Source organism: Pan troglodytes, chromosome 17, assembly GCF_028858775.2.
Source record: "Pan troglodytes isolate AG18354 chromosome 17, NHGRI_mPanTro3-v2.0_pri, whole genome shotgun sequence".
Taxonomy (NCBI): Eukaryota; Metazoa; Chordata; class Mammalia; order Primates; family Hominidae; genus Pan; species Pan troglodytes.
In genome coordinates this window covers 12,936,794-13,008,108 of record NC_072415.2, presented here as the reverse complement: position 1 = coordinate 13,008,108, position 71,315 = coordinate 12,936,794, and the positions used below count along the sequence as shown (strand labels likewise).

General features: G+C 49.4%; 1 protein-coding gene and 1 long non-coding RNA gene across 2 annotated transcripts in view; both read right to left on the bottom strand.

Moving 5' to 3' along the window:
* Positions 1-29,316: 29,316 nt before the first annotated feature.
* On the bottom strand, positions 29,317-60,546 carry LOC134808705 (sodium/potassium/calcium exchanger 4-like). Its single transcript, XM_063796150.1, has 3 exons — positions 60,294-60,546; positions 33,961-34,127; positions 29,317-30,140 (listed from the first exon to the last, which is right to left on the bottom strand). Exons 1-2 carry the CDS (start codon positions 60,544-60,546, stop codon positions 34,036-34,038), a joined length of 345 nt encoding a protein of 114 aa, XP_063652220.1. The 3' UTR covers positions 29,317-30,140; positions 33,961-34,035.
* Positions 60,547-67,428: 6,882 nt separating this feature from the next.
* The window catches only part of LOC134808711 (uncharacterized), a 4,223-nt gene continuing 336 nt past the window's right edge, over positions 67,429-71,315 (bottom strand). The window contains exons 2-3 of the long non-coding RNA XR_010152143.1: positions 69,482-69,535; positions 67,429-67,814 (exon numbers count right to left, since the gene is read on the bottom strand). This is a non-coding gene — a long non-coding RNA (uncharacterized LOC134808711). The remainder of the gene's footprint in view (positions 67,815-69,481; positions 69,536-71,315) is intronic.

Below are 71,315 nucleotides of genomic sequence, written 5' to 3'. Positions count from 1 at the left end.
AACATTTTTTGAGAAAAGACCTTAGTCTTCTTTTAAAAGAAAATGGAAGGGAAAATGGTGCAGCAGAAGGGAAAACAATGCCCTCTTTCTCAGACTGAATAGGAGGGAGGTATTTCAATTATGATCTGTGATGTACAATGATAATATGATTTGCAATGCTTCTTATGGTTCAGAGAGAATACTGACAAAGGTCTTGCATTTCTGATACCAATATTTCAATTTTAGATGCAATGGAAGATGGCTAGAGTTCCCATTCCTGCTAGAAAAGAGTGTTGCTTCTGCCTCAATAAGTAAAGCTAGATAAACAGAAAAATTGTAACTTTGCTTTAACCCATCAGAGACCTGAGATTACAGGGCAAACAAGTAGGCTGGACTCCAATGGGGAAAAGGCTCCTCCAAGGGAGACAGGCAGCTTACGGACTGGCACAACTGCAGCAGAGCATAGAAAAAGAAATGTTATCTGCCATACAAGCAAGAAAAAGAAACTGGGTAAAAGATTGAGTGAGAGCTATCATCAGAATATAGAACTGCTGGGAGTTGCAGACATAGAAGGAGTTTATATTCACTGGTAGGGCCATTTCACAGATGTTGGAAGAAGTAATTAGGGGCAGGGTGAGACACAGAGAGAGCCCCAGCAAAAGTGTAGGCTTACAAGACATAATCGGCAGTCACTGCAGGAAAGCACAAACCCCACCATTCTTGCCTAAATCAGCCTCTTGCAGGAGGAAAAGCTTTAAGCTGTTGGGGATGGGGCTAAAGACTTGACAGGCATTCTGTCACCCCCCAGAGCACAGGTTAAGATCCACAACAACAAAGAAAAGAGTCAAGGAAAAAAATCTCTACCTTTGGGTAGAGACAGGAAACCATTCTGAGCTGAAGACCCTATAACAATACCATTCTAATTTTGCTACCTGTGAGAAAGAAGCAGAAAACTCTCTCACACCACACCCACAGAGAAACACGGCAGTGTTTGGCTGCCACAGGGAGGAAAGGTATGAATGCTGAGAAAACCCTAAATCCAAGATCCAAGCACATGGGGCCAGTCTAAGATTGAAGCTGGACCAAGACAACAGAGAAGTCCACCTACCCACACAGCGAGCCTCGTAAGCACTAAATAACAAGCAACGGCAAACTATTGCTAGAGGAGTGAGGGGTGAGGAACAGAAAGAGAGATCCTCTTCGTGCTGCAGGAATTCAGGGACAGCTAAAAGCTGAGGTAGAGTACTCTAAAAAATAGAGATTCATAAATCAATAGTAATTCAAGAAGCCAGCTTTTAAGTGGCTCACAAAGCAGTAAGATGGTTTTGGGAAAACTTATGTATTTAAGGATAGTATTCTAGACCGTCTATCTTCAGATCCTTCTACTTCCTACTTTCTATTCCTGGAGACAACATGGTTGGATACCACTATCAGAGCCATATTAGGCTGACTGAACCACCATTGTGACTTGCATTATATTATCTTCTCTCAATTCTTTATCTCCATGGAGTTTTACCTTAAAAGATGTTCATTCATATACTTTTATTCACTAGGTATAACTATGAGGAAGCTGATAAAAAGGGATGTTTCTCATTAGTCTTTTGTTTATCTAAGATTTGTTGTAGATTCTGATACATTAGCAGAATAATATAATCATACTTTGATTCATTTATCAAATCTATCTAGGTTCATATGCTACCTCTTTGTGTTCTTTAACTTCTTCGAGTCTTTGAGGATTAAATGAAAGAATTGATATCAAATTAAAAGCACAGTGGTTGGCATGTGGTAGGCACCAATAAGCCACTAATAACAGCTCTTGAAATACGTCATATCCTTTCATTGCTCCTTTACAACATTGAGTTTATAACAGGGAAAAAAAATAAATATTATTGCACAGACTCCAAGAGACTATGGACTGGGACTCGAGTGCATAACATTTTTTACTTGCAATGTACATTGCTGAAATCTAGACACCCCAAACTTCCTGCATCTGCTTAGGCTTTTCAATCATGGAAGACCATTGCACTCTGGCAGGAAAAATATCCAGATGCCTAACTTGGAAAATAAACTAAATTAGGCCATCTTGGGAAATGGCATATAGCTCTTTGGAGGGCAACTTTATATTTACCCTGTCTTCTGATATGTTGAATAAAAGAAGTTTAAATGAGACATCTGCTTTAGTATTTGGCATATTGATATAGGTGAGCTCTTACACTATGAAAGTATATTGGAAAGGATATGACAAAGAATATGCTGCTAAAATCCCTGAAACTCGTTAACACTTAAAAGTGGTTGATTTCAATAATAAATTTCAGGCATCTCAGGAAATGATTTCCTCAAAAGTATGATTTATAGCCATCTGATTGTGAAGGCATGAACATCCTCATTCTTTGACATTAAAGGAGAAACTTGGCAATTAGAGGGAGATGCATGGGCTTGATTCTAGTCAGTAAATGGTTCAGGCAGAGACAATGACATTAATCTGGGACTCTTTATATTGGAAAACACAAGCCAAGAAAGAAGGTGCAAATATCTTTGCCATAATAATGCTGGTGTTATGATTTCACAAGAAGTAGGTGTGAATATGTTTTACTAATGAAAAAAATGCATTCATTCCTCAGATAGACTACAATGATTGGACTATCAAAGGAAAATTAGCTTTTTAAATACTAATTTGTGTGTTTTCATCTGCACATATACACAAGTCCTGGCTGTAGTTTTACTGATACAGAGAAAACAAACTGAAATTGAAGCACTGACAATTTTCACCTACCCTCTACCTTTTTCATGGCAGCAGAGTTCACCGTGTCTTGCAAAGTTGTTAATAGCTCAAGCAAACAAAGACCCCATTGATATCCAATATATGTGCAAGATCCCATTGATATCCAATGCATTAAAAAGGGACTTTGATCTGAGCTTTATTATCCTGTAGAATGGAGTGCTAATGTCTTGAAGTACAATGGAGCTAGTATACCAAATATCATGAGCTTAAGAACCAATAAAGAGAGGGAAAAAATGAGACAAGGAAACAAAAATTTTGGTGTGTGATGGATTCTATTGGTCTATCCATTGAACCTTTTAAATTTATACTGTTCAGAACGCATATTGAAACTGTCAGTAAAAAAGATCTCTCTACTCTTCCAACAGAGTCCATTGTATATTTGGTACAAAAATAAAACATCTAAGGTTGTATTCCATTCTTTTGAATGGAAGCTCAGATTAAAGTCCCTTTTAATGTCTTGCAAATATATTAGATATCAATGGAATCTTTCTGCCACCCAGCAGATAATTCCTCAAAGCAGATGAAACCTGTTTTAAATAGTACTTCTACTTCAGAAACTAGTTACTAAAAATCTCTTTGGGAAAAAGTCAGGCACATAATTGTGATGTGTGATGGATTTCCTTGTCTCCCAATTTTTTCCCTCCTTATTGGTTCTTAAACCGATGACATTTGGTATACCAGCTCCATGGTACTTCAGGACCATGTACATCAATCCTCTCTACAGGATAATAAAGCTCAGATTAAAGTCTTTTTAAATGTCTTGCACATATATCAGATATCAGTGGGATCTTTCTGCCAGTTAGCGGATAATTCCTCAATGTGGATGAAACCTGTTTTAAATAGCACTTCTACTTGAGCCTGAGAGGTGGGGGTTGCAGTGAGCTGAGATCACACCACTACACTCCAGTCTGGGTGACGGAGTGAGACTCAGTCTCAAAAAAATAAAAAATACATAGCACTCCTACTTCAGAAAGTAGTTATTAAAATCTCTTTGGGACAAAACTAGGCACACTGCTCTGAATACTTCATGAAATAATAATTTTTCCAACGCCTTTCTGAGTCAGGTGTTCCTGGTGTTACTAGAATGTTGGTCAGTTCTGCACAAATTTACCTAATTTACATCCTAAGACACTCTACCTTTTCTTTGCAATAGCCATCAATTATGCCCCAATTTTTAAAAATAAATCTATTGATAATATCATGGAACTGGATGAGGAATTCTAATATGAAGTCTGCATACCAATTTGTCCAATTACTCAGTAGAGGAAAGCCTTCCAATTGAACTTCATTGTGTGCCTGCTTTTGTGCTTCTTTTATTTAAGCATTTTGAATATATGAGACTACTTTAGCCCTTCTATTCCATTCTCATTTCCTTTTCATCCAGTTAAACTTATTGAGAGCCTAAAATAGAAAATTCAACACAGGCAGTCCTAAATTTCCAAAAGAAGATTTGCAACTAATGGTAGAACAAAGAAGCAACAAATTTTTTTTAGACAGTTTTACATTATTGCCTGGGCTGGGGTGCAATGGCACAATCTTGGCTCACTGCAACCTCCACCTCCCGGGTTCAAACGATTCTCCTGCCTCAGCCTCCCAAGTAGCTGGGATGACAGGCACCCGCCACCACTCCTGGCTTATTTTTTGTATTTTTTAGCAGAGATGGGGTTTCACTATGTTGGCCAGGCTGGTCTCAAACTCCTGACCTTGTGATCTGCCCACCTTGGCCTCCCAAAGTGCTGGGATTACAGGCGTGAGCCACTGTACCCAGCTGGAAGAAACAATCTTTATAATGTTTCTTAGGAACACCATCTGGGCTGGGCGTGGTGGCTCACCTGTAATCCCAGCCCTTTAGTAGGCTGAGGTGGGTGGATCACTTGAGGTCAGGAGTTCGAAACCAGCCTGGCCAATATGGCGAAACCCCATCTCTACTAAAAAGAAAATAAAAAAATTAGCCAGGTGCGGTGGTGCATGCCTGTAATCCCAGCTACTTGGCAGGCTGAGGCAGGAGAATCGATTGAACCCGGGAAGTGGAGGTTGCGGTGAGCCAAGATCATGCTACTTCACTCCATCCACCCTGGGCAACAGAGCAAAACTCCATTAAAAAAAAAAAAAAAACAAAACAAAAAAACAAAAAAAACACCACCATCTGTAAGACAAGGTTGACCAGAAACAGAATAATGCAAGGTTGGCCAACATAGCCAAACTCTTTTAAGCCATGAGCTCTGCCTCTGTCTCATTCATTGGTGCCTAGCTGCTAGAGTTCAGTGATAAAAGTGAAATCAAAGACTGTACATTATTTATTTTCTTTGACTATGAGTTTGTGTTTCCTGCCAGATCCAAAGTGACTAATAAAATGAGAGATACAGTCAGTCTAGACTCGAACCAGGAAGAGTCTCTAAAATCCAAATGAGTAACTCTCATGGTCTCTCTGAAGACTCTGCACTGTTGCTTCTTTAAACACAGACATTAAAATAGAAACTTGCATCTCTAATAAAACATTTGTCTTTCGCAGACTTTCTTGAGAGTGAGTCTGGAGTGACCATTTTGTGGTAACAGATCATCATTTAGGGTTATTATTTAAGCACCAGTTCCCTCATATTTGCGCTGTCAGTCACTTCCTCAAACCTTCCCACTCAGTATGTTTTAACTTAAGACTCAGAAGGACACATTGATGATAAGAACTTTCTCAGTGGTTCTGAAGCTTAGCTCCAACACTGCTTGTCTTAGAATAGAGACTTTATCTTACTAGGACACCAAAGAAGACTGTTACTACATGGCATGAATATCTGCTTCTTCTTTATTTAAAAAAAAGTGCAAAAGGCATCAATGGATAACATTCTCTATGTTTTCATTTGAGCCTAGTAGTCTTCTGTTCTTACTTTGTACTGTCAGGCTTTTTTTTTTCCCCTTATATCTACCTTAAACCCTATAAAGAACTACTACAGAACAGAAACTTTAAATGCAAGATCTGTAACTTAATCACCAGAAATATAAACCAGAAATATGACTTTCTACTAATTTCCTACTTGTGAAGTAAGATGTTCTAAGGGATAGGCAGACATGCCAGCTCTCCTTCTAAAGACAGAATGTGTGTTATACACGTGGCCTTGGCAATTAGATGTCTGTACACAACATGGCAGCACTTCAGATTCACATGCAGAGAAATGGAATGTTCAACTCTGTTGGGCAGAGCATAGCTTGTCTCCTATTGGCTTACAGCCAGGTTAAGAAAGAGCAAGAACACACTGAGAATAGAATATGTTCTCCTTCCCAGATAGTATAGATCATTGATGATTCTAATGGCAAGAAGAATGGAAAAGTCCCTGGGAGCTTTATTCAAATTCAGCTGAACAGTAAGTGCAGGGCTTCTGGAAGGGTCCATCACAAGTCTGGGGAAGGAGGAGGGTTCATTTTAGTTCTCCCCAAGTTTCCTGCAGATACTCTGCAAAGAAAACGTACATTCGGAAAATGACCCAGTAACCCATTTTCCTTGTTTCAATGGTGATGAGTGGCCAAGAAAAGGATGTGATACAGAGTTACTCAAATCTAAATGTCTAGGAGAGAGAAATGGCCGTTATCAATGACAGTTATACAAATGGGGCTTTGAATTATTTCTGTTGGTACAAGAAGAAAACAGGGAAGGCCCTAATCTCTTAATGGAGATTCATTCAAATGTGGATAGAAAACAGGACAGAAGGCTCACAGTACTGTTGAATAAAAATGCTAAACATGTCTCCCTGCATATTACAGTCACCCAACCAGGAGACTCATTCCTGTACTTCCTTGCAGCGAGAACACAGAACTTTTCAGGCACCTGCAACCTGTACTCAAACCTGCAACTGGGAGTCCAGTCACATTATTTGTTGTTGAACAGGTTTTGGGTTAGAATGGTTTACCATAATGTGCTTGTTTCTAAATTGAAATGAATGCAGAAATCCAATAATTGTGATTACAAAATCATTACGTTTAAAGTAACTCAAAATGAGCTGGTATACTTTGTACTAACTCCAATGTATTCGAGAGGAGAAGTAGTGTTGTTTTAAATAGATATGTAAATAATAAAGATAACCTCATTGGAATATCTGAGGTTCTTTCACTGAGATCCTACACTTCCATAATAAAACAAGGACACCTAAAACTCTTCTGGGTGGCAATCTGCTGGCCTTCAGAAAAAAAAAAGAAGAAGATTCATTTTTGAAAAAACATATTTTAAAATCATCACACACTCATTATTTATTATAAGTATTTTCGTTCTAGGTGTGTCTGCATATGCCCTAATTCATAGCAACTTAACATATTAAGTATATTTTTCATATAACATTTATGTCCATTCTCCTCTGGACATCCACCTTCATAGTATGGGTATTCAGTCGTAAAAGTTACAATTCAAATAGCCACCAGAAGAATTCCTGCAAAGATTTTTGTCTTGCAACTGTTCTACATTCAGAAAATATTTACCAACTGCCTACTCTGTGCCAGACATTGTTCTTGGTGTTGAGGATTGAGCAGGAAGAACAGAAAGAAATGACAAAATTTAATTGTATTCTGCCTCTCTCCTCCAATGGATGTCTGCTCACCAGAAATTAACTGGGGAAACATTTTGATGACAGTGTATATCCAGGGATCAATGACACCACCTAGGAGTTTTATGATTTTGCCCAAATTCACAAATTCCTTCATGCCTCATAGGTCTGTATGTACAGTAGCAACAGTGTGATCTTTCTCTTTTTTCCAATGTTCCTTCAAGAAAGGAAGATAATAGTTATTTTAGTCAAACTGTTCAAAATAGAGAAAAAAACCTACCAACTCCCTCATGAGGCAAAAAACAGAAACAAAATCTGTAGAGTTAAGAGTAGTGAGGCTGGGCACTGTGACTCATGCCTTTAATCCTACCACTTTGGGAGGCCGAGGCGGGTAGATCACTTGAGGTCAGGAGTTCGAGACCAAACTTCCCAACATGGTGCAACCCCATCTCTACTGAAAATACAAAAATTAGCTGGGCGTAGTGGTATGGATCTGTAATCTCAGCTACTCAGGAGGCTGAGGCAGGAGAATCGCTTGAATGTGGAAGGCAGAGGTTGCAGTGAGCCGAAATCCAGCCTCTGCACTCCAGACTGGGTGACAGTGCAAGATTCCATCCCAAAAAAAAAAAAAAAAGAGAAAGTATTTTTCATATAAAGTATTCCCGGATTTTTGAATAAATAATAAGTATACATGGTATAAAATAAAAATTATACAAAAAGATATGCAGTGAAAATTAACTTTTCTCTTGACCTCTATCCCCACAATCCCCAACAGCCTACTATAACCACTGTTACACTGAAATTTTCTTTGAACATTATACATATATACATATATGATGTGTATATATATATATATGTATATGTAAAAATGATGTATGTATATATGCTGCCACGGCGGCGGCAGGAGCATCGCGGCAGCCGCGCGGCAGTGGCGATGTTTAAAGGTGACACAGCCTATATGTCAGGAGTGGACCGCGAGTCGGCTCAGCCAATGCGCATGCGCGAGGCGCGAGCGGTTTCTCCCATCACAGTGGTTCCCACGGTTGTCTAAGAAACCAGGCCCCGAGGCTTGGCAGAGCAGGAGCCCTCCGTGGCATTGCTTGGGTGTCCAGGCTCTGAGGCTAAGGCCTCACCTCTCCCCGGGTCGAAGGAAACGTCTACCGATGCCAGGAGTAGCAATGGGCCGACCATGATGATGAAACCCCAGGCGGAGACGAGGGAAGCAGCACGGGATCCCAGCCTCAGGACTTCACGGACGGTGTTGGTTCGGGTGAGTCTCCCCAAAAGTCGTGTCGCCCTCCGTTTTCTCGAGGACGGGTCGGCATGCGTGCCCCTGGGCTGCTCTCTCACCCGAGGGCCGTTCTCCTTCAGAGCAGGACCCCGCAGCCTCAGGGGTTGCCTGGGGGTGTGTGTTTCAATGGCTCTGCTGTATGACTCTATGTGAGTGTGTGGGTGTTTGTGTGTGTGAATGTGTCTGAGTGTGTGTCTCCCATTTTCTCTACTCTCTCTGTCTCTCAGTATGTGTGTTTCTTTCCCACTCTCTGTGGGTTTGTGCCAGCCAAAGTTGCGTCAGGGCTACCAGGTCAGTGCAGGATTGGGGGTGTTGCGAATTTTGCAGAAACCTCTTTGCTCCTCTGGTAGGCATTTGAAAACGTGGCTTGGGTGAGGCACAGGCGGCCCCCCCAAACCCCGAGTCCCAGGTGTTCTTTGATTTTCCTTGGCATCGATGGAAAGGTCACCCGTTTTCCCCTTTCACCGGCACATACCTGGACACCACCCTTTGTTTCGCCGTCGCCCCGTATGCCTCCGTTGACACACATTAACACCAACTGCTGTGGGAATGGCCAGTGCCACGCGTGGTCACATGGTCTCCCCCTCAGATTCGCCTCTGTTCCTCATTGCAGTTGTCCTCTAAAGCGCAGTCGGCTTTCCAGAACCCCAGGGCTTTTACAAGCCGAGCACGCCACCGCTCTTTCAAAGGAGGAGGGAGGCAGAGGGCTGATGGATGAGTGAATTTGCAGCTGACACTCGGCCTTGAGACCTATGGGATCATTCTGTGCTGCAGCGAGGCCCTGCCGGCCGGACCAGATGTGATGAGCCCATCCTATCTCACTCGGAGAGGGTCAAAATCGGATTTCAACAAGAGTCCGGAGGTCACAGCAGGCGACCTGAAGCTCACCCTCCGTCGGTGGAAGTCGGCTCAAGCAGGTCCTGAGGACAGGACCGCTGGGGGTTTGGGCCTGGGACAGGACGAGACACCCGCGGCCCCCTCTCCCACGCCGCCCCAAACAGGACCCAGGATCCAGCCGCCGGCGCGGCGGCAGCAGGAGCATCGCGGCAGCCGAGAGGCGGTGGCCATGTTTAAAGGGGATGCAGCCAATCTGTCAGGAGTGGAGCGCGAGTCGGCTCAGCCAATGCGCATGCGCGAGGCGCGAGCGGTTTCTCCCATCACAGTGGTTCCCACGGTTGTCTTAGAAACCAGGCCCCGAGGCTTGGCAGAGCAGGAGCCCTCCGTGGCATTGCTTGGGTGTCCAGGCTCTGAGGCTAAGGCCTCACCTCTCCCCGGGATCGAAGGGAACGTCTCCGGATGCCAGCAGTCGCAAAGGGCCGACCATGATGATGAAACCCCAGGCGGAGACGAGGGAAGCAGCGCGGGATCCCAGCCTCAGGCCTTCACGGACGGTGTTGGTTGGGGTGAGTCTCCCCGAAAGTCGTGTCGCCCTCCGTTTTCTCGAGGACGGGTCGGCATGCGTGCCCCTGGGCTGCTCTCTCACCCGAGGGCCGTTCTCCTTCAGAGCAGGACCCCGCAGCCTCAGGGGTTGCCTGGGGGTGTGTGTTTCAATGGCTCTGCTGTATGACTCTGTGAGTGTGTATGTGTGTGTGTGTGAATGTGTCTGTGTGTGTGTCTCCCATTTTCTCTACTCTCTCTGTCTCTCAGTCTGTGTGTTCCTTTCCCACTCTCTGTGGGTTTGTGCCAGCCGAAGTTGCGTCAGGGCTACCAGGTCGGTGCAGGATTGGGGGTGTTGCGAATTTTGCAGAAACCTCTTTGCTCCTCTGGTAGGCATTCGAAAACATAGCTTGGGTGAGGCACAGGCGGCCCTCCCAACCCCCGGGTCCCAGGTGTTCTTTGATTTTCCTTGGCATCGATGGAAAGGTCACCCGTATACCCCCTCCACCGGCACATACCTGGACACCACCTTTTGTTTCGCCGTCGCCCCGTATGCCTCCGTTGACACACATTAACACCAACTGCTGTGGGATTGGCCAGTGCCACGCATGGTCGCATGGTCTCCCCCTCGGATTTGCCTCTGTTCCTCACTGCAGTTGTCCTCTGAAGCGCGGTCGGCTTTCCGGAACCACAGGGCTTTTACAAGCCAGGCAGGCCACTGCTCTTTCAAAGGAAGAGGGAAGGAGAGGGCTGATGGATGAGTGAATTCGCAGCTGACACTCGGCCTTCAGACCTATGGGATCATTCTGTGCTGCAGCGAGGCCCTGCCGGCCTGACCAGATGTGATGAGCCCATCCTATCTCACTCGGAGAGGGTCAAAATCGGATCTAAACGAGAGTCCGGAGAACACAGCAGGCGTCCTGAAGCTCCCCCTCCCTCGGTGGAAGTCGGCTCAAGCAGGTCCTGAGGACAGGACCCCTGGGGGTTTGGGCCTGGGACAGAACGAGACACCCGCGGCCCCCTCTCCCACGCCACCCCAAACAGGACCCAGGATCCAGCCGCCGTCGCGGCGGCAGCAGGAGCATCGCGGCAGCCACGAGGCGGTGGCCATATTTAAAGGGGACGCAGCCCATCTGTCAGGAGTAGATCGCGAGTCGGCTCAGCCAATGCGCATGCGCGAGGCGCGAGCGGTTTCTCCCATCACAGTGGTTCCCACGGTTGTCTTAGAAACCAGGCCCTGAGGCTTGGCAGAGCAGGAGCACTCCGTGGCATTGCTTGGGTGTCCAGGCTCTGAGGCTAAGGCCTCACCTCTCCCCGGGTCGAAGGGAACGTCTCCGGATGCCAGGAGTCGCAATGGGCCGACCATGATGATGAATCCCCAGGTGGAGATGAGGGAAGCAGCACGGGATCCTAGCCTCAGGCCTTCACAGACGGTGTTGGTTGGTGTGAGTCTCCCCAAAAGTCGTGTCGCCCTCCGTTTTCTCGAGGACGTTTCGGCATGCATGCCCCTGGGCTGCTCTCTCACCCGAGGGCCGTTCTCCTTCAGAGCAGGACCCCGCAGCCTCAGGGGTTGCCTGCGGGTGTGTGTTTCAATGCCTCTGCTGTATGATTATGTGTGTGTGTGTGTGTGTGTGTGTGTGTGTGCGTGTGTGTGTGTATGTGTCTGTGTGTTTGTATCCCATTTTCTCTTCTTTCTCTGTCTCTCAGTCTGTGTGTTTCTTTCCCACTCTCTGTGGGTTTGTGGCAGACGAAGCTGCGTCAGGGCTACCAGGTCGGAGCAGGATTGGGGGTGTTGCTAATTTTGCAGAAACCTCTTTGCTCCTCTGGTAGGCATTTGAAAACGTGGCTTGCGTGAGGCACAGGTGGCCTGCCCAACCCTTGGGTGCCAGTTGTTCTTTGATTTTCCTTGGCATCGATGGAAAGGTCACCCGTTTCCCCCTTCCACCGGCACACACCTGGACTCCACCCTTTGTTTCGCCGTCGCCCCGTATGCCTCCGGTGACACATATTAACACCAAGTGCTGTGGGATTGGCCAGTGCCACGCGTTTTCCCATGGTCTCCCCCTCGGACTCGCCTCTGTTCCTCATTGCAGGTGTCCTGTAAAGCGCGGTCGGCTTTCCGGAACCCCAGGGCTTTTACAAGCCGAGCACGCCACTGCTCTTTCAAAGGAGGAGGGAGGCAGAGGGCTGATGGATGAGTGAATTTGCAGCTGACACTCGGCCTTGAGACCTATGGGATCATTCTGTGCCGCAGCGAGGCCCTGCCGGCCTGACCAGATGTGATGAGCCCATCCTATCTCACTCAGAGAGGGTCAAAATCGGATCTCAACGGGAGTCCGGAGAACACAGCAGGCGTCCTGAAGCTCCCCCTCCCTCGGTGGAAGTCGGCCCAAGCAGGTCCTGAGGACAGCACCCCTGGGGGTTTGGGCCTGGGACAGAATGAGTCACCCGCGGCCCCCTCTCCCAAGCCGCCCCAAATAGGACCCAGGATCCAGCCGCCGCCGCGGCTGCTGCGGGAGCATCGCGGCAGTCGCGCGGCAGTGGCGATATTTAAAGGGAACGCAGCCTATCTGTCAGGAGTGGAGCGCGAGTCGGCTCAGCCAATGCGCATGCGCGAGGCGCGAGCGGTTTCTCCCGTCACAGTGGTTCCCACGGTTGTCTTAGAAACCAGGCCCCGAGGCTTGGCAGAGCAGGAGCCCTCCGTGGCATTGCTTGGGTGTCCAGGCTCTGAGGCTAAGGCCTCACCTCTCCCCGGGGTCGAAGGGAACGTCTCCGGATGCCAGCAGTCGCAAAGGGCCGACCATGATGATGAAACCCCAGGCGGAGACGAGGGAAGCAGCGCGGGATCCCAGCCTCAGGCCTTCACGGACGTTGTTGGTTGGGGTGAGTCTCCCCAAAAGTCGTGTCGCCCTCCGTTTTCTCGAGGACGGGTCAGCATGCGTGCCCCTGGGCTGCTCTCTCACCCGAGGGCCGTTCTCCTTCAGAGCAGGACCCCGCAGCCTCAGGGGTTGCCTGGGGGTGTGTGTTTCAATGGCTCTGCTGTATGACTCTATGTGAGTGTGTGTGTGTTTGTGTGTGTGAATGTGTCTGAGTGTGTGTCTCACATTTTCTCTACTCTCTCTGTCTCTCAGTATGTGTGTTTCTTTCCCACTCTCTGTGGGTTTGTGCCAGCCAAAGTTGCGTCAGGGCTACCAGGTCGGTGAAGGATTGGGGGTGTTGCGAATTTTGCAGAAACCTCTTTGCTCCTCTGGTAGGCATTTGAAAACGTGGCTTTGGTGAGGCACAGGCGGCCCTCCCAACCCCCGGGTCCCAGGTGTTCTTTGATTTTCCTTGGCATCGTTGGAAAGGTCACCCGTTTTCCCCTTCCACCGGCACATACCTGGACACCACCTTTTGTTTCGCCGTCGCCCCGTATGCCTCCGTTGACACACATTAACACCAACTGCTGTGGGATTGGCCAGTGCCACGCATGGTCGCATGGTCTCCCCCTCGGATTTGCCTCTGTTCCTCACTGCAGTTGTCCTCTGAAGCGCGGTCGGCTTTCCGGAACCACAGGGCTTTTACAAGCCAGGCAGGCCACTGCTCTTTCAAAGGAAGAGGGAAGGAGAGGGCTGATGGATGAGTGAATTCGCAGCTGACACTCGGCCTTCAGACCTATGGGATCATTCTGTGCTGCAGCGAGGCCCTACCGGCCTGACCAGATGTGATGAGCCCATCCTATCTCACTCGGAGAGGGTCAAAATCGGATCTAAACGAGAGTCCGGAGAACACAGCAGGCGTCCTGAAGCTCCCCCACCCTCCGTGGAAGTCGGCTCAAGCAGGTCCTGAGGACAGGACCCCTGGGGGTTTGGGCCTGGGACAGAACGAGACACCCGCGGCCGCCTCTCCCACGCCACCCCAAACAGGACCCAGGATCAAGCCGCCGTCGCGGCGGCAGCAGGAGCATCGCGGCAGCCACGAGGCGGTGGCCATATTTAAAGGGGACGCAGCCCATCTGTCAGGAGATCGCGAGTCGGCTCAGCCAATGCGCATGCGCGAGGCGCGAGCGGTTTCTCCCATCACAGTGGTTCCCACGGTTGTCTTAGAAACCAGGCCCTGAGGCTTGGCAGAGCAGGAGCCCTCCGTGGCATTGCTTGGGTGTCCAGGCTCTGAGGCTAAGGCCTCACCTCTCCCCGGGTCGAAGGGAACGCCTCCGGATGCCAGGAGTCGCAATGGGCCGACCGTGATGATGAATCCCCAGGTGGAGATGAGGGAAGCAGCACGGGATCCTAGCCTCAGGCCTTCACAGACGGTGTTGGTTGGTGTGAGTCTCCCCAAAAGTCGTGTCGCCCTCCGTTTTCTCGAGGACGTTTCGGCATGCATGCCCCTGGGCTGCTCTCTCACCCGAGGGCCGTTCTCCTTCAGAGCAGGACCCCGCAGCCTCAGGGGTTGCCTGCGGGTGTGTGTTTCAGTGCCTCTGCTGTATGATTATGTGTGTGTGTGTGTGTGTGTGTGTGTGCGTGTGTGTGTGTATGTGTCTGTGTGTTTGTATCCCATTTTCTCTTCTTTCTCTGTCTCTCAGTCTGTGTGTTTCTTTCCCACTCTCTGTGGGTTTGTGGCAGCCGAAGCTGCGTCAGGGCTACCAGGTCGGAGCAGGATTGGGGGTGTTGCTAATTTTGCAGAAACCTCTTTGCTCCTCTGGTAGGCATTTGAAAACGTGGCTTGCGTGAGGCACAGGTGGCCTGCCCAACCCTTGGGTCCCAGGTGTTCTTTGATTTTCCTTGGCATCGATGGAAAGGTCACCCGTTTCCCCCTTCCACCGGCACACACCTGGACTCCACCCTTTGTTTCGCCGTCGCCCCGTATGCCTCCGGTGACACATATTAACACCAAGTGCTGTGGGATTGGCCAGTGCCACGCGTTTTCCCACGGTCTCCCCCTCGGACTCACCTCTGTTCCTCATTGCAGGTGTCCTGTAAAGCACGGTCGGCTTTCCGGAACCCCAGGGCTTTTACAAGCCGAGCACGCCACTGCTCTTTCAAAGGAGGAGGGAGGCAGAGGGCTGATGGATGAGTGAATTTGCAGCTGACACTCGGCCTTGAGACCTATGGGATCATTCTGTGCTGCAGCGAGGCCCTGCCGGCCTGACCAGATGTGATGAGCCCATCCTATCTCACTCGGAGAGGGTCAAAATCGGATCTCAACGGGAGTCCGGAGAACACAGCAGGCGTCCTGAAGCTCCCCCTCCCTCGGTGGAAGTCGGCCCAAGCAGGTCCTGAGGACAGCACCCCTGGGGGTTTGGGCCTGGGACAGAACGAGTCACCCGCGGCCCCCTCTCCCAAGCCGCCCCAAATAGGACCCAGGATCCAGCCGCCGCCGCGGCTGCTGCGGGAGCATCGCGGCAGTCGCGCGGCAGTGGCGATATTTAAAGGGAACGCAGCCTATATGTCAGGAGTGGAGCGTGAGTCGGCTCAGCCAATGCGCATGCGCGAGGCGCGAGCGGTTTCTCCCGTCACAGTGGTTCCCACGGTTGTCTTAGAAACCAGGCCCCGAGGCTTGGCAGAGCAGGAGCCCTCCGTGGCATTGCTTGGGTGTCCAGGCTCTGAGGCTAAGGCCTCACCTCTCCCCGGGGTCGAAGGGAACGTCTCCGGATGCCAGCAGTCGCAAAGGGCCGACCATGATGATGAAACCCCAGGCGGAGACGAGGGAAGCAGCACGGGATCCCAGCCTCAGGCCTTCACGGACGTTGTTGGTTGGGGTGAGTCTCCCCAAAAGTCGTGTCGCCCTCCGTTTTCTCGAGGACGGGTCGGCATGCGTGCCCCTGGGCTGCTCTCTCACCCGAGGGCCGTTCTCCTTCAGAGCAGGACCCCGCAGCCTCAGGGGTTGCCTGGGGGTGTGTGTTTCAATGGCTCTGCTGTATGACTCTATGTGAGTGTGTATGTGTGTGTGTGTGTGTGAATGTGTCTGTGTGTGTGTCTCCCATTTTCTCTACTCTCTCTGTCTCTCAGTCTGTGTGTTCCTTTCCCACTCTCTGTGGGTTTGTGCCAGCCGAAGTTGCGTCAGGGCTGCCAGGTCGGTGCAGGATTGGGGGTGTTGCGAATTTTGCAGAAACCTCTTTGCTCCTCTGGTAGGCATTTGAAAACGTGGCTTGGGTGAGGCACAGGCGGCCCAACCAACCCCCCGGTCCCAGGTGTTCTTTGATTTTCCTTGGCATCGATGGAAAGGTCACCAGTTTTCCCCTTCCACCAGCACATACCTGGACACCACCCTTTGTTTCGCCGTCGCCCGTATGCCTCGGTTGACACACATTAACACCAACTGCTGTGGGATTGGCCAGTGCCACGCGTGGTCACATGGTCTCCCCCTCGGATTCGCCTCTGTTCCTCATTGCAGTTGTCCTCTAAAGCGCGGTCGGCTTTCCGGAACCACAGGGCTTTTACAAGCCGGGCAGGCCCCTGCCCCTTCAAAGGAAGAGGGAAGGAGAGGGCTGATGGATGAGTGAATTTGCAGCTGACACTCGGCCTTGAGACCTATGGGATCATTCTGTGCTGCAGCGAGGCCCTGCCGGCCTGACCAGATGTGATGAGCCCATCCTATCTCACTCGGAGAGGGTCAAAATCGGATCTCAACGGGAGTCCGGAGAACACAGCAGGCGTCCTGAAGCTCCCCCTCCCTCGGTGGAAGTCGCCTCAAGCAGGTCCTGATTACAGCACCCCTGGGGGTTTGGGCCTGGGACAGAACGAGTCACCCGCGGCCCCCTCTCCCAAGCCGCCCCAAATAGGACCAAGGATCCAGCTGCCGCCGCGGCTGCAGCGGGAGCATCACGGCAGCCGCGCGGTAGTGGCGATATTTCAAGGGAACGTAGCCTATATGTCAGGAGTGGAGCGCGAGTCGGCTCAGCCAATGCGCATGCGCGAGGCGCGAGCGGTTTCTCCCATCACAGTGGTTCCCACGGTTGTCTTAGAAACCAGGCCCCGAGGCTTGGCAGAGCAGGAGCCCTCCGTGGCATTGCTTGGGTGTCCAGGCTCTGAGGCTAAGGCCTCACCTCTCCCCGGGGTCGAAGGGAACGTCTCCGGATGCCAGCAGTCGCAAAGGGCCGACCATGATGATGAAACCCCAGGCGGAGAGGAGGGAAGCAGCACGGGATCCCAGCCTCAGGCCTTCACGGACGTTGTTGGTTGGGGTGAGTCTCCCCAAAAGTCGTGTCGCCCTCCGTTTTCTCGAGGACGGGTCGGCATGCGTGCCCCTGGGCTGCTCTCTCACCCGAGGGCCGTTCTCCTTCAGAGCAGGACCCCGCAGCCTCAGGGGTTGCCTGGGGGTGTGTGTTTCAATGGCTCTGCTGTATGACTCTATGTGAGTGTGTATGTGTGTGTGTGTGTGTGAATGTGTCTGTGTGTGTGTCTCCCATTTTCTCTACTCTCTCTGTCTCTCAGTATGTGTGTTTCTTTCCCACTCTCTGAGGGTTTGTGCCAGCCAAAGTTGCGTCAGGGCTACCAGGTCGGTGCAGGATTGGGGGTGTTGCGAATTTTGCAGAAACCTCTTTGCTCCTCTGGTAGGCATTTGAAAACGTGGCTTGGGTGAGGCACAGGCGGCCCTCCCAACCCCCGGGTCCCAGGTGTTCTTTGATTTTCCTTGGCATCGTTGGAAAGGTCACCCGTTTTCCCCTTCCACCGGCACATACCTGGACACCACCTTTTGTTTCGCCGTCGCCCCGTATGCCTCCGTTGACACACATTAACACCAACTGCTGTGGGATTGGCCAGTGCCACGCATGGTCGCATGGTCTCCCCCTCGGATTTGCCTCTGTTCCTCACTGCAGTTGTCCTCTGAAGCGCGGTCGGCTTTCCGGAACCACAGGGCTTTTACAAGCCAGGCAGGCCACTGCTCTTTCAAAGGAAGAGGGAAGGAGAGGGCTGATGGATGAGTGAATTCGCAGCTGACACTCGGCCTTCAGACCTATGGGATCATTCTGTGCTGCAGCGAGGCCCTGCCGGCCTGACCAGATGTGATGAGCCCATCCTATCTCACTCGGAGAGGGTCAAAATCGGATCTAAACGAGAGTCCGGAGAACACAGCAGGCGTCCTGAAGCTCCCCCTCCCTCCGTGGAAGTCGGCTCAAGCAGGTCCTGAGGACAGGACCCCTGGGGGTTTGGGCCTGGGACAGAACGAGACACCCGTGGCCCCCTCTCCCACGCCACCCCAAACAGGACCCAGGATCAAGCCGCCGTCGCGGCGGCAGCAGGAGCATCGCGGCAGCCACGAGGCGGTGGCCATATTTAAAGGGGACGCAGCCCATCTGTCAGGAGATCGCGAGTCGGCTCAGCCAATGCGCATGCGCAAGGCGCGAGCGGTTTCTCCCATCACAGTGGTTCCCACGGTTGTCTTAGAAACCAGGCCCTGAGGCTTGGCAGAGCAGGAGCCCTCCGTGGCATTGCTTGGGTGTCCAGGCTCTGAGGCTAAGGCCTCACCTCTCCCCGGGTCGAAGGGAACGCCTCCGGATGCCAGGAGTCGCAATGGGCCGACCATGATGATGAATCCCCAGGTGGAGATGAGGGAAGCAGCACGGGATCCTAGCCTCAGGCCTTCACGGACGGTGTTGGTTGGTGTGAGTCTCCCCAAAAGTCGTGTCGCCCTCCGTTTTCTCGAGGACGTTTCGGCATGCATGCCCCTGGGCTGCTCTCTCACCCGAGGGCCGTTCTCCTTCAGAGCAGGACCCCGCAGCCTCAGGGGTTGCCTGCGGGTGTGTGTTTCAATGCCTCTGCTGTATGATTATGTGTGTGTGTGTGTGTGTGTGCGTGTGTGTGTGTATGTGTCTGTGTGTTTGTATCCCATTTTCTCTTCTTTCTCTGTCTCTCAGTCTGTGTGTTTCTTTCCCACTCTCTGTGGGTTTGTGGCAGCCGAAGCTGCGTCAGGGCTACCAGGTCGGAGCAGGATTGGGGGTGTTGCTAATTTTGCAGAAACCTCTTTGCTCCTCTGGTAGGCATTTGAAAACGTGGCTTGCGTGAGGCACAGGTGGCCTGCCCAACCCTTGGGTGCCAGTTGTTCTTTGATTTTCCTTGGCATCGATGGAAAGGTCACCCGTTTCCCCCTTCCACCGGCACACACCTGGACTCCACCCTTTGTTTCGCCGTCGCCCCGTATGCCTCCGGTGACACATATTAACACCAAGTGCTGTGGGATTGGCCAGTGCCACGCGTTTTCCCACGGTCTCCCCCTCGGACTCGCCTCTGTTCCTCATTGCAGGTGTCCTGTAAAGCACGGTCGGCTTTCCGGAACCCCAGGGCTTTTACAAGCCGAGCACGCCACTGCTCTTTCAAAGGAGGAGGGAGGCAGAGGGCTGATGGATGAGTGAATTTGCAGCTGACACTCGGCCTTGAGACCTATGGGATCATTCTGTGCTGCAGCGAGGCCCTGCCAGCCTGACCAGATGTGATGAGCCCATCCTATCTCACTCGGAGAGGGTCAAAATCGGATCTCAACGGGAGTCCGGAGAACACAGCAGGCGTCCTGAAGCTCCCCCTCCCTCGGTGGAAGTCGGCCCAAGCAGGTCCTGAGGACAGCACCCCTGGGGGTTTGGGCCTGGGACAGAACGAGTCACCCGCGGCCCCCTCTCCCAAGCCGCCCCAAATAGGACCCAGGATCCAGCCGCCGCCGCGGCTGCTGCGGGAGCATCGCGGCAGTCGCGCGGCAGTGGCGATATTTAAAGGGAACGCAGCCTATATGTCAGGAGTGGAGCGTGAGTCGGCTCAGCCAATGCGCATGCGCGAGGCGCGAGCGGTTTCTCCCGTCACAGTGGTTCCCACGGTTGTCTTAGAAACCAGGCCCCGAGGCTTGGCAGAGCAGGAGCCCTCCGTGGCATTGCTTGGGTGTCCAGGCTCTGAGGCTAAGGCCTCACCTCTCCCCGGGGTCGAAGGGAACGTCTCCGGATGCCAGCAGCCGCAAAGGGCCGACCATGATGATGAAACCCCAGGCGGAGACGAGGGAAGCAGCACGGGATCCCAGCCTCAGGCCTTCACGGACGTTGTTGGTTGGGGTGAGTCTCCCCAAAAGTCGTGTCGCCCTCCGTTTTCTCGAGGACGGGTCGGCATGCGTGCCCCTGGGCTGCTCTCTCACCCGAGGGCCGTTCTCCTTCAGAGCAGGACCCCGCAGCCTCAGGGGTTGCCTGGGGGTGTGTGTTTCAATGGCTCTGCTGTATGACTCTATGTGAGTGTGTATGTGTGTGTGTGTGTGTGAATGTGTCTGTGTGTGTGTCTCCCATTTTCTCTACTCTCTCTGTCTCTCAGTCTGTGTGTTCCTTTCCCACTCTCTGTGGGTTTGTGCCAGCCGAAGTTGCGTCAGGGCTGCCAGGTCGGTGCAGGATTGGGGGTGTTGCGAATTTTGCAGAAACCTCTTTGCTCCTCTGGTAGGCATTTGAAAACGTGGCTTGGGTGAGGCACAGGCGGCCCAACCAACCCCCCGGTCCCAGGTGTTCTTTGATTTTCCTTGGCATCGATGGAAAGGTCATCAGTTTTCCCCTTCCACCAGCACATACCTGGACACCACCCTTTGTTTCGCCGTCGCCCGTATGCCTCGGTTGACACACATTAACACCAACTGCTGTGGGATTGGCCAGTGCCACGCGTGGTAACATGGTCTCCCCCTCGGATTCGCCTCTGTTCCTCATTGCAGTTGTCCTCTAAAGCGCGGTCGGCTTTCCGGAACCACAGGGCTTGTACAAGCCGGGCAGGCCACTGCCCCTTCAAAGGAAGAGGGAAGGAGAGGGCTGATGGATGAGTGAATTTGCAGCTGACACTCGGCCTTGAGACCTATGGGATCATTCTGTGCTGCAGCGAGGCCCTGCCGGCCTGACCAGATGTGATGAGCCCATCCTATCTCACTCGGAGAGGGTCAAAATCGGATCTCAACGGGAGTCCGGAGAACACAGCAGGCGTCCTGAAGCTCCCCCTCCCTCGGTGGAAGTCGCCTCAAGCAGGTCCTGAGGACAGCACCCCTGGGGGTTTGGGCCTGGGACAGAACGAGTCACCCGCGGCCCCCTCTCCCAAGCCGCCCCAAATAGGACCCAGGATCCAGCCGCCGCCGCGGCTGCTGCGGGAGCATCGCGGCAGTCGCGCGGCAGTGGCGATATTTAAAGGGAACGCAGCCTATATGTCAGGAGTGGAGCGCGAGTCGGCTCAGCCAATGCGCATGCGCGAGGCGCGAGCGGTTTCTCCCGTCACAGTGGTTCCCACGGTTGTCTTAGAAACCAGGCCCCGAGGCTTGGCAGAGCAGGAGCCCTCCGTGGCATTGCTTGGGTGTCCAGGCTCTGAGGCTAAGGCCTCACCTCTCCCCGGGGTCGAAGGGAACGTCTCCGGATGCCAGTAGTCGCAAAGGGCCGACCATGATGATGAAACCCCAGGCGGAGACGAGGGAAGCAGCACGGGATCCCAGCCTCAGGACTTCACGGACGGTGTTGGTTGGGGTGAGTCTCCCCAAAAGTCGTGTCGCCCTCCGTTTTCTCGAGGACGGGTCGGCATGCGTGCCCCTGGGCTGCTCTCTCACCCGAGGGCCGTTCTCCTTCAGAGCAGGACCCCGCAGCCTCAGGGGTTGCCTGGGGGTGTGTGTTTCAATGGCTCTGCTGTATGACTCTATGTGAGTGTGTGTGTGTTTGTGTGTGTGAATGTGTCTGAGTGTGTGTCTCCCATTTTCTCTACTCTCTCTGTCTCTCAGTATGAGTGTTTCTTTCCCACTCTCTGTGGGTTTGTGCCAGCCAAAGTTGCGTCAGGGCTACCAGGTCGGTGCAGGATTGGGGGTGTTGCGAATTTTGCAGAAACCTCTTTGCTCCTCTGGTAGGCATTTGAAAACGTGGCTTTGGTGAGGCACAGGCGGCCCTCCCAACCCCTGGGTCCCAGGTGTTCTTTGATTTTCCTTGGCATCGTTGGAAAGGTCACCCGTTTTCCCCTTCCACCGGCACATACCTGGACACCACCTTTTGTTTCGCCGTCGCCCCGTATGCCTCCGTTGACACACATTAACACCAACTGCTGTGGGATTGGCCAGTGCCACGCATGGTCGCATGGTCTCCCCCTCGGATTTGCCTCTGTTCCTCACTGCAGTTGTCCTCTGAAGCGCGGTCGGCTTTCCGGAACCACAGGGCTTTTACAAGCCAGGCAGGCCACTGCTCTTTCAAAGGAAGAGGGAAGGAGAGGGCTGATGGATGAGTGAATTCGCAGCTGACACTCGGTCTTCAGACCTATGGGATCATTCTGTGCTGCAGCGAGGCCCTGCCGGCCTGACCAGATGTGATGAGCCCATCCTATCTCACTCGGAGAGGGTCAAAATCGGATCTAAACGAGAGTCCGGAGAACACAGCAGGCGTCCTGAAGCTCCCCCACCCTCCGTGGAAGTCGGCTCAAGCAGGTCCTGAGGACAGGACCCCTGGGGGTTTGGGCCTGGGACAGAACGAGACACCCGCGGCCCCCTCTCCCATGCCACCCCAAACAGGACCCAGGATCAAGCCGCCGTCGCGGCGGCAGCAGGAGCATCGCGGCAGCCACGAGGCGGTGGCCATATTTAAAGGGGACGCAGCCCATCTGTCAGGAGATCGCGAGTCGGCTCAGCCAATGCGCATGCGCGAGGCGCGAGCGGTTTCTCCCATCACAGTGGTTCCCACGGTTGTCTTAGAAACCAGGCCCCGAGGCTTGGCAGAGCAGGAGCCCTCCGTGGCATTGCTTGGGTGTCCAGGCTCTGAGGCTAAGGCCTCACCTCTCCCCGGGTCGAAGGGAACGCCTCCGGATGCCAGGAGTCGCAATGGGCCGACCATGATGATGAATCCCCAGGTGGAGATGAGGGAAGCAGCACGGGATCCTAGCCTCAGGCCTTCACAGACGGTGTTGGTTGGTGTGAGTCTCCCCAAAAGTCGTGTCGCCCTCCGTTTTCTCGAGGACGTTTCGGCATGCATGCCCCTGGGCTGCTCTCTCACCCGAGGGCCGTTCTCCTTCAGAGCAGGACCCCGCAGCCTCAGGGGTTGCCTGCGGGTGTGTGTTTCAGTGCCTCTGCTGTATGATTATGTGTGTGTGTGTGTGTGTGTGCGTGTGTGTGTGTATGTGTCTGTGTGTTTGTATCCCATTTTCTTTTCTTTCTCTGTCTCTCAGTCTGTGTGTTTCTTTCCCACTCTCTGTGGGTTTGTGGCAGCCGAAGCTGCGTCAGGGCTACCAGGTCGGAGCAGGATTGGGGGTGTTGCTAATTTTGCAGAAACCTCTTTGCTCCTCTGGTAGGCATTTGAAAACGTGGCTTGCGTGAGGCACAGGTGGCCTGCCCAACCCTTGGGTCCCAGGTGTTCTTTGATTTTCCTTGGCATCGATGGAAAGGTCACCCGTTTCCCCCTTCCACCGGCACACACCTGGACTCCACCCTTTGTTTCGCCGTCGCCCCGTATGCCTCCGGTGACACATATTAACACCAAGTGCTGTGGGATTGGCCAGTGCCACGCGTTTTCCCACGGTCTCCCCCTCGGACTCGCCTCTGTTCCTCATTGCAGGTGTCCTGTAAAGCGCGGTCGGCTTTCCGGAACCCCAGGGCTTTTACAAGCCGAGCACGCCACTGCTCTTTCAAAGGAGGAGGGAGGCAGAGGGCTGATGGATGAGTGAATTTGCAGCTGACACTCGGCCTTGAGACCTATGGGATCATTCTGTGCTGCAGCGAGGCCCTGCCGGCCTGACCAGATGTGATGAGCCCATCCTATCTCACTCGGAGAGGGTCAAAATCGGATCTAAACGGGAGTCCGGAGAACACAGCAGGCGTCCTGAAGCTCCCCCTCCCTCGGTGGAAGTCGGCCCAAGCAGGTCCTGAGGACAGCACCCCTGGGGGTTTGGGCCTGGGACAGAACGAGTCACCCGCGGCCCCCTCTCCCAAGCCGCCCCAAATAGGACCCAGGATCCAGCCGCCGCCGCGGCTGCTGCGGGAGCATCGCGGCAGTCGCGCGGCAGTGGCGATATTTAAAGGGAACGCAGCCTATATGTCAGGAGTGGAGCGCGAGTCGGCTCAGCCAATGCGCATGCGCGAGGCGCGAGCGGTTTCTCCCGTCACAGTGGTTCCCACGGTTGTCTTAGAAACCAGGCCCCGAGGCTTGGCAGAGCAGGAGCCCTCCGTGGCATTGCTTGGGTGTCCAGGCTCTGAGGCTAAGGCCTCACCTCTCCCCGGGGTCGAAGGGAACGTCTCCGGATGCCAGCAGTCGCAAAGGGCCGACCATGATGATGAAACCCCAGGCGGAGACGAGGGAAGCAGCACGGGATCCCAGCCTCAGGCCTTCACGGACGTTGTTGGTTGGGGTGAGTCTCCCCAAAAGTCGTGTCGCCCTCCGTTTTCTCGAGGACGGGTCGGCATGCGTGCCCCTGGGCTGCTCTCTCACCCGAGGGCCGTTCTCCTTCAGAGCAGGACCCCGCAGCCTCAGGGGTTGCCTGGGGGTGTGTGTTTCAATGGCTCTGCTGTATGACTCTATGTGAGTGTGTATGTGTGTGTGTGTGTGAATGTGTCTGTGTGTGTTCTCCCATTTTCTCTACTCTCTCTGTCTCTCAGTCTGTGTGTTCCTTTCCCACTCTCTGTGGGTTTGTGCCAGCCGAAGTTGCGTCAGGGCTGCCAGGTCGGTGCAGGATTGGGGGTGTTGCGAATTTTGCAGAAACCTCTTTGCTCCTCTGGTAGGCATTCGAAAACATAGCTTGGGTGAGGCACAGGCGGCCCCCCCAACCCCCGGGTCCCAGGTGTTCTTTGATTTTCTTGGCATCGATGGAAAGGTCACCCGTTTTCCCCTTCCACCGGCACATACCTGGACACCACCCTTTGTTTCGCCGTCGCCCCGTATACCTCCGTTGACACACATTAACACCAACTGCTGTGGGATTGGCCAGTGCCACGCATGGTCTCATGGTCTCCCCCTCGGATTTGCCTCTGTTCCTCATTGCAGTTGTCCTCTAAAGCGCGGTCGGCTTTCCGGAACCACAGGGCTTTTACAAGCCGGGCAGGCCACTGCTCTTTCAAAGGAAGAGGGAAGGAGAGGGCTGATGGATGAGTGAATTTGCAGCTGACACTCAGCCTGGAGACCTATGGGATCATTCTGTGCTGCAGCGAGGCCCTGCCGGCCTGACCAGATGTGATGAGCCCATCCTATCTCACTCGGAGAGGGTCAAAATCGGATCTAAACGAGAGTCCGGAGAACACAGCAGGCGTCCTGAAGCTCCCCCTCCCTCGGTGGAAGTCGGCTCAAGCAGGTCCTGAGGACAGGACCCCTGGGGGTTTCGGCCTGGGACAGGCGAGACACCCGCGGCCCCCTCTCCCACGCCGCCCCAAACAGGACCCAGGATCCAGCCACCGCCGCGGCGGCAGCAGGATCATCGTCGCAGCCGCGCGGCGGTGGCGATATTTAAAGGGGACGCAGCCTATCTGTCAGGAGTGGAGCGCGAGTCGGCTCAGCCAATGCGCATGCGTGAGGCGTGAGCAGTTTCTCCCGTCACAGTGGTTCCCACGGCTGTCTTAGAAACCAGGCCCCGAGGCTTGGCAGAGCAGGAGCCCTCCGTGGCATGGCTTGGGTGTCCAGGCTCTGAGGCTAAGGCCTCACCTCTCCCCGGGTCGAAGGGAACGTCTCCGGATGCCAGGAATCACAATGGGCCGACCATGATGATGAATCCCCTGGCGGTGATGAGGGAAGCAGCCCGGGATCCTAGCCTCAGGCCTTCACAGACGGTGTTGGTTGGTGTGAGTCTCCCCAAAAATCGTGTCGCCTTCCGTTTTCTCGAGGACGTTTCGGCATGCGTGCCCCTGGGCTGCTCTCTCACCCGAGGGCCGTTCTCCTTCAGAGCAGGACCCCGCAGGCTCAGGGGTTGCTCGTGGTTGTGTGTTTCAATGCCTCTGCTGGATGACTCTATGTGTGTCTGTGTCTGCGTGTGTATGTGTCTGTGTGTGTTTCTCCCGTTTTCTCTACTCTCTCTGTCTCTCAGTCTGTGTGTTTCTTTCCCACACTCTGTGGGTTTGTGTCAGCCAAAGTTGCGTCAGGGCTACCAGGTCGGTGCAGGATTGGGGGTGTTGCGAATTTTGCAGAAACCTCTTTGCTCCTCTGGTAGGCATTTGAAAACGTGGTTTGGGTGAGGCACAGGCGGCCCCCCCAACCCCCGTGTCCCAGGTGTTCTTTGATTTTCCTTGGCATCGATGGAAAGGTCACCCGTTTTCCCCTTCCACTGGCACATACCTGGACACCACCCTTTGTTTCGCCGACGCCCTGTATGCCTCCGGTGACACACATTAACACCAAGTGCTGTGGGATTGGCCAGGGCCACGCATTTTCACATGGTCTCCCCCTCGGATTCGCCTCTGTTCCTCATTGCAGGTGTCCTGTAAAGCGCGGTTGGCTTTCCGGAACCCCAGGGCTTTTACAAGCCGGGCACGCCACTGCTCTTTCAAAGGAAGAGGGAGGCAGAGGGCTGATGGATGAGTGAATTTGCAGCTGACACTCGGCCTTGAGACCTATGGGATCATTCTGTGCTGCAACGAGGCCCTGCCGGCCTGACCAGATGTGCGGAGCCCATCCTATCTCACTCAGAGAGGGTCAAAATCAGATCTCAACGGGAGTCCGGAGAACACAGCAGGCGTCCTGAAGCTCCCCCTCCCTCGGTGGAAGTCGCCTCAAGCAGGTCCTGAGGACAGGACCCCTGGGGGTTTGGGCCTGGGACAGGACGAGACACCCGCTTCCCCCTCTCCCACGCCGCCCCAAACAGGACCCAGGATCCAGCTGCCACCACGGCGGCAGCAGGAGCATCGCGGCAGCCGCATGGCGGTGGCGATATTGAAAGGGGACGCAGCCTATCTGTCAGGAGTGGAGCGCGAGTCGTCTCAGCCAATGTCCATGCGCGAGGCGTGAGCGGTTTCTCCCGTCACAGTGTTTCCCACCATTGTCTTAGAAACCAGGCCCGGAGGCTTGGCAAAGCAGGAGCCCTCCGTGGCATTGCTTGGGTGTCCAGACTCTGAGGCTAAGGCCTCACCTCTCCCCGGGTCGAAGGGAACGTCTCCGCGTGCCAGGAGTCGCAATGGGCTGACCATGATGATGAATCCCCAGGCGGAGACGAGGGAAGCAGCACGGGATCCCAGCCTCAGGCCTTCACGGACGGTGTTGGTTGGGTTGAGTCTCCCCAAAAGTCCTGTCGTCCTCCGTTTTCTCGAGGACGGGTCGGCATGCGTGCCCCTGGGCTGCTCTCTCACCCGAGGGCCGTTCTCCTTCAGAGCAGGACCCCGCAGCCTCAGGGGTTCCCTGGGGGTGTGTGTTTCAATGCCTCCGCTCTATGACTCTGTGTGTGTGTGTGTGTGTGTGTGTGTGTGTGTGTGTGTGTGTATATGTGTCTGTGTGTGTCTCCCATTTTCTCTTCTCTCTCTGTCTCTCAGTCTGTGTGTTTCTTTCCCACTCTCTGTGGGTTTGGGCCAGCCGAAATTGCGTCAGGTCTACGAGGTCGGTGCAGGATTGGGGGTGTTGCGAATTTTCCAGAAACCTCTTTGCTCCTCTGGTAGGCATTTGAAAACGTGGCTTGGGTGAGGCACAGGCGCCCCCCCCAACCCCCGGGTCCCAGGTGTTCTTTGATTTTGCTTGGCATCGATGGAAAAGTCACCCGTTTCCCCCTTCCACTGGCACATACCTGGACACCACCCTTTTTTTGCCATTGCCCCGTATGCCTCTGGTGGCACACATTAACACCAACTGCTGTGGGATTGGCCAGTGCCACGCAGGGTCACATGGTCTCCCCCTCGGATTTGCCTCTGTTCCTCATTGCAGGTGTCCTGTAAAGCGCGGTCGGCTTTCCGGAACCCCAGGGCTTTTACAAGCCGGGCAGGCCACAGCTCTTTCAAAGGAGGAGGGAGGCATTGGGCTGATGGATGAGTGAAGTTGCAGCTGACACTAGGCCTGGAGACCTATGGGAACATTCTGTGCTGCAGCCAGGCCCTGCTGGCCTGACCAGATGTGGTGAGCCCATCCTACCTCACTCGCAGAGGGCCAAAATCGGATCTCAACGGGAGTCCGGAGAACACAGCAGGCGTCCTGAAGCTCCCCCTCCCTCGGTGGAAGCTGGCTCAAGGAGCTCCTGAGGAAAGGACCCCTGGGGGCTTGGGCCTGAGACAGGACGAGACACCCGCGGCCCCCTCTCCCACGCTGCCCCAAACAGGACCCAGGATCTAGCCGCCGCCGAGGTGGCCGCAGGAGCATTGCGGCATCCGCGCGGCGGTGGCAATATTTAAAGGGGACGCAGCCTATCTGTCAGGAATAGATCGCGAGTCGGCTCAGCCAATGCGCATGCACGTGTCGCGAGCGGTTTCTCCTGTCCCAGTGGTTCCCACCGTTGTCTTAGAAACCAGACCCCGAGGCTTGGCAGAGCAGGAGCCCTCCGTGGCAGTGCTTGGGTGTAGAGGCTCTGAGGCTAAGGCCTCACCTCTCCCTGGGTCGAAGAGAACGTCTCCGGATGCCAGGAGTCCCAACGGGCCGACAATGATGATGAAACCCCAGGTGGAGACGGAGTAAGCAGCACGGGATCCCTGACTCAGGCCTGCACAGACGGTGTTGGTTGGGGTGGGTCTCCCCGAAAATCGTGCCGCCGTCCGTGATCTCGAGGCCATCGTAAAATACAAAAATTAGCTGGGTGTGGTGGCATGTTCCTGTAGTCCTGGCTACTCGGAAGGTTGAGGCAGGAGAACCGCTTGAAACCAGGGGGCAGAGGCTGCAGTAAGCCGAGATCACGCCACTGTACTCCAGCCTGGGTGACAGAGTGAGTCTCCATCACAAAAAAAAAAGAGGAAGAAGAAGGAGGAGGAGAAGGATGGAAGGAAGGAAGTAAGGGGAGGAGGAGGAAAAGGAGGAGGAGGGAGAGGAGGAGGAGGAGGAGGAGCAGGAGGGGGGAGTTGACACAGACATACCAAGGGAAGAATGCGTTGTGAAGGCAGAGGCAGAGATTGGAGTGATGCAGCTACAAGCCAGGGAGACCCAAGGATTGCGTGACCACTGTAAGCTAGGAAGGGGCAAGGAAGGGTCCTCCCCTAGAGCCTTCAAGGGACCATGGCCCTGCTGACACCTGATTTTCAGACTTCTAGCTGCGAGAGCTCTGAGACAATGAACTTCTGTCAATTTAAGGCACCCCGTTGTGGCACTTTGTTATGACTCCCCTAGGAAACTAACACGCTCAAACCAAAGTCACTCAGTTAAATTCCATTCCTCCCTCAGCTGCTGTCCCTAACTGTCCCCATTTGCTGTCAGGGCCCTGCCGACCAGCAAATGTACTCCCACACTTCCTTTCCCCTCATCTCATGGTTTCTTAGGCACAACTCACTAACCAACCAATCAACCCTTTATCTTGGAGGAATAACACATTCTGTCTCTCTTCCCAAAGCCAACCTCTCTCTTTGGGCACTGTTCTCTTCTCCTGTCTCCTGTGAGATTTTGCGCCATTATTCACCCATCCCCATCCCTATACTTTCAAACTCTGTGCTGTGAGGAAGATCTGTGGATGTCCATGCTGGGATGCTACCTGGCTAGCAGAAAAGGAGAAGTCAGTAAAACCAGCACTTGTTACAGCTCTTTTGTTCCACCATCAAAGCTCATACACTCACTCCTTGTGTTGCTCAGCCCATGCCATGTAGTAAGCCCAAAACGAAAACCACCAAACAAACCAAAACATTATACACGTTCTAGAGATCAGAAGAAGAATGGGGGAGTTGGATGTATAGGATGCCAGTGCTTTGCCTTTCTGGGACCAGAATGTTTCTTGTTATTAGCTCATTTGCTGTATAAAGTCTGGGCTTGGCCTCTGTTCAATCTCACATTGACTGCTGACCTCAGAACATTTTTGTTTTTATACAACCACACTAGCAAAAGCTTCTAGATAGAGGTCTGGAGGAGTTCATCTTGGTAGCATTCTCTCTGTGGATGGAATCTAATAAATGATGCTTTCTAGATGTCGCATTTTTTCTCCATAGCAGGACTTGACAACTGCCAGTCATAAGAGCCACAACTTGGTCAACTGTAAGCCAGGCAGGGACGAGGACACAGTGGCCTGCACTGCATGACTATGAGGGCTGGGGCATAATCCATACCTTGTCTCGCCACAATTAAGCTGGCCATGAAGTCTGGAACACTTGTCCCTCCTGCCAGGAAAGTAATGCCCATGATGACATCTGGGATCCCAAGTGTGTATCCGATAATAGTCACCTGCAGAATGTGGGGTGGAGACATGAACTCTCAACCAACAGTGTGTGGACTAAAGAAATATTCCTAGTATTAGAGACACTGTAAGTGTAGGAAACAGTTATTTTAGAATTACTGGGGCTGCCTCTTTTAAAACAAAACAAAACAAAACAAAACAAAAACCCCACTGAACTATGAGGCTAAGAAGCCAAAGGATGGAAGGATGGAAGGAAGGAAGGTCTTGAGTGTGCACATACCATCCAGAGTGCTCAGGACCTTGGATGCCACATGAACCCTGCTTTACCCTGGACTCCATGCCCAGGCCCTCTGAGCCCTCCGACACTCAGGCTTCAGACCAGGAAGCAGATTCAAGTCCAGGACCCTGGCAGCTGGTCTTGGCTCTGCCCTGTCTGTGTGACTTTACAGAAGTCATTTCTTCTCTTTGGTCCTCAGTTTCCCCAACTGCACAAGTGTTCTGGGGAAATGGACAATCCATTTCCAAGGCCTCTCCCTTTTCACACTGATATTCAAGAATCATTCTTCCAAAGCCTTGGGGGTGGGAGATGTATTAATAAAAGTTGGAGGTACAGGGGATGGACAGGTGGGGCTTCACTGCTTGCTGGAGCCTCACCAGGACATAGTGAAAGTAAGCGCAGGGTGCTGAGGTGGGCACATCTTTCATAGGCAGAGATCAAGGCTAACGTGGACACTGCCTTCTTTATAGACTTTTACTGTCAAGGCCATTCTACTCCCCCAGAATGAGGCTATTTGAAGTTCAAACCCATAGGTAAGAGTGCCCCAGCAAAGTGGTTCCTGTGACCCCATGACCCTGGTTTAAGAAACAAGGGTGGGGTTTATACATCAAGGTGGTGGGGGTTGGAGTATCCTGTCTCACTGAAAATTAGCAGAACTGATTTAATCATATGTTTATTTTCTGTAACTAGAGAAGAATTTCACATATTCATTAATTTGATCTTCCTGATTCACCCACTCAAATGTCATGAAATACTTTTTTTTTACTTGTAATGTTGTTTTTGGAAATACACTTCAGTAAGAGAAATCGCTGGATCCTTTCCTTAAAATGTAAGATGAACTGGCTTTTAATTTTATTCAGAAAAATTAAAAATTGCAAATCCAATTCACTTAAGGCACAGTTTTCTTTATCTCTGATTGTCATCTTTTTCTAGGGAGGTTTTTTTTTTTTTTTTTTTTTTTTTTTTTCTGAGACAGGATCTTGCTCTGCTCCATAGCCCAGGCTGGAGTGCAATGGATTGACCATGGCTCACTGTGGCCTCAACCTCTCGGGTTTAAGCAATCCTCCCACTTCAGCCTCCTGAGTAGCTGCAACTACAGGTGCATGCCACCACGCCTGGCTAATTTTTTAAATTTTTTGTAGACACAGGGTCTCACTATGTTGCCCAGGCTGGTCTTGAACTCCTGGGCTCAAGTGATCCTCCTGCCTTGGCCTCCCGAAGTGCTGGGATTACAGGTGTGAGCCACCACACCCAGTCTCTAGGGAGTTTAGATAGTAACTAATTCCAAATCTTCTTCCCCATCCCCTATATGGAGTGGGCTGTGGGAACTTTAATCTTCATCATGGAAGCATGGAAACAGCACTGCTGCATCTCATGGTGAAAATGGCTAATATTTACTGTCATGAGCAACCAGCCATGCTGCAAACTCAAATCACAATGCTTGAACAAGATGAAGTAAGATTAGGTTGAAATTGGGTATAATGTACACAACACTAATTCAACACAAGAAGGGCACTATAAGAAATCACACTACTCAGTGGCCAAACTGTGTATTATTCAGCAACGCTCATGATCATCTGACTGTTACCAGGTAATCACCCTTAATTGGCTGTTGGTTTCAATAAGCGGCTAACGACTGGATGCTTCTGACACAGTCTAACCAAACTGTTTTGGGCTGGGAGTAGGGTGTGAAAGGGAGTGGTCAGGAGGGACATGAATGAGGTCCTGGGGGACTTGAATGTTCAAGTGTCCCCATGTCCCCCATTCAGCTGAACCAAGGCCAGGGTGTTCCAAGTGTGAGTGCCTGGGGCTGGGGCAGATGCTGGGGTCCTGGAGGCTTGGAGTGGTTCTGCCTCTCCTGAGTTACATGACTTGTTTCATTCACTAAAACACAATCACAGAGTCCATCCTGAGCTTCTTTTTGGGATACAGAGCTCTAAGCCGGTACCAGGAGTCACAGAGTCCGTCCTGAGCTTCCTTTTGGGATACAGAGCTCTAAGCAGGTACCAGAAGAAAGGGAGAAAGGGAACAGGCTGGGAGCAGCACCTTCCACCAGCTGGTGTCTTGGGGAGGCTCTGCCACAGGGACAGGAGGGCTGCTGCATGAGTAAGGACACACAGAGGTTGCGGCAGGTCTCTGATCAGCCTGAGGAAGCATCTGAGGTGAGGGAGCCGGCCAAAGGGTGGGATTTCAGGAAAGCATAGGCAAAATGGCTCCCATACATTGTTTAGAATTCCAGTAATGCTCTGGGAGAGATGGGGGAAGGCGTGATTGGGTTGGGGGGAGGGAAGAGACAGGATTGGCCAAGTGCCTAGAATGTGCTGGGCTCTCTTTTCATTCTCCCAATGGCCTTGTAAGAGAGTGATGATCACCCCCACTTCATAGAGAGAGTCACCAGCTTCTGTGGTTTGCAAGAGGTAGGACTAGGATTCAGCGCTGTTCTCATGTGATCCAGGATCCTTTGTTCCCCACCAAACGACATGGTTTCTCTGGAATTAAGGGAAAGGTGGCCCCTGGGCCAGCATGGAACGTTTACTGGCTCTGCTGTCTCTCATGTCAAGATCGCTTGCCTTCTCTGCTGCTGGTGTCAGGCATTAGGAGGAGAATAAAGGGACTCGATGTTAACCACTAGGGTGTAAGGGGCTGAGAGTGAGTTTCACAATCAACAGAACTGCGGCTATGCTGGAACTGCTTCCCCTCTCTTTGCTCCTGGGAATGAGGAGGAGAAGAAGGGACCCCATTAGGTGGTATACAGAGAGTGGGGAAGGAGGCTCCTGTGTGGCCTGACCCAGCCCAGCCCAGCCGATGAAAGGTTTATATGGGGACTTGTCCTGTATGGCCATAGGAGCTTATGAGGAGCTACACCAATGCCTCTCTGCCTGCAAAACTCCCATCCAACGAAATCTGAAAAGTCCAGTAGCAAACTGAGAGGCAGCTTATGGTAGTAGTTGAGATCATGGGCTTAGGAGATCAATACCTGGGTCCTAATCCTAACTCTGGCACTCACTAACTGTGTAACCTTGGGGAAATTACTCAATTTCTCTATGCCTCGATTTCCCCCATTCGTTAGATGGAGATAATAGCACCCATCCCATGGGGCTGTTATGAGGATAAGAAAGAGTTTATATGAAGTGCTTAAACCAGCACCAGCACATCGGTGGGGGGAGGAGCATTCCTGGGCAGGAGCAAGGAACAAGCTGCCTTGTGTTCAACCTCATCTCCCTTGACTCCAGTCTCCTTCCTTCACATTCCCTTGGGACCCTGGAAACCAAGGGGGCTTGGTGATCATCCACCTGTCATATTGCTCTGCCTGTAACACCAGAATAGTGTGATTTAGGCTGCCTGTGCAAAGGTTGGTTCCCTTCCCTCACACTCGAAGGCAGGCACTGTGCTGTGTCTCTGCATTCCGGGTACCTGACACAGAGTCATGCACCTCATTCAAACCCTTTTCTACTGAGAAATACGCTGTGGTCAGTGAGGCCAGTGACTCGCCCAAAGGTGGCACAGCAGTACCTGTGGTTAGCCTTGAACCCAGCTCTCCACCTCTCCCTGGCTGTGCACACAGTCCACCCCCTGCTCCCCCCACTCACCAGCCACACCATGATGTAGGAGAACACAGCGATCCACAGCGTGGCGGTGATGAAGGTGACCATGAAGAACTTCTCTCAGCGGGGCTTGCTGCAGTTGGGAATGGTGACACACAGGAGGAAGATGAGGGGCCAGGTGAACACCCACTTGACCTTGTCCCCTCTGGCCTCTGCAGGGTGAAGGGGCAGAGTGAGAAAGGAGGGGGAGAGAAAGACACTGGGTAACACACCTGCCAGTCTACCTGTCGATTTAGTCTTCAAGCTAAATAAGAGAATGCCACCGATGTGACTCTAGGCAACTGACCTTGCAGAATCACAGAACTCCACAATGTCACGCTGGAAGTGGCAAGACAATTCAGTAAGTGTTTGTTGCTTGAATAACTTAAGTCATTCCAAATCCTTCATTTGACAGGATAAGGAAAGTGAGGCTGAGGGGGAACAGACTCACCCAGAGGAGCTGGAATGGGGATGTGAGTTATGGTTGGGCTTTGGAGACAGACAGCCCTGGGCTGGAAGTCAAAGGACCTTGAGAATCCCAACTCTACTTCCTCCTCTGACAATAATAACTTAGATGTAACAACAACAGGGCAGCAATAATCAACACACCCAGCATTTGCCATGTGCTGCAGGCACAGTGCTAAGTGCTTTGCATCTTATTGGTTTCCTCATCTGTTAAATGAGAAAGGTATCTCCTTCTTGGTTGTTGCAAGAATGATGTGACAGAGTGTACATAAAACACCCAGCACACGGGGCCTGGCACACAGCAGGTGCTTTGGAAATCTCAGCTCCTTTGTCCCAAGGTCATGTAGTCAAGACTGGTGCAAGACTAAATGTGTGCCCTGGCTGCAGTCCAGATCTCACTGGCCCCTACCAAGGGAATCCAGAAACAATTCAATGGAGGAAAAGAGGCCTCATAAGCCATTGAGTGTAAGCATAGTTTCCTTAATAAGCCACTGAATATAGGTGTGCACAAGCAGGTTAAAAGCTGGCCTGCTCATCAATGAAATGGTGGAGGAAGGACTTCTGCAATTTTTATTTTTTGTAGAAGCATTGAGAACAACAGCAAAAAATTGTCAGAATCAACGTTTTCAGAGCTCCAGAATTAACCTAAGGTTTGCAGCAATCCAGGGAATATCTATTTTAAAAAATCAGTTGGACCTTAGTAAGAACAGTGAACTCTGTGGAGTTTTAACTTTCCCTATTTTTATTCCTTCTTGCCAGGTCTGGAGTAGTTTTGAAATCCAGCAGCATGCAACCACATTGAAAAACAGCAGGCTAGCAGCCACAAGAGGGGGCAGAACAAGGTTGGAGGACCTCCCAAGTTCATTCCCACAGAATTGTTATTATTTGACCTGTCTGGTGGTTTCTTAGAAGACTCCACTTTCAAGGCTGTCTCTATTTTACCAGAATCTGAGCTTACCCAGTGTGAATAGCTTTTTACTTGGAGGTGTTTGTCAAAAACAATTAGAGGCAATTATTAAATCATGTTGCTGGAAGTGGCAGATGACAGCTGGGACAAACAATAGGTTAACCAAAAAGCATAAAAGGAAAAGCTGGGGAATGAGACATCCACAGTGGGCTTTGAAAAGCTCCTAGATATCTCTGGGAATCTAACAGACCATGAGCATGCACAGGGCTGTGCCCAGGGTTCTTCACATGCTCAGGAAAGACTCGAGACTGCTGTAAGCTTTCATCTCTGCCTAACTTTGAGGCTCTGTGCAAATAAGGAGGAAAGGCTACTATAGAGTTGTGAACTACCCGCCTGAGTGTTGGAGGCATGCCCCAAAACACATACAGAGTCCCTTGGCAAAGACTGGGAGAACGACTGGATCCAGGAACCTAGGGAATTCTCTGTCTAATCATTAGCTGACCTCTAGGCTAACCTAGCAGAGACTTCAGTGGCCACACACAACGAAGAATATGAATTTTACAGAATTAGTTTAGAAAAGTCACTAAACAAGCAACAATAATAAAGAGTAACAACCACAAACCCTAGAACAGGAGATAATCTCCTGTTCTCCAACCACAATGGAACAGAATTAGAAACCAATAACAGAAGGAAAACTGGAAAATTCACCAATACATGGGAAATGAAATAACATACTCCTAAATAAAGGGTCAAAGAAGAAAGCACAAAAAAATTAGAAAATACTTGGAGATGAATCAAAAAAATGTAACATACTAAAGCTTATGGAATATAGTGAAAACAGTACTTAGGAATGCATAGCTGTAAAATACCTATATTAAAAAAGGGAAAGATCTCAAATCAATGTCCAAACCTTTCTCCTTAAGAAAAATAAAAGAAGAAAAGAAAATGAAGTCCAAAGAAAGCAGAAGGAAGGAAAAGAATCAAGGTTAGAGTGAAAATAAATGAAATAGAAAATTTAAAAAATACAAAGAATCAAAGAAATTGAAAGTTGCCTCTTTGAAAAGATCAATAAAATTGACAAACCTTTAGCTAGACTGACCAAGAAAAACAGAGAGAAGATTCAAATTACTAAAATCAGGAATAAAACAGGGACATCACTATGAACATTACAAAAATAAAACAAACTATTAGGGAATACTATGAAGAATCCTAACAGACAAAATTCTGCAAAGGTACAAACTACCAAAACTGACTCAGAAAGGAACAGAAAATCTGAATAGATTTAAAACAAGATTGAAACAGCAATTTAAAATTTTCCCTTAAAGTAAAGCCAGGACCAGATGGCTTCATGGTGACTTCTACCAAATGTTTAAAGAAGAATTAACATGACTCCTTCTCAAACTCTTTCAAAAAATAGAACAGTAGGGAGCACTTCCCAATTTATTCTATGAAGCCAGTATTACTTCGATACCAAATGCAGACAAAGACATCAAGAGTAAAGAAAACTACAGACCAATATCCCTTCTGAATATTGATGCAAAAATCCTTAACAAAATTCTAGCAAACTGGAATCCAGTAACATATAGATAGGATTATACACCACCACCAAGTGGGATTTATCCCAGGAATGAAAGCTTGATTTAACATATACAATTCAATCAATGTAAAACATTACATTAATAGAATAAAGGATAAAACTACACAATCCTCTAAACTGCCACAGAAAAGACATTTGACAAAATTCAACACTCTTTCTTGATGGAAACACTCAACAAACTAGGAACTGAGGGAACCTTCTCAACTGGATAAAGGGCATCTATGGAAAACCCACAGCTAGCACTTATACTTAACGATTAAGATTGAAAGCTATTGCAACCCTCCCCTCCCCACCTCGCTGCAAAATCAGAAACAAGATGAAGATGTCTGCTCTTACTCCTTCAACACTGAACTAGAGATTATAGCCAAGAAAATTAGGCAAGAAAAATAAATAAAAGTGATTCCGATTGGAAAGGAAGAAGTAAAACTATCCCTATTTGTAGATGACATGATCTTGTATATAGAAAACTCTAAGGAACCCATAAAAACCTATTAGAACTAATAAACAAGTTCAGCCAATTTGTAAGATACGTAATAAATTTACAAAATTCAGTTGTGTTTTTCTACATTAACAATTCAAAAATAAAATTAAGAAAACAATTCCATGTACAATGCCATCAAAAAATTTAAAAACCTAACATTTATGCAACAAAAGTAGTAGAGAATTTGTATGCTGAAAACTACCAAACATCATTGGAAGAAATTAAAGAAGACCTAAATAAATGAGAAGAAATCCTGTTTATGAATCGGAAGGCTTAAAATGGTTAAGACGGTAATATTCCCCAAACTTACGTATACATTCAATGCAATCCCTATCAAAATCCCAGGTAGCTGAGCAGAAATTGACAAGCTGAGCCTAAAATTCATATGAAAATATAAGGAACCCCCAAATAGCCAAAACAGTCTTGGAAAAAAAAAAAAAAACAAAGCTGGGAAATTTACACACTGTGATTTTAAAACTTAGGACAAAGCTAGAGTAATCAGGAGAGACTGCTACTGGAAGAATGGAATAAAATTATGAGTCCAGAAATAAACCCAGATATTTAAAGGTTTATTTATGGACTCGACATTTACTGGCATAAGAATGGAATAAAATTTTGAGTCCAGAAATAAACCCAGGCATTTAATATCTTGATATTTGACAAGAGTATCAAGACAATTCAATAGGAAAACAATAATCTTTTCAACAAATGGTGCAGAGACAGCTGGATACCCATAGGCAAAAGAATGAAACTGGTGCTCTGTCTTATACCATACACAAAAATTGAATTAAAAAATGATTAAGACCTAAATATAAGAGCTACAACTATAAAATAACATGAGCATAACTCTTTATGACCTTGGATTGGGCAATGATTTCTTAAATGACACCAAAATCACAAGCAACAAAAGAATAAGTAAATTATATTTTATCACAATTAAAAACTTTTGTGATTCATAGAATACTATTAAGAAAGTGAGGCTGGGGCTGGGCACAGCAGCTCATGCCTGTAATCTCAGCACTTTGGAAGGCCAAGATGGGCAGATCACCTGAGGTTGGGAGTTCAAGACCAGCCTGGCCAACGTGGTGAAACCCTGTCTCTACTAAAAATACAAAAATTAGCCGGGTGTGGTGGTGCATGCCTGTAATCCCAGCTACTTGGGAGGCTGAGGCTGGGATGGAATGGAATGGAATGGAATGAGAATCACTTGAACCCAGAAGGCAGAGGTTGCAGTGAGCTAAGATCACACCACTGCACTCCAGCCTGGGAGACAAAGCAACGCTCAGTCTCAAAAAAAAAAAAAAAAAAAAGAGAAAAGAAAAAAGAAAAAAAGGAAAGAAAGGCTGGGCACAGTGGCTCATGCCTACGATCCTGCACTTTGGGATGCCAAGGTGGGAGGACTGGTTGAGGCCAGGAGTTCAAGACCAGCCTGGGCAACATAGTGAGACCTCATCTCTACAAAAAATACAAAAACTAGCTGGGCATGATGGCCTTTTAGTCTCAACTACTTGGGAGGTTGAGGTGGGAGGATTGCTCTAGCCTAGGAGTTAGAGGCTGCAGTGAGCTATGATTGCCATTGCACTGGGCAACAGAGTGAGGTCTTGTCTGGAAAAACAAAACAACAACAACAAAAACAACAACAAAAAAAGGAAAAGATAGACCGTGAAAATACTACCTATTGAATGGAAAAAAATCATTTTGCAAATAATATATCTGATAAGGGTCTATTGTCCAAAATATGTAAAGAACTCTTACTACTCAATTTTAAAAACCCAATTTTCTTAAAAAAGGCAAAGTGTTTGAATAGACAGTTCTCCAAAGAAAATGGTCATTAGGAAAATGTAATTCAAGGCGATTTCACAGCCACAAGTATTACTAGAATAAAAAAGATAAATAACAAGTATTGGTGAGGGTGTGGGAAAATAGGAACCATCATACATTGCTGATAGGAATGTAAAGTGGTACACCTGCTTTGGAAAACAGTCTGACAGTTTCTCAAAGAGTTTGACCTAGAAATTCTACACCTAGTTTTACCCAAAAAGAATAAAAATATATGTCCATACCAAAACTTTTACTCAAATGTTCACAGCAGCATTATTTATAATAGCAAAAAATGAAAACAACCCAAATATTAACCAAGTGATGAATGGATAAACAAAATGTGGCATATAAATACAAAGGAATATTATTCAGCCATAAAAAGGAATGAAGCACTGATACATGGTACCACATGGACAAATCTTGTAAACATTACACAAAGTGAAAGAAGTCAGATACAAAAGGACATATATTGATAGATTCTATTTATATAAAATGTCAAGAATAGGAAATTCATAGAGACGGAAAGTAGATTGGTGGTTGCCAGGGGATGGAAGAGAAGAGGAATGGGCAGTCATGCTCATGGGACTATGAAAGTGGGATAATAAAAATATTCTAGAATTATATATTGGTGATGGCTGCGCAGCTCTGTGAATATAGCAAAAACCACGAATTAGTTTATGAGGGCGAATTTTATGGCATATAAATTACATCTCAATTTTAAAAATTGCAAAGTAGACTGGCACTAGCTGTGTTTGCTCTGTAATATTTGTGCTAGAATCTTCCTAAATCATTAAAAGTATTTTTACTAAAAAAAAAAAAAATCAGCTGCTTATAATAATTAGCCAAGAGAATATGGTTAGCTTGAAATAAGCAAATCCATCCATCTCTTTCTAGATCTTTCTCTATATACACCTTTCTGTAGCTTGTAGTCCCTGTACAAATGGCCAAAAGTTTTCCTGCCTTGTTTGGTTTGTCCAAAATTCCACGTTCTTCTCTGGTGAGTCCACATCCCAACTCATCTAGGTTGCTGAGGAAGGCCTAGTGTATTTCTAGAATTGACAGAAAACTCCGTATGTAGAGGAAGAATTCGCTTTGGGGAATTGTAACCCTGGATGCTTAAATGCCCAGGAATGTCTTTGCGGGTATATACAAACGCCACAGTAGAAGGATAATTTTCATATGTTCCCAGACACAAAACTGCATGAGGTGTTTGTCTTTTTCTTGCCTGCTATGGGTTTTGCAACTGGTTTCAACATCCACCCCCATCTGGCCCCACCCACGTGGCCAGTGTCACGGCCCACTATTGTTTCCTAAGAAACAGTGCTTCAACTGACCCGTTCCATTGCTATGTTTTTCAACTGTTGGATGAGATCCAGGAGAGGATGGTGAAATCAATTTAGTGAAGGGCAACCAGCATTTTCTTTTTTAAAAAAGTAGAAAATAGAGTTCCTGTACATAGTGAGAGTTCAGTATTACTCCAGGAAACTGGTTTCCTTTTCATATTTCCAGGTATGTGTATAAAATATTCCTGTAGGTCATGGTCACGGTGTGGAAACCTTCCATGGTGCTCGTGCTGGTCTCTGTTCGATTAGGCAATGATTTCTTAAATGACACCATTGCTAGTGCTGTGCAACCCTCTCAACTCCCAGCCTTCCATCTATCTGGCCTCTCTTCAGCCTCCCCAATGTTCTGACTCTTCTGAAAAGCCGTTAACCCCGCCAGCCCATGGTGATCTCTCCCTTCTGTAACTGCTTTGGTTTTGAAGAATTTATGAATTATTGAAACTCTACCCAAGTTGACCCATAGCCTTACTACTTGAATCCACCATCTCTACCTCTCCCGACTGGGTTGCAAACACAGCTGGTAACAGCTCCTGGTGCCTTCTGCACCAGTGTGGACCATACAATTAGCAGGTGGTGGTACACGTTCTTATTCTAACAGCCTGCTCTGCATAATTGGGCATTTTGTTTACTGCCTTGTTACCTAATTGCTCTGCATTTTGAAGCGCAGTGCCCAAAGGTCAAAGACAAGGTAAGCAACATTAAAGGTCTGGCATCTGACCTGGTTCAAATCCAGTTTACTAGCTCGTCAGCTGTGGGTCACTGGGGGAGCAGTCCTCATGAGCCTTATTTCCTTACTGTAAAATGGGGGTGACAACAGTACACTGGGGACTTGGGAACATGATACTATTTGTCAATAGAAGAGTCTCAGTAAATGGCACATCTCACCATTACTACCAGGACCGTATATCAATAAAGACACAGGTTCAAATATAGGCCGGGCACAGTGGCTCACGCCTGTAATCCCAGTGCTTTGGGAGGCCAAGGTGGGTGGATCACTTGAGGTCAGGAGTTCGAGACCAGCCTGGCCAACATGGTGAAACCCTGTCTCTACTAAAAAAAAAAAAAAAAATATATATATATATATATATATATGTCTATATATACACACATATATATGTATATATACGTATATATACGTATATATGTGTATATATACGTATATATACGTATATATACGTATATATGTGTATATATACGTATATATATACGTATATATACGTATATATACACATATATATGTGTGTATATATATATATATATATATATATTTTTTTTTAGTAGAGAGGCCAAGGTGGGTGGATCACTTGAGGTCAGGAGTTCGAGACCAGCCTGGCCAACATGGTGAAACCCTGTCTCTACTAAAAAAAAAAAAATATATATATATATATATATACACACACACACATATATATGTATATATACGTATATATATACGTATATATATACGTATATATACATATACGTATATATACACATTTATGTATTTATACATTTATGTATATATATACGTATATATATATACGTATATATATGTATATACGTATATATACACATATATACACACATATATACGTATATATACATATATACACATATATACGTATATATATACACACGTATATATACATATATACGTGTATATATACACACACGTATATATACATATATACGTGTATATATACACACACGTATATATACATATATACGTGTGTATATATATATACACACACGTATATATACATATATATGTGTATATATATATATACACACAAAAAAAAATTAGCCGGGCGTTGTGGTGGGTGCCTATAAACCCAGCTACTTGGGAGGCTGAGGCAGGAGAATTGCTTGAACCCGGGAGGTGGAGGTTGCAGTGAGCAGAGATCACACCATTGCACTCCAGCCTGGGCAATAAAGCAAGATTCCATCTCAAAAGAAAACAACAACAACAACAAAACAAATGTGGCATGGAGCTGTCAGCCCAAAGCTCTCAATGTCTGGCTTGGAAGAAAGTCACTTGTATGAGTTCTGAAGCTAGACTGGAAGCCCCTCGCAGGCAGGGGCCTGCTGGATTCTTGCATGGCTGTGGAAGAGAGCAGAGCCCCCAGCCCAGCCCCTGACTCATGGCAGAACTCAACACATATTAAATGTATGGGAGGCTACAAGTGCCCGCTCAGAATCAGGAAAAGATAATCTGAACATAACATGTTTTTAAAATCCCACATAATGAATGTGATCATCACCATCTAAAAGCTCATTAGCAGCAAAGAAGCCCCACATATTATGCTGATGAAGTTAGATATTTCCTGAACTTATGCCAAGAGACCAGATCACCAGGAAACATTACTGGAATGGAAAAGTTAGAGAACCCAGTTGCACTTGATCAAGGTAAAGAGGCTTGGACAGCCTTGAAAACTGTCCCAGGTTTTGATGCTGCCTACAGAGGTGCCTGGGTACAGGAGTTCTGATTCAGTAAGAATCCCGGGACACCTCTGGCAGAACCAGCCCAGCTCCCCTGATGAGATGGGATCATTTCTCCCAGGCACATTTGTGCTCCTGCCTGTGACTAGCCCAAGGGTAGTTCTAATCAGACTGAGTCAATCAGAGCCTGTCCCTGAGGATGCTGAAATTGGAACCAATTTCAGCGTACATGTTGCTAAAATTGTGAAATCAGGAGAGGAGAGGCAGAAGCAGCAGGTCAGCAGGTCTGAAGGTCAGGAGATGAATCAGGGACAGAGACGAGCATGGGGAGATAGGGGCTGCCCAATCATGTTTCCTGGTTCCAGCTGTCCTGAGACTCATCCGCACCTCTGCCCTGGCTCCAGGAAACACCTCTGTATCTTTCTCATAAAGTTCCCTTTCCTGCTGAAACCAAGATCTAGCTAGTTTTGATACTTGTAACCACAGAATCCTAAGCAATAGAGTTACGAAGACAGAAACAGCAGGGAGGAGCTTTTCAATCCACGCTAGCCAAGAGTATCTCGCTCCTCGGTTTAATTCTGAGCTCATCATGCAATCTCCTGCCCCAGGATTTGGTCTCCCAAGCAGACTTGCCCACCAGGCTGGGCCTTGGCTTCCTCATCCTCCAAATGAGAGACTGAGACTAAAGCAGTTGTTCTCAAAACCAACTGAACAGCCACATTACCTGGGGGGCTTGTTCACACACAGATTTCTGAGTCCTAGCAATATCCTGAAGGTTCTGCTTTCAAGTCCTTGAGTCCTAAGTTCATGCTCAAATGCACACTGTTTGCCAAACCCACATCAAATGTGTTTTTAAATGTAGCCAGAATTTGTTTTAATCAGGTGTGGTAAGACACAGAGGTATAGAAATGATGGTCACGAAAAAAAGGTTTTTTGTACTCACAAAAACTAGAAACAGGAGGCAGGGTGTGCCGCATGGGGCCACATGAGGAAGCACCAGTGCTGGTGAGGAGGAACAAGGAGTGAGAGGCAAGTGTGGGCAAAAGCCTTTATTGTGGCTTTCATGGGGCAAGGGAGGGTGAGTATGCAGCCTTAGAACTGAGTAACTTCTACAGGCTGGTGGGAATGTCAATTAGGACAACCACTATGGAAAACAGTGTGGAGATTCCTTAAAGAACTAAAGGTAGATCTACCATTTAATCCAGCAATCCCACTCCTGGGTATCTACCCAGAGGAAAAGAAGTCATTATGTGAAAAAGTTACTTGCATACACATGTTTATGGCAGTACAATTCGCAATTGCAAAAATGTGGAACCAGCCCAAATGCTCATCAATCAATGAGTGGATAAAGAAACCGTGGTGTATGTGCATATATATATGATGGAATACTACTCAGCTATAAAAAGGAATGAATTAATGGCATTTGCAGCAACCTGGATGGGATTGGGGACTATTATTCTAAGTGAAGTAACTCAGGAATGGAAAACCAAATATGGTATGTTCTCACTCATAAGTGGGAGCTAAGCTATGAGGATCCAAAGGCATAAGAATGATACAGTGGACTTTGGGGACTCGGGGGAAAGGGTGGGAAGGGGTGAGGGATAACAGATGACAAATTGGGTTCAGTATGTACTGCTTGGGTGATGGGTGCACCAAAATCTCACAAATCACCACTAAAGAACTTTCTCATGTAACCAAATACCACCTGTTCCAAAACTTATGGAAATGAAAAATTTAAAAAAAGAGAACTGAATAACTTCAGGGAGCTCTGGGGCTGAATCTGGTTGTCTGTACCTTGCCCTGGGATGACTAAGGCAGAGAGGAATGTTGCCTCCTGGAGTATAAGAGCCAGATGGAGGAAGCAGTTCAGAGTAGGGCTTTGGATTGATTGCTTTGCACATGAAAGTCATGCTCCCAGCAGGCAGCTGTTTGCTATCTATAAGAACTGAAGGGCCCTGGGAAGGGAAGTTTCTCCCCAGGCAGGGAGGCCTCAGATGCCAGAGCATCAAGAATATAGAAAATAAGAACACAGACTTAATACACACTGTTAACTTCATAAAGTGACTTTCACTTTTTGCTAATGTGAATTGGTCTCTCCAGATTTTGGGCAATTCTAGGTTGTAGAGGGCATTCATTGTTCTCATCTGGCTAGCATCCACTCCCCTTTAATGGTAACAGCATGCCAATTTTCCTTTAGGGAACCAACCCTCTATTCCACATTAAATTCATGTAGTTTAGACAGGGGCTGACTCCTTTCCTTGACATCTGGGTGGGTATGAGAGTCAAGCTTGGCTAATCATGTATTCCATAATATTTAGTGTGTTCATTCCCCATGCTAGGAACTATTCTAGGTACTGGGAATCCAACACAGGACTCCTAGACCTCCTGGTATTATGGGGTTACATAGGCCCTGGGTTGGGTTTGTAATATAACAAGGGTCAACCTTGGGAATTCTGCCAAGAATCACTGCCTCTAATACCCATTGCCCTTTCCTCCTTACTAACAGAACTCTCTTTTCCTTGAGACAATAGGTTCCCAGCTAAAAATCTTAATTTCCTAGGCTTCCTTGCAGGTAGGGGTGGCTATGGACAGGTCTGGACCACAACATGCAAATTAAACTCTATTTGGTGGAGCTTCCAGGAAAGTCATTCTCTTCTGGATAAGGAGAAGGAGACTCCGTAGTATGAGCCTTCTGCCCTTTGTCCTCCTTGTCCCTGCTAGGAGTAGGGAGTCACTGGAGTTGCAGAGGCCAGTGGGCAACCTTGAGGACAAAAGTCACCAGCTGAGTATGGACAACAGTAATGGGATACTGATGCTAGAGCTTCAGGATTCCCTACTCTCAGGACTTCTTGTTACATGAGAAAAATAAAATCCTTGAGTTTAAGGCTCTGTCACTTGAGTTTTCTGTTACATGCAGCTGAATGCAATCCTTAAGAGACAGAGGCACCATCTGTGCATGGGGCTAACCCAAAGGGATGTAAGCTTAGGTGGAGGAAAGCCAACACAGGGATAAAACCAACCCAGGGGAAAGCAATGCTGAGAGATGGATGGTGTCTTGTCGTTTCCTCTGAACCCTGGGTCCAGCCTTGCCAGAAGGCAGACTTTCTCAGGGAACCTGCCACCATGTGAACTTTTTGGCTTAAACCAGCCTGAATAGGGGTTCTTTAACATTAGGAGTCTGGACTAATTCATGTGTGAAATAATAGAGTTTTGGGGGCCGCAGAGGTGATGGGACAATGCCTATACTGATGGACATTCTCCCCTACACTATTGGGAACCCCTCCTGGACCCCCAATTCCATCTCGTTGGGTGAAATATTGGAGTGGAATGTTCATCACGGACTCCGATTGACACACAAACATCAACAAGAGAATGGAGGGCTGCCGTCATTCCTTTCACTAAGCTCTCAGATTTCTCTTTTGAAGTAGAAAATTACAATTTAATTATGTGAAAAAAAAGTCTTGAAAATGAACTGTAACAAAACAGATGGCTCATCAGACTGGAGAAAAAAATTAAGAACAGATGCAGTTGCTGATGAAAAACCTCAAGCAAATTAATGTGGACAGTGAATGAATTCCACATTCCAATTAAGGGAGTGGTTAACCTGTGGTTTGCGGGGATGCATGCATCACTGGATGATGTAGAGTAGATTTGCATGGACCTGGGAGTTCAGAGCACTTATATGACCTGGAGAGCACAGATTCTGAAGCAATGGTTCTCAAATTTGAGTGTAAGTCGGAATCCCTGGAAAGCCTGTTAGATCACCATACTCACAATGATTTGGCAGGACTAGAGGAGAAGGGAGTTGCAAGAATTTGTGTTTCTAACAAGTTCCCAGGTGCTGCTGATGCTGACAGTCCTAGGACCACCACTCTAGAATAACTCCAGTTAAAAGCAATTGAGATATAATTAACGTATCATAAAATTCACCCATTTAGAATGTGCAAGCAGACAGGTTTTAGCATATTTGAAAGTTGTGTAACTATGACCACTATATAATTCCAGAAGATTTTCATCGCCCCAGTGGAAACCCCTAGCCATTAGCGGTCATTCCCATTCCTCATTTCCTCCAGCCTCTGGTAACCACTAATTAATTTTCTGTCTCTATAGATTTGACTATTCTGGGCGTTCCATATAAATGGAATTGTAACATTGGGGCTTTTGTGTCTGGCTTTCACTGAGCATATATTTCCTAGGCTCATCCATATTGTAGCATCTATCAGTATGCCATTCCTTTTTAGGGCTGAATAATATTCTATTATATGGGTATACCACATTTCGTTTATCCATTCTTCACTTTATGGATATTTGAATTGTTCTACTTTTTGGCAATTATGAATAATGCTGCTATGAACTCTTGTGTATAAGTTTGCGTGTGGACATATATTTTCATCCCTCTTAAATACAGAACTAAGAGGGGAATTGTTGGGTCATATGGTGACTCTATGTTTAACCTTTTTTTTTTGAGATGGAGTCTCACTCTGTGCCCAGGCTGGAGTGCAGTGGCGCAATCTCAGCTCACTGGGAGCTCTGCCTCCCAGGTTCACGCCATTCTCCTGCCTCAGCCTCCCGAGTAGCTGGGACTACAGGTGCCCACCACCATGCCTGGCTAATTTTTTCGTATTTTTAGTTGAGACAGGGTTTCACCATGTTAGCCAGGATAGTCTCGATCTCCTGACCTCGTGATCTGCCCACCTCGGTCTCCCAAAGTGCTGGGATTACAGGTGTGTGCCACCGCGCCTGGCCTATGCTTACTATTTACATTTCCACCAGCAATGTATGAGGGCTCCAATTTTCCCATCCCCTCACCAGTACTTGTTATTGTCTACCTTTTCTGGATTATACCCATTCTAGTGGGTGTGAAATGGCATCTCATCATGATATCTCATTTAGATTTGCATTTCTCTAATGACTAATGATGTGAGCATCTTTGCATACCCTTATTAGCCATTTGTATAATCTGCTTTGGAGAAATGTCTGTTCAAATCTTTTGTCCATTTTCAAATTGGATTGTCTTTTATTGTTGAGTTTTAAGTGACACACACACACACACAGATACATGATTTGCAAATATTTTCTCCCATTCTGTGGTTAGAAACTGTTGGCTAACACAAGGTCACAAATATGTATACCTATGTTTTCCTCTAAGAGTTTTATACCTTTAGCTATTATAATTAGGTTTTTGTTTCATATTGAGTTAACTTTTGTATAATGTGAGCAGTAGGGATCAGACTTCTTTTCAATGTGGTTATCCAGTTGTCCTAGCACCATTTGTTGAAAAGAGTATTATTTCCCCTAGTGAGTTGTCATTACCCTTGTCAAAAGCTAATTGGCCTGAAATGTAAAGGTGCATTTCAGGACTTCCATTTGTATTTCATTAATCTATATGTCTATCCTTATGCCAGTGCCAGACAATCTTGATTACTCTATCTTTGTAGTAAGTTTTGAAGGCAGAAGTTTGAGTTCTCCAACTTTGTTCTTTTTAAAGACTGTTTTGGCTATTCTGGGTCCCCTGCATTTCCATATGAATTTTAGGATCAGCTTGTCGGTTTCTGCAAAAAAGTCAGCTGGGGTTTTGATAAGGATTGCATTAAATCTGATCAATCTGAGGACTATTATCATTTTTAAAACGTTAAGTCTTCTAACCCTTGAACACAGGACATCTTTCCATTTATTTGATTGTCTTTAATTTCTTTTTACAATGTTTTGTAATTCAGCATACAAGTCTTGTACTGCTTTTGCTAGATTTACTCCTAAGTATTTTATTCTTTTAAATCCTATTGTAAATGGGATTGTTTAATATCATTTTCAGATTGTTAATGACTAAGGTGTTAAAATACAACTGAATTGTATATATTGATCTTGTATCCTGCATGTTTATTAAATCTAATAGTGTTATTTTTGTGTGGGTTCCTTAGGATTTTCTACACACAAGATTATGTCATCCATGAATTCAGAAAGTTTTACTGCTTCCTTTCTCATCTGGGTGCCTATTTGCCCTGGCTAGAGCCCTCAGCATAATGTGGAATAGAAGTGGCGAGGCACTACGTCCAGCAGGGCTGGGGGATGCTGAGTTTTGCTGCAGCATCAGCACACCCCTGTAATCTTATTCTTAAAAGCCCCCTTGTAGCATAAGGAAGCTTGTGTGGGCTTCTGTGCTGGCCTATGAAGATCTGTTGGGTGGGCTTCTGTCACTGGTATTCTGTTCAGGACCCTGATACATGGTCCTAGGCAGGCCTTTACCTCCTACTTTTCCTCCCAGCACATGCTGCACTGGCCTGGCTGGAGGGCAACATGGAGTGAATTTCTAGGGCAAGTTGCCTGGATGGTTCTGTTTGGTCGACACTGTCCCTTGGGCAAGACACCTCTCCTCTCTGTCCCTCAGCTTCCCACCTTGGAATATAAGAAAACTAGTCTAAAAATTCCCAAGACCCACTTTTAACTCTTGTTTTGCTCTTGATCTTAGGGGAAAGCTTTTAGTCTTTCACCATTAAGTATGATGTTAGCTTTGGGGTTTTTGTTGAGGCCATTAGTCAGGTTGATGAAGTTTCTTTCTATTCCTTAATTTGTGAGTGTGTTTTCATCAAGAAAATGTGTTGGATTTTGTCAAGTGCTTTTTCTGTGTCTATTGGGATGATCATCTGGTTTTATCCTTTACTCTAATAATGTGGCATATATCACATTGATTGGTCTTTGTATGTTGAACCAACCTTGCATTCTTGGAATAAATCCCACTTGGTGAACTCCATTTTATAAAGAGGAAAACCAAGTCCCATGAAGGTTAATGAACTACCCAAAATCTCACATAAGATTAGTGGCAGAGCCACAAACAGACCCTGCTTCCTCAGTCAGTGGCCTCTGTGCTGGCCTTTGTGGGGAGGGAGAGAGATGCAGGTGGATGTTGGAGTACCATCAAGGCTGGATTATGAATGACCACCTCACCATTGACCACTATTTGTGTTGTGCCTCACACCTCAGAGGTTGTTTTCATAAATACTCTCTTTGTTCCTCATATGAGCATTGGGGAGTATTTTTCCTGTTTCACAGGTAAATAAACTGAAGTTTGGTGAAATTCAGTGACTGACTGAAGCATCATAGACAATGGGAGATAGTACCAGGTCTCGAATGCAGGCCTTCAGAGTCTAAATCCTGGTCCTATGTACTGTACAGCTTGCCTGCCCTCTGAATCCTATTATTTCAGGGCCCATGGAAGTCCCTCTGCTACTTACCAGTGGGCAGGTGTCAACTTTCAGATTAGAGCCCCATACTTTTAGCTCATAGATTCGATCTAAACAGAAAAATCCTCCTATGTTTATGTGAAGCACTGAAGTTTTCCCAGTCTCTTCTTCCCTGGGGTGAATAAGCTTTAGAATCTAATTTTTGGTATTTTTATTATTTTTTTGTACCATTAAATTTAGACTTATTAAATTGATTGCCTAAGGGGTACTGCAGCTTTGTGGTAAACAGTAAGCTAGGTATCCAGGTTCAAATCCCAGCTCTGACATATGCCAGCATTAGGATGCTTAGGAAAGCATTTAGCCTCTCTGTATCTCAGTTTTCTCATCTATAAAATGGGGATAACAAGAATCTCCACCCCACTGTGCTACTGTGAGACTGAAAATGAGCCAACAAACATGACGTGTTTAGAACAGTGCTTGGTGCAGAGTCAGCACTCTAATTCCAGCTACTGCTGATATTAACCATGTTAACTTCTGCTTACTGAGTACCTACTATTGTCAGCACTGGGTTGGGTTGTTTTACAGAGACTAGAACAAGCTCAGAGAGGTCAGGTAACTTGTCCAAGGTCACACAGCTAGAAGTGGCAGACTCAGGACTCAATTCCATGGGTGTCCAATGCTAAGGCCTCTTAGCGACACTGTCCTACCTCCTGCAGGGCGGGTTTTGATGACCCTCAGGGCATTAGAGGGGCAAAGAGAAGCCCAATAGAAAGCAGAAGACATCAAGACCTGCTGTTGAACTGAGCTGTCACACTGAGGTTTGTGGGGAAGAGGAAGAATGAAAGGGATGATGTGAGGAAAAACATCAGGTATCAGCAAAGTCAGAGGCAGGCCCAGCTGAGTGCCACACACAGGTGTAGGCTGTCTGGGCTGGGGGTGGTGCAGAGAGACCGAAGGCCCAGGAAGAGACGTCTCCCTGGCAGCACCACATAAAGGCCTGGAGAGCTCTCGGGGCTCGGGAGGGGGCCTTCCTAGGGGAGGCAGCCTTGGCTTGGTCTCCCTCTCACACAGGCACAGTCAAGTGACACGGGGACCCTGTGTATGCTTCCTCGCCGAAGCAGCTGCCCTCGTGGGGAGGGAAGGAGCGGAGCTGCAGACCAGGCTCTGTCCATCAAGGGAGAAGCCGGGCCCAGAGCTCCCTCGGCTGGTGCCGATCCGATCCCAGGAACCCCATTCCAGGGACTGTCGGCCCAGCACTGCAGACATTCCCACAGCCCCCACCCTGAAGCTCTGTGGCTGCTCTGCAACTGGATGTAAATGGGTCCCAGAGCTGGAAGGATGTCAGGGTTGAAGCACCAGCTCCCTCATTCTAAAGATGACTTGAAGTTAAGGCCCACTTTGCATCTCACCGCAGGGATCTCAAGGCTTCTGACAAAGTTGTCCTGTCCCATTACTCTTGATGGTGTGGCACTAGGGGGGCCATTAATCTCTCTGGGCCTCCATGTCCTCACCTGTGAGACAGTGATAACTGTCCCTGCCCACCCACTTCAAGGACCGCTGGGCAGATGAAAGAAATGCAAAAAGCACCAAGCATATTGCCCTGCCTCTGAAGGCCTCACCTTGAATTTGGAGGCCCTGGGGAGCATTAAATCGAGGCTGCATCAGAGAGACACCAACAGAATCAGGGAACACGTTGTTCTCATCTGGGAAATGGGGATACCATAAATACCAGCTACCCAGCAGGGCTCCATGGACACTCTAAGTACTGAATAGAAGATGTCAGGCATGGTGCTGGGGCCAGAGCAGGTGCTTGCTGGAGGACACTCTGCTGTGCAGTTGTTGGCTGGGGCCTTGCCCTCCTTCGCCTCCCCCAGGATGCTCTAAAAGCTGCACAGGTTTCTTGGTGGCCCTTGGGTCTGGTCCATGTGAAGACACTGTTAAGATGGCTTCACTGCTTTTCTTCAGCTTCACTACAACGCCTGTGTAAGGGGACGTATGAAGCGTGACATCCTCGGCAGCCCCCATATTCCAGCCTCCTTCCAGTGTATCTGCAGAGGCTGGAAAGCTAACGGTGACATCTCCCAGAAGTTAAAGTTCTGGATTCAAATTAGGTCTCTGATTTGAAAAGCAGAATTGTGGTGAGGCTGGACCAACCACCTTCCTGCTACTGTCCAGCAGGGCTGGGGGATGCTGGGTTTTGCTATAGCATCAGCACACCCCTGTAAACTTATTTTTAAAAATCCCTCTTTTAGCATAAGGAGGCTTGTGTGGGCTTCTTGTTGCTGGCATGCAAAGATCTGTTGGGTGGGCTTTCATTGCTGGCATTCTTGTTCAGGACCCTGACACGTGGTCCCGGGCAGGTCTTTATCTCCCCACTCCCAGCATGTACTATATTGGCCTGGCTGGACGGGTGGCACGGAGTGGATTTCCAGGGCAGGTGGGCTGGATGCCTGGTTCTGTCTGGTCAAGACTGTCCCCTGGGCAAGCCGCTGGTCCTCTCCGGTTCTCAGTTTCCCACTTTGGAATATAAGAAGGCCACTCTAAAAATTCCCAAGATCCCTCTAGTATTCAGAGACTGTTTACTGCTAACCACAGAAAACTTAAAAGAATATTGCTTTCATTTCGATAAAAAATACTGAGCTTTCTTTTCTACGATGCTCTATTTGGTCTTTTAAAAAACCCACTCATAGCCTAAAAGTAGAAACCACTCAAATGCCTATCAACTGATGAATGGATAAAATGTGGCATTCATGATCCATCCAATGGAATATTCAGCCATAAAAAGGAATAAAGTACCAACACATAGTACAGCGTGGATGGACCTTGAAAACATCATGTTAGGTGAAGGAAGCCAGTCACAAAAGGCCACAAATTGCATGATCCTCTTTATATGAAATATTCAGAATCGATAAGTCCAAAGACATAAGAAGTCGGTTAGTGGTTGCTAGGGGGTCGGGGGAGGTGGGAAGGGCAGTTATGGGTGAGGGGTGCCTTTTGGGGTGTTGGAAATGTTCAGAAACTGATGTTGATGACGATTCCACAATTTTGTGACTATATTAAAAGCCACTGAATTGTATACTTTAAAGGAATGAATATTATGATAAGTGAAAACGACCTGTTATATGAAAAAATAAGGATGCTCAGCCAGCTTTTGTTCTAATTTGTCTGAGAACTGATACCTCTGCGCACACAGAGTGACTGAAGAGGAAGCTCCTTTAAAATTCTGACCTTGACTTATGAGACAGTCAACCGAATGTGCAATTTCTCCGGTGGCTTCCGAGACCAAGGTAAGAACAAAATCATTTTCACTACAAAGTGCTGTGTGTCTCTGGGGGCCTGGAACAGACGAGAACTGTGTATGGAACTGCACATGTAAATGAGCCCACAGCATCCCCATTTCCTGCACTGCTGTCACCAACGTGCCGAGATGCTAAGAGGAAAGGACAGGAAGGCGGAGTGTTAAGAGAGTTCCATTTCTGCAGTGCCGCCTTCTGAGCTTAAAAAGACCACAAAGACCTCTCTCCTCCCCACCAGTAGAGCCCTCTCAAGAGCTATTTAAAACTGAAGAAGATGGGGGTGGATGGGGAGAAAAGCTCTAAAAGCTTCCTGAAATCTTCCGATTGCCTGTTCCGGGTTTTGCTATAATAACAGAAGAGAAGGCTGGGTGGTACCATCCAAGCCCTGAAGACAGCATGTGAGATTCCAAAGGCCCTTAATTCAACCCAATTCAACACAGTTTACTCAACACACACACAAATTATTTAGCACCCTGCACACACACTAGAAGACTAGCATCCCAGACGGAGGAAACCAATTCCCTTACAAGCTCCCAAGAAAACAAGAGCAAAGAGTCCTTTGGTTGGGTGGTAGTGTTGTCCCCTAAGCACATCTGGGGTCTGGGGTCAGAGGCCATTGTGTAAATCCCAGCTCTGTCCCTTCCTCCTGTATGACCCTGGGCAACTCAGCCTCTCTGTGCCTCAGTTTCTTCACCTGTGAAATGGGAACAATAACATTATCCACCTCCCTAGGGTTTTAATGGGTTTAATGACTTAATATGTATAAAGCACCCTGTCTCAGCTGGGCATGGTGGCTCACGCCTATAATCCCAGCACTTTGGGAGGCCGAGGTGGGTGGATCACTTGAGGTCAGGAGTTCGAGACCAGCCTGGTCAACATGATGAAACCTTGTTTCTACTAAAAATACAAAAATTAGCCAGGTGTGATGGTATGTGTCTGTAATCCCAGCTACTCGGGAGGCTGAGGCAGGAGAATCTCTTGAACCTGGGAAGTGGAGGTTGCAGTGAGCAGAGATCATGCCACTGCACTCCAGCCTGGAAGACAGGGTGAGAGTCTGTCTCAAAAAATAAATAAATAAACAAAAATAAAATAAAACACCCTGTCTGGCCCAGAGTAAGTACTTAGTGCGTTTTACCTGCTGTTACTGTTCTAAGAACTTCCAAGGGCCTGGACTTTTGTGAAACACACACTTATCCCGTGGTTTCTTCACTGAGAGGAGCCAAACTGCATCGCAGGCTGAGGGTACATACCTAAGGCCATGTGCTGGCTTCATGACAGCTCTGGGCTGGTGCTTTGGGACTCTGCTCCCGGCTGGACTAGATCTTGAGGGTATTCACAGCTTGGGAAGCACAGAGTGGAAAAGTCACACGATGGCTGTGTGACTCGGGAAGCCCCGCAGCCTCTCTGAGCCTGTTTCCGCCTCTATAAATGAGGATAATATTCCTCCCTCACAAAGCAGCTGTGAAGATTAAATGAAAGTGCCTGGAATGAAGAGGCAGTACTCAGTGGATAGTGTCTGGTGCTCGGGGTAGAAACCCGGCTCATTGCACCTGCAGAGCTTCTGGGTGACCATGGGCAATCATCTCTCTGTGCTTCCCCTTCCTTCTCTGTAAAGTGGAGATAATAAGCATCCCTACCTCATTCTGTGGCAAGGCATGAATGAGGGGATACATGCAAAGCTCTTAGAAAACGGCATGGCTCACAGATGCCCCGTGAGATCCTGCCATGAACTGAATTATTCCTCTCCCTACCCACCTCCAAATTCATATGTTGCAGTCCTAACCCCCAATGTAACTGTATTTGGAGATAGAGCTTTTAGGAGGTAATTAAGGTCCTAAGAGTGGGGTCCTAATTCAATAGTGGCCTCAGAAGAAGAGGAAGAGAGAGATCTCTCTCCACATGCATGCACCAAACAAACAAACAAGGCCACGTGAACAAAAAGGCAGCTGTCTACAAGTCAGGAAGAGGGACACAGAACCCAACCATGCTGGCACCCTGATCTCAGACTTGCAGCCTCTAGAAATGTGAGAAAATACATTTCCGTTGTTTAAGCTGCTTCGTCGGTGACATTCTGTTAGGACGGCCTGAGCTGACTAATATAAGAATTACAGAGCAATAGAAGAATTCCCCATTTCCTGCTTAGTGCCTGACATATGGCAAGTCCCCAGTAGCTGTTTGTTGGCTGCTATAATAAAAGTGGCCACGAAGGCCAGCGTCCTGGTAAGAACAATGTGATTTCCTTACCGTTATGGACGCAGGAGAGAGTCCTGTTGGCAGGCCAGGGAGCAGCCTCAGCAGGCTCACAAGATCCCCCAGACTATGCACCACAACAAGCAAACAAGCTGCACCAGGAGACTTTCCCAGCTGGGCTGCGGCTCAGGGTCATTGCCGACCGTTTCAGGGCGGTGCCAGCACTGCAGACCATGGTTTCCATGGGAGAAAGCGCCTCTTCCTCTTTTTCCCCCCACCCACACCCACTCCTGGGAGGCCTAATTACCAGCCTCTGCGGTCTAAAGTGGGAAGAGTTTGCCTGTATTGGGTGTCCACCTGTAAATCCACCATCAGGCCAGGTGGGCACCGAAGCTGGGTCCTGCTGATGCTGCCGGGCTCCACCCCGGCAATCCCAGCGACCCCTCATCTGGGGTCAGCGAGGAGGGAGCAGGCTGTGGCCTCCCACCTCCCCACTTATCAGCTGTATGCTAGGGGTGGGAGACAGTGTATAAAGAACATTGTGTGGTCATCTGCTCAGATTTGCTCTGCAAGCCCAGAAGCTCCCAGAGGGCAGGGACCATGGCTGTCCTGTTCCTACCTGATCCACAAAGCCCAGAACAGAGCCTGGGCCCTAACTATTTACTGACTGAGAGGATCATCTTGTCTGCTAAGTGCCTGAAGCCCAGACCTGGCACATAACAGGTGCCTGGTACACGATAATTCCCTCTCCTTGAGCCCTGGAATGACCGATCGTCCCAGGCCCCCAGGGATTCTGGAACCTATGATCTTTCTAGAACACTGTAGTCCCAAAAGGAGAGGATAACAGAAGCCACACGGTTAAAGCACACTAGGATTCACACTAACATTTGCTGAGCACCTACTCTGTGCCAGACACAGTGCACAGACCTTGACTAAAGTATCTGATTTGCTACTCAGATCAATCCTGGGAGATAGGTGCCGTCATCCGCCACTTTGTGGATGAGGAATGGAGGTTTAGGGAGGTGAAGGAGCTTGCCCAGACTCACCCTGCTGGTGAGTGGCAGAACTGAGATTTGAACCCAGGATTCCTGCACTCCAGAGCCGGCCTCCCAGCTTGTCCTTCACAACACACGACATGTGCACATCAGCACGGGGCTAGACTCATTCCTTGACATCCAAAACTATGCTGGTTCCGAGCTCACCAGCAGGGTGGCTTCCCTCTCTTCCCCCGGCCCCTGGCCCTGTGATTCCTCCCCTGGTCCTGTGATTCCTTCCAGCGCCCCAGCTTTGGAAAACGCTAGCTGCATCCACCCCTAAGAAACACCCTCAAGGCCATCCTGCAGCCCTAGGCCACTGTGAAACCTGAACAAGGGGTGGGTGGGATGAGGTGGGTGGTGGCAGGGCCAGGAGCTGGATACAGGGTATTTCTGTCGGGGGCAGAGTCTCACTGACTTGTTCCAATTTCCTGTTGACCTCTGCCTACCCCGGGCCTCAATTTTCCTGGGCAGCTGTACACACCTAAACGAGAAGCAGCTGTACAACCGCCTGCTCCTCACAGGGGAAAGGGAGGAAGAAGAAAAGGAAGCCATTTGTGCTTTCCAGGGACAACACCTGGAAACACATCCGCAGACGCACAAAGGAGGTTTCCCCTGGGATACAGGAAGCTGAGGCCTATTCCTGAGGGCAGGGAGGACACCCGCACAGAGGAAGTGTGTGGAACTTGGTTCAGGGATGCACTAAGCCCAGGGGAACAGCCTAGAGCCTCTGGCTTGAGGAAGAAGGCGGGCCCCTATCTAGCAGGAAGTCCTGCCCCCAAGCAAGGGCAGAGCCCCTCAGAGGAGGACTCAGGGGTGCAGAGAACCTGGACCCAGGAGCCATCTGGTTCCAGCCCTTGCAAGACAGCTGCATTCTAAGCCTCTGACCCTGGGAAGTGACCTGTCCAGAGGCCGCACAGCCACTTCTCTATGGAACAGCAGCTCCCAGTACAAGGACAAGGCGAAGGCGTGGCTGGTCTGGGGTCCTCCCTGCACAATCCTGTCAAACTCTGGGCTTAAGGAATGGGAAGATGAGGCATCCTCACCTATGGCTGACTTGCTTAGGTAAGGATGACCAAAACGGGCACATCCCTTCCCCTGGTTTTCCTGCAGCGCCTGGACAGTGGACAGCCTTGATACCACGATTCAGGTGAAGTGGCCAGTGCAGGGCAGTGGTAGCTCTGGCCCCCTCAGACCCCACATCTGCAAAATGGGGATTCTGCCACCCACTTCAAGGGGTGGAGAAGGGGCACATAGAACTCTCCAGACAGCAAGTCGCTCCTCCTCGCCCTACCCCTCATAAGCTCAGCTGTTTCCTGGACTGTGGTTGCATCTCCCTCAATGCAGCCTGCTCTGGCACTCTGGCCCTCCCTGGCATCTGGTCTCCAGGCCCCAAAGAACCGAAATTCCTTTGGTGACTGCAGCTCTGACCTTTCCCCAGCCCCACGTGGACACAGGAGGGAAAGTGAGCTGGGGGTGCGATAACTTGGGGCTGTAAGGGGTGGCCAGGGTTCCAATCACGGCCTGTGCCTGGACCTTCTGTGAATACAGGGCCTGTCCTGGTTCATCACCATGAGCTGGTTCTCTGGGTGGACACACTGCCCTCCCAGCGCCCTGCCATGTAGAAATCTTCCCTCACTTGGTGAATCCAAACAGGTAATCTGGGAAGGGGACCTGGAATCTGGAGACCACCCCTCCTGCTCTTCATGTCCCACACACAGCCCTAGTGGCTGAGTTGACCCAAGCATGGCGTGACCTCTCTCCCCACCAGCCAGACTGGCTGAGCAGGGCCCCTGTTCCCCACAGAGCAGGTGGGCAGGTGTGCGGGCATGCCAGGGAAGCGTTTGAGACGGGCCGAGACACCAATCCCCTCGGCCTTCTGGTCAGCAGAGGAGGCCTGGGAGGCCTGAACCCCTGGGCTGGGCTCCTCTGTGACCCCAGTCAGGGAACACATTTCATTTTCTGAGTCTGCCCTTAATGTGAAGAAAGCCTGGGAGGTGTTGGCCAGCAATTCTGAACCCAGCCAGCTCCCAGGAAGCAAAGGGAGAGGGTTTGAAAATGCAGATCCCCAGGCCCTGCTCCAGGCTCTGGAATGTTCAGGTTCAGAACCAGGCCTGGCATTTTGGGAAGAGCCCCTGGATAACTGCGATGAGCATGCCCTGGAATCTCTAACCCAGAGATTCTCTCTAACCCAGAAACTCCAGGGAAGCTCCGTGATCCTAAATGAAACCTGCATCTTCATGGGGAAGCATGAAAGCAGGGGGCAGGGCACCCCAGCCTGCCAGGCCCACGCCACCTACTGCAGGCAGGTGTTCCCATCAAGATGGGACAAGAGGCAGGACAGCCTCTGGCCCTCCAGAGTCACCTCCCAAGTCAAGTGCTCAGTGAGCCTGATGTTAAACACAGAATTCTTTTCAGAAAACATCAAGTTCTGGACTTGAAAGTTCTGGAATCTTGCCTCCTTTCAGGATGGTGGACATCAGGAAAAACGCCTCCAAGAATGTGGCCAAACAGCTTAGCTCGGGCCTTTGTTTCCCACTGAGGACTTCAGAGGACCTCACAGAAGGCTTAGTTAAAGACGAAGGCAGGCGGGGTGGGTCCTGGGATCCTCTCACACACGAACGCCTGGATTCATTTGACGGATACCTACTAAGCCCCTACTATGTGGCCAGTCCTGGGTACTGGGGATGCAGATAAATGCAGTAAACAAAAGTACCTGCTTTGTGGAGCTGACAGTTTAAGCAGGGCAAGAGACACAAGAAAAAGATAAAATATTTTAAATGCGGTAGTCAGGGAAGGTCACAGTGAAAAGGTGACATTTAAGCAGAGACCTGAAGAAGGTGAGGAAGTGGGCATGTGGATACCTGGGGAAACTGCATTCTAGCAAAAGGCAGGTGCAAAGGTCCTGGGGCAGGTGTGCACCTGGTGTGTTCTAGGAATGATAGTGAGGAGGCCGCTGTGGCTAGAGCAGGGGCCAGGAGAGGCAGAAGAACAGAAGCTGAGGTCAGCAGGAGTCGGCAGTCAGATGACATGGGGCCTCGCAGGTCAGACTCCAAGTGAGATGGGAGGACCCTGGAGGGCTTGCTGCAGAGGCTCAGTCTGATTGGACTTATTTATAGGTAGGAGATATCTTCAAATACACAAGGTATGACTGTCTAAGGATCATTTGTGGCTTTAGAATCTCCTGTCCCAGCAAATAAAGAGATGCATAGGCAAAATGGCCTGCTGCAAGGGCCAAGAGAGTGCAAGAATGTCCCTAAAAATAACACTGTGGACTGCTTTTCCTTGGCACAAAAGATCGACTGCACTGAACATTTAAGTGTGGTCACTAGGGGTCACTGGTGCTCTCCAGGCCTCCAGCCGCCCTGCTCTCTGGCCCAAGGCTCTTGCTGTACTTGGTAGTGCCCGCACCCCACTGCAGCTCTAACCCACAGTTCAGTACTGAGGACAGAGATTCGCCTCCTAAGCATTCCAGTGACCTAATATCGACCCTTTGCACAAGCCCTCTGCCGCCCTTACAAGTCCATGCCTCCATCCTGAAGACCTGGGCTTGGTCCTAATGGAGCCCCCAAAAATGTAGCCCGAGAGTCCAGTACCCCCAGAACTCACCCGGCATGGAGAAGGGGGACAGGAAGTCAGCCTCCGCCGGCTCTGGCTCCGGCGGTGGTGGCTGTGGCGGCGGCTGCTGCTCCTGATTCTGCTGAGGGTCTTCGGGGTTTTCCACAGGAACATTCCCGTTCTCAATGTTCTCGTGCCTCCCGTTTTGAAGCGGCTTGCTGCTCACACCATTGGCCGAGTTGATCAGTCTCTGCTGCTGTGTGGACAGGAGGTAAGACGGACACCAAGGCGTGTGATAAAGCATCATGCTATTGCTATACGCTGGGTCCCTCACACGCAGCCTGCTCTTACAGGTGCCTAGAACAACATCCCTGGGGACAGGTTTGCCTGAGAATCAGCCCCAGGACCTTGGAATCCTTCTATGTTTGGTCACTTACATTTGCATGGTTAGCAGGAAGCCTTCGAGGATTTATCAGAGGGCCTGGGCCACCCCTTCCTACTGCCAGCTCGACAACCCAGCCCATGGCCCTGGTGACAGCCATCATTCGGGGCTCTCCCTGGCGACATTCACAGCTGCCTGAAGATGGCCACAGGAAATGCCCTGCATGCATTTTGTAATTTTTAATTTTTTAGGTACATTATACAAAATGTACACTCACTGCGGGGCACGGTGGCTCATGCTTGTAATCCCAGCACTTTGGGAGGCCGAGGTGGGTGGATCACTTGAGGTCAGGAGTTCAAGATCAGCCTGGCCAACATGGTGAAACCCTGTCTCTACTAAAAATACAAAAACTAGCCAGGCATGGTGGTAGGCCCCCGTAATCCCAGCTACTCAGGAGGCTGAGGCAGGAGAATCGCTTGAACCCGGGAGGCAGAGGTTGCAGTGAGCTGAGATAATGCCTGGGCAACAAAAGCAAGACTCTGTCCTAAAAAAAAAAAAAAGTACACTTACACTAAGTGCACAGATTAATGATGTTTTACATCAAGATGTATAACATTTCCAGCCCCTTCAAAGACTCGCCTCAGGCACTTTCCTAGTCTACATACCCCTACTCCAGAGGTAACCAAGGCAACCACTTTGCTGACTTTTGTAAACATTGATTAGTTTTTCCTGAACTTGAACTTCATATAAATGGATTCAAGTATTAATGTATATTTTATGACTGGCTTCTTTCAGGCAACCAATAGCCATGAGATTCACCCAGCTTGTTGCATGAGTCAGCAGTTTGTTATTTTTCATGGCTGTGTAGTATTCTATTATATTGAATAACCCACGATATGGCTTTGCCTATTGATGGGCATTCAGATAGTTTCCCCTTTTTGGTTGTTATGAAGACTGCAGCTATGCACATTTGTGTACATGTCTTTTGTGGACATACAGCCTTTCGGTGTGTGTCACTGAAATTTGTAGAACTGAAAGCATCCTGTTCAATACCCTCACATTAAGTGGGCTAGTGGCTGATGTGAGATTGAAGCTCAGAATTCCTTCCTTCTGGACCCGGCTTCTCCAGCTCTCCATGCTGCCTTCCAGGTAGTTCAATCACAACATGGTGGAAGATAAAGTCTTCCCAGTAGCTTAGAACACTTAGGGCATAATAACCAGTATCTCAGCAACTTACCAAAACCTATTCCTTTCCCGGCTATATATGCCATGAAAAATATACTATAAATCCCAATCTCTAAATCCTTAAAAGTTATTCAACCCTCCCCACCCTCAGCACCCAGTGGGTACAATTAATGCATGCATGAAAGACGGCCTGGATTCGGTCAAATTTCATTGATTCAAATTTTACCGAATTGGACCGAAATGATTCACAATGATTCAAAACTTTGGAAAGGTGTTTCCTTTTCTTAATATACTTTCTACAGAGAGGGCACAGTACACATTAAATCAAAGAGAAATGTTTACAATATGAACCCGTAGGCACTGTGAAATATCGTTCTTGCATACAATCTATGTGTTAACTACTAATTATCAGCGATCACAGTTTGAAGTCTAAACCCATCTGCTTCTCAGAGTAAGGACTTAAAATTCCAAAATGCACACATGCAACAAAGACTGGAAAAGTTGGTGAGCAATGAACCTATCTTTGCTATACTGTTTATACATTAAATAATATTAAAATCATTATCTCTGCGAATGAGAAATAAAAGCACCCCATTTAAACACAGCAAGAGTGAAAAGGAAGCCCCAGAGGTCACTGCTGCTCATTAGTGTCTTAGATTTCCTTCTGGAGTTGTTCTGTCCACAGAGAACAGGTGTGAACTCATCTTTTTTGTTTTGCCCTAAATAACATTTTAAAGAAATAATCCATACTTCAGGCTGGCCTTTCTCCAATTAGTTCTACTCTAGTGCCTGACAAAATACTTAGTGAAATATCTCAGGCAAGGTATTCGATTGCTGCAGGCTTTAAAATATCTCTTCAAAGGATAATTTGCTGCCTGTGGCTGATGGGCAGGCTTCTGGAGGCCCCAGGGCATCCTTCCTTAAACAGGTGCAGTGATCAATGGCACCAGGAAGAGCCCTAACAAGCCAAGGCCTCCTGCATCCAAGGCTGCTCACTTTTATGGTCCTTCAAGCAAACTCACCTCATTAATGATGATCCTGCTGGCCATCCGTAGTCAGGTCCTGGGTCCAAACTTATTGGTGATCATGATTCGTAAGCCTGCTTCAGGGAAGGTGAACTTGGGAGGGCTGGAGCTCATGATCTCGTCCACCATCACCACGGGGTTCTTGCCATACTGTGGCTTCTCCTTCACTGTTGAGCACAACACCGTGATTAGTGCTGATCTCTCTGAGGACAACACCCAAGTGCTGGGGCCACTGACTTCCCCTCACCTTGTGAGCTGCCCTAGGCTGTGGTCCTGGCAGCTGGCAGCCACCGGGAAGTCTGGATGCCTGGCTTCAACTCCTCATGTCAGGCAAAGTGGGTCACTAGCTTTGAAACACCTGCTGACCTAGTGTGTGAAGCCCAGTGTGTCCCCTTGCTCCAGGACCACTCATGGGCAATTGATGCTCTTTTCCCCTCTCTTCTGGGGCCCAGTCTTGGCTAATTACAAGGGTCTTTCAGTTCGTTATCTAAGCCTTACCAGGGCAGCCAACCTACAATACACACGGGGGCCTACCACTTTTCACCCATGACTATGAGGGGACCTTTCTTTCCCCCATGTACAGAGGCTCAGATGAAATTTTGCAAATTGACAAGGGTCCCCAGGGTGGAAAATGTTGCAGAGCAGTGGGCACTGGCTCTGAACTTCCTACGAGGCCACCTGCTCTGTCTGCAGGAGAGAATGCTTGTAACTTTGTTCTTTATAAGGGCAAGTAGTGAGGTCAAAGATTTAGATCATGGGACCTAGACAGGCAACTAAGACCCAGGAGAGGAGCCTGCTTGTTTGAGGGTGCACGGTGAGCCGCTGGCTGAGCCCAGTGACTATAAACCCTGACACCCTCCGGAGGGAGGCTGGTCTCTCTGACCCTTTCCTTCCCCTCACAATGGGGAGGAACAAAACTCCCTGTCCCCAGACCTCTTTCTTGCCATCTTCATAAACCTGCACTGTGCCGGTATCCTTGGGAATTTCACATTTGACTCCAGATCCCTAGGAGGGTCTAGTTACAAAACTGCTCATGAACACAGCATGCAGAAGCAGGCAGAGTGTTCCCCTCCAAAGGGCTATAAAAATGGATAGGACTGTCCCTCTGCACTGGTTACCAGCTCCTGGTGTGTCCTTTACGGGTTTTAGGGTAACCAGGGAATAGGTCCGGAGAGCAAACCCGTGTAAGAGTTAATAGCACAAAAGCACACCAGACACACACACTCCTCACCAAACAGGCAGCAAGGCTCAGCAGACAGGAGGCGTGTGGGTTAGAAAACAAAGCCAGGAGAACATGCATTTGTCAGAGATGGACGCTAACCTCTAACGAGGCGCGCAGCGCGTCGGTGGGCTGGGCTTATGGTTGGCTGTTTTTCTTGAAATGCATGTGTTATCGCGTGGATGAAAGCTGACTACTTACAATTGAGAAAAGGAGGAGAGTTAAGGAGACAAAGGCCAACAGAAACTGCCAGAGATGATTAGCGTGCGGTGGGCGCCGAGAGTCTGGGGCAGCACTCTTGGTGGTGGCGAAGATGCCAGGGGTTATGTGCTGGAGAGTGTTATTAGCGGGCTCCTTCTATGGGGAGCTTCAATACTTGGGGCCTCTGGCCTTTGGGACGACTCCTGTCCTGGCTGATTCAATGGCTCTGCTTCCACTCTGAGGAGCAGGAGCCCCCCTCCACAGCTCATGCCCTCAGCCCCTCACTGCTGCATGAAAGCTCAAATCCCTCCCTGCTCAGAAGCCTCCATCCCAGAGGAAGACGGAACCCACAGAAACCGCAGCTTCAGGCTCCTTCCTACAGAACCAATCCCATGCCAGGTACTGCTGGAGGAACAACTGGGCTCAGAAGGAGAGAGCCTGGAGTCTGTGAGACAAGAGCCAGGCCTCCCCCTTCTCCAATTCCAGGAGTCCAGGCCTGCACCCCCACTTCCTTCCACACTCTCTAGGTAGTTTTCTCTCTTGGCCCTTATCTAAATGCATTCACTCTGATAAAAGCTACAGGAAGATGGAATTCTCCTTCCTTCCCTAGGATGCCTGGCTCCCGGGACACCTTGTCCTGGTGTCCCCTGACCAATGACAGAACAAGGGTGTGTGCCCATGCCCGGAGTGGCTGCCGGGAAAAGAACTCACTGACAGCACATTCTCCCAGCAGTCCAGCCCCAGGCCAGGCATCACCCCCAACTCTCCCCACTCCAAACCAAGGCTGTGCCCAGGGCCAGGGCAGCCTGGAAGGGTCCACAGTGTGCCTCCTGGGCGAGGCCGGCAGGCAGGTGGCCCAGGCTGTGTTCAAGGCCACCTGAGAAGCACCAGGAGGCTGCTCTGGCGAGCCGAGCCACACAGCCTTTAAGAACGTTTCAGTACTCAAACGCCTTTTATCAGTGTGGTGGGGAAAAGGCTTTCTCCCCACTTTTCCTGTCAAGAAGCTGGAAGATAAAACTTTGGGTTTTCTACGGGAAACCCAAAAACTGAGAACAGCTCGATCGGGCCTGAAAGTGTGTGCTCTTGAAGAATCTCCCAGCCAGCAACCCGTGCATTCCTTTGGGTGGGGTGGCCACACAGCGACCTGCTTGGAGCTGGGCCCAGGGAAAGAAACCCCGATGTCATCTCCAGCCAAAAGATTCCATGGCACCGCCCTTAGGAAAGGAAAAGCCCCAAAGCCCTGGCCTCCCCAGTCCCACCCAGGGTGTTACCGGGGGCTCCTTCCTCCTGCTTCAGTCGAGTCTACGCAGGGGACAGTGCAGAACAGTGACTCACACATGGCCCTCTGGGAGCCTCTTATGATAGGGGCAGTAAAAGTGGGGTGAAGAAATCCCCACGTCTGCCTCTCCAGGTCTCCCCTTTCTCCAATTCCAGGCATCCAGGCCTGTACCCCACTTCCCTCCACACTTTCTGAGGACTGTTTTCTCCCTTGGCCCTTATCTAAATGCATTCCCTCTGATAAAAGCTGCAGGAAGATGGGATTCTCCCTCCTTCCCCAGTGCTTGGGGGCAGTCCTGTGTCCAGTCTTCCAGTTTTCCAGAAAATGTCCTGGACTTAAAGAGACTTGGGAGAAAATAAACTTGCAAGGAAGTGCTACTGTCACAGGCACAGAGTGATGGAGACAGTCACAGCAGTGCCAGAAAAGGCACCGTGTAGGTGGCGGCCTCTAGGAGCCCAGTTGCTCTGGGAAGGTGAGGAGCTGAGGCCCCCATGCTGTGAATGAGGAATGTTTCCTGCAGGGTCCTGGGAGGTCTCCTGGGTCGGCCACAGGTGGTGGGTGGCTCTTGGATGGGCATCTGCCACTGGACTGAGTGACTCAGCACACAATACTTCTCTTCTTCACCATGAAGGCCCAGAGGACCCAGAAGCACCATATATACGACAGGGCAGCAACCAGCCTCTGTCCTGCCAGCCTGTGTGTGGGGACCAGGCTGTGTGTGGGGACCGTCTCGGGGCCACTGCGTCCACAGAGCTAAAATCCGACACAGCAGCCCTCATGGCTCCTTCCCCTTCTGAGGTTGTCCTGGAAACGGGCGTCCCCTGGGGTAGCCTGCTCAGCATTTATGAAACACGACACACGAATCAAACTCCATGCTCATCAGCTCCTCAGCTCTGTCCTTTGTGGGTGGGCCTCAGCAGCCAGGCTGTGGCCTGGACCGCACCCCGCCACCCTAGCAGGTTTCCTCCTTCTATACGGAGAGACTCCTCCCTCTTGGGGGTTACCTGAGACAGGGCAGAACAGACTCCCAAAATGCACATGGGAGGAAGCCCCTGCCTTCATCGGCTCCAGGATGATGACTGGAGAGGGGGCCCAGAAATACAGATTCTGCATCTCAGATGTCCCAGACACATCTGAGACCACTCCATCCCATCACTGACATCACAAAAGAGTTCACCTGAAAGAGGAGGTGATTAGCCCCAGGCCATGGAGAATAGGGGGGAAAGAGCCCCCAGACACCAGTGCAAGGCGCTCACCTGGTGAAGGCCTTGCCCAACACTGTGGGTGGAGGTCAGAACTGTTTTTCCATACCGATTGCAAGAACCAGCCCCTGCTCTCCTACTGGTCTGGGCTAGAGTGAATGCTCTCTCCTTCCCGGCAGCTGCCCCAACAAAGGGAGCCGCCTGGTCATTGGTCTTGGATTATTCAGGTTTCCAAGGAAGCCATCGGTCAGGCCCAGATGATTCAGAGAATTCAGTAAGACACGACAGGAGATGGCCCTGGAGGCCCAGACCCCCAGTTCCCGGACAAGGGGGCCAAAGAGCCATGGGGGAGACGAAGCTGCTGCCCCAGGGGAAGGGGCTCCCCGGCGGGGCTGTCTGAGGCTGGCCTGGGGATGCCTGCTCAGCTTCATGTCTGCCTTTCCTGGCCTTGTTCTTCCTCCGGGCAACAGTTCCCAGCCCGAGAACCCATGCTTTGTCCAGAGCCATTCTCCATCCAGGACTGGGTCTGGCATTTGAGAAACCGCAGGGAGGCCCAGGCTGGCTCTGCTGCCCCAGCTCCTCAGCTGCCTGTCATGGGCCCTTACATGGGTCAGGGACACCACTGCATTCTGAAGAGCCAAGCAGGCCTTACGCCTTTCCCAGAAGGCATGGGAAAGCGCCCAGAAACGTGGCTGTGGTTTTTCTCTTTCCTGGGGTAGTTTCCCTCCACCCCTGCCCCACCTAAGCAAACCCCATCTCCCATACTGACTCTCCCTCCTCACTTAGGGCACCTGTGGTCAAAGGTAAGAGAGTGACAATTTAGAGGGGGGACATTGTGAGGGGGTGTGTGTGTGTGTGTGTGTGTGTGTGTACACAAAAGAGGAGAGAGTGGCTTCCAGGACACATTTCTGCCCACTCCTGTCTGCTCAGCCTTACCTTGCCCCAGCAATGGCACGGAAGGGTCATCAAAGCTACCGTCATAGAAATCATTACCAGCCTCCAGCTCACTGTTGACTGGGTTGCCGTTTGCAATGCTCTTTTGTTTGACTGTGAAAAAGGCTTGCATCTTCACATTGTACCTGGAAGCGAGGGGAGGCAGGAGGTCAGGGCAATGGAAAGGAGTCCCACCAACTGGGCAGCGGGTGGATCACACCCCATCCCTGCACGCAGTCAGCACAGCCCAGGAGTGGTGGGTGGCAGGGGAGGTGTGGAGCCTCAGCTTTTCAACTGGGCTGACAGTTTCCCGACAGGGACCTGGCAACATTGTGTTGTCTGGTGGCACCTGCTCCTATCGAGCTGGTGGTGGACTTCCTGGAGGCATGAGAGACCTTTCACCTAAGAAAATGACTGAGGCCTACTTACTGGAGCCTGTCCTAATAAAGGAAGCTCGGCCTCGCCTCTGGGCAGGCTCGCAGGGGGCATTACCAGGCCTGTCCTCTCTCCCCCAGCAGCAGATCTTGCTCCCAGGATGCTCACGGGCATCCCCTGCACACTCACAGCCAGCACTGCCATCACCCCTGAGGGAAGAGTCTCTCCATCTCAAAGAACCTCAGGCGGGCTCTCGCTGAAAGGCACTCAGAGTGGAGATCATTTAAGGACAATGCTCTTGCAGTCTGATAGTTTATCACCCATCTTTATAAAACATTATAAATGTTTTATATAAATGTGGGATTTATATCTTCATAAAACCCAGAGTGTTGTCTTTTTAATTACGTATCGAGGTATGAGGAGGAAGATGAACCTGAACATGGCTCAACTCATGAGTAGGGATTTATGTGTGTGTGTGTGTGTGTGTGTGTGTGTGTGTGTGTGTGTGTGTGTGTGTATGTAGTGGGAAAAAAATATATGTCATAACATTGACCATTCTAACTACTTTCCCTTTTTAAGGGCACAAAACAGTGGCATTAATTACATTCACATTGTTCTACAACCATCAGCACGGTTCCCAAACCATTTGTATCATCCCAAACAACACTATTCCCACTAATCATTAATTCCTCCTTCTTTGCTCCCCAGGCGCCTGCACTGACCTCTGGTCCACCTCTATGAATCTGGCTCTTCTAGATCCCTCATGTAAGTGCAATCAGACAATATTTGTCCTTTTGTGACTGGCTTCTTTCACTTAGCATAATGTTTTCCAGGTTCATCCATGTGGTAGACTGTCAGAACGTTATTCCTTTTTCTGGCTGCATAGTATTCCTCATGGGTAGTTTTGAGATGGTTCTGACCTGGGTAGCTTCTCGAGGGGCTCAAGATGGCATAGCCTGAGTTTGCATCCTCAGTACTATCAGTGGTGCTGCAGTTGTACCAAGCACTGGCCCTGAGAAGTGGCATTTTATGAAGCCTGGGGCAGACCTGCCTGGCTTTTTGAAAAGAGTGGTATTAAATTATCAGAAGGCTTCTAGAGACAGCACAAGTGAGTGGTTACCCTGGGGCATGGAGAAGCTGCCCAGAGCAGGGCAGGAAAGAGGCCCTTGCGTGCTACTTGTCTGGAGAGCAGCCTTGTGGTCCACACATCAGCCACCAGCATGACTCCCCTGGCCTCAGTGTGGACGGCACCCCCGGAACAGCATCTGACACCCCTCCCCTACTCCAGCTGTCCCCCAGCAGGGTGTCTACCAGAGAGCTGGGGCTGGCCTAAAAGGACGAAGATCTGACAGATGTTTTTCTCCCTGCTGTCACAAAAGGCTATAGCAGGCAGGGGGGCAAGGCGTCGGCAGCCCCGGGGAGGAGAAAGGGCACTTACTTCATGATCAGAATATAAAACACATACAAGATGATGAGCACCAGGCCTTCCCACCTCAAAGAGAGAAAGGAGATTGCGGTTAGAGCTCGGGGCCCGGGGCAGGTGAAGGTTGGGAATGAGGGGTCCAGAAGTGGGGGAGGGCGGGATGTCTTTACCTCCCCCGCCCCTAGTGCCGGGCCCAGAACCCGGGCATGTGAGAGAGATCCCCCAGCCTGTGGCTGTCTTGCCACCAGCAGCCCTCTTGATGCTCAAGCAAGAAAAGCTGAGGAGTCTCTTCTCAACTATAGAGGTCTGCAGGACAGAGGTGGGGTTCCCTCAGCTTCCTAGAAAAAGGAGGGACTAGGGCCACCATGTCCCAGGATTCACGGAGGCTAGTGGCCTGAAGTCACACAAACTCGACCCTGAGAGACCCTGTGGTCACCCAAGATTCTGGGCAGGAGCCAGAGAAGCTGTGGGTGTGGGAGGAAAGGGGCCCCAGTCCTGGAAGTAGGGCCTGAGAGCTGAATGAATATGCGGCAGGTGGCACAGGAGCCTCCCAGGCCTTATGCTGCGCATGGAAGGCTGGGGTCTTCCTGGGATGCAACCATTACTACCCTCTGGTGCATCCCACCCAATCCCATTAGCAGTGGGGATTTCTGTAGCTCTGACCACAAGCCCCTGGAGCAGCACACAAGCTTTAGCTTGTTCATTCACTTGACACGTATAAACCAAAGCCCACTATGTGCCCAGCATGGGCTACAGTTGTTTTGGGAGCTCTTCCTTTGCTAACCTCCAGATCATGGAACCACTGCCATCTCAACCCTGTCTACAGATGACGAAAATGAAACCCAAGAGTTCAGAGGCTTTCCTGGGGCCACACAGCAGATTGGGGGCCAGGAGAGGACCAGAACCAGGTTTCTGGGGGCCCATAGCACACAGCTGCTCAGGGCAGGTGGCTGATGTCCTTGGCCTGACTGTCTGACTCTCTTTCCATAAATAATCATACAAGACACAGCCTGTAATCCAGACACTTTGGGAGGCCAAGGCAGGTGGATCACTTGAGCCCAGGAGTTCGAGACCAGCCTGGCCAACATGGTGAAACCCCATCTCTACAAAAAATTAAAAAATTAGACAGGTGTGGTGGCATGCACCTATAGTCCCAGCTACTTGGGAGGCTGAGGCAGATGAATCGCTTGAGCCGAGATGGCACCACTGCACTCTAGCCTGGGCGACAGAGTAAGACCGGGTCTCGAAAAAAAGTATATAGAATGCACACAGATTCTGAATCGTTGGCAATCAAAAGAAAATTTTTATGAGTTACAAATGTAAGATGCATTCCCATGCTATCAAATAGAGTGGAAACATCAACCTGTTCCTCAGAAGTTTGTGATTTATATATCTGTTTTGGGGGACGGGGTCTCACTATGTTGCTCAGGCTGGTCTCAAACTCCTGGGCGCAAGCCATTCTCCCACCTCAGCCTCCTTAGTAGCTGAAATCACAGGTGTGAGCCACCATGCCCAGCTATGTATCTTAATTAGGAAATCAATTCCTACCTCAGTGTCTTAAAGATGAGTCTCTATATTTTCTTTGACATTTTCTAAAAAGTCTCAGTTTTACAGTAATATCTTTAAATCACCTGGAATTTACCCTTGTATAAGGTGTGAGGTAGGGATCTGATGTTGTGTTGTTCTGTGTGGATTCCCAGTTGTCCCTGCAGCATTCAAGACTCTATTCCTAACTCACTGCCTTATTATGACATCTCTGCAATGTCCCCCATTCCAGAAATAGGCCCATTACTGCATTCCATATTGGCCTATGCTTATCCCTTTGCAAAATACCATACTGTTTTCAGAA

Coding starts and splice junctions, on each gene's coding strand:
- LOC134808705 (XM_063796150.1), bottom strand. CDS start 60,546: ATGCTTTATCACACGCCTTGGTGTCCGTCTTACCTCCTGTCCACACAG. Junction 34,128..60,293: donor GTCCCCCTTCTCCATGCCGG/GTGAGTTCTGGG, acceptor TTCACCCTGCAG/AGGCCAGAGGGGACAAGGTC.